The 71,670-nt window shown below is 37.0% G+C and overlaps 4 protein-coding genes and 3 long non-coding RNA genes across 11 annotated transcripts; 1 reads left to right on the forward strand and 6 right to left on the reverse strand.

Moving 5' to 3' along the window:
- Positions 1–2,828: 2,828 nt before the first annotated feature.
- LOC110687898 lies at positions 2,829–3,666 on the reverse strand. The gene is made up of 2 exons (XR_002504480.1): positions 3,336–3,666; positions 2,829–3,220 (listed from the first exon to the last, which is right to left on the reverse strand). It is a non-coding gene; the product is annotated as an uncharacterized LOC110687898 (long non-coding RNA).
- A 3,394-nt stretch (positions 3,667–7,060) lies between these two features.
- Positions 7,061–8,030, reverse strand: LOC110687515. The gene is made up of 2 exons (XM_021864177.1): positions 7,545–8,030; positions 7,061–7,462 (listed from the first exon to the last, which is right to left on the reverse strand). Exons 1-2 carry the CDS (start codon positions 8,028–8,030, stop codon positions 7,061–7,063), a joined length of 888 nt encoding a protein of 295 aa, XP_021719869.1.
- Positions 8,031–10,698: 2,668 nt separating this feature from the next.
- LOC110687906 lies at positions 10,699–11,536 on the reverse strand. The gene is made up of 2 exons (XR_002504481.1): positions 11,206–11,536; positions 10,699–11,090 (listed from the first exon to the last, which is right to left on the reverse strand). It is a non-coding gene; the product is annotated as an uncharacterized LOC110687906 (long non-coding RNA).
- Positions 11,537–14,931: 3,395 nt separating this feature from the next.
- LOC110687532 lies at positions 14,932–15,901 on the reverse strand. The gene is made up of 2 exons (XM_021864193.1): positions 15,416–15,901; positions 14,932–15,333 (listed from the first exon to the last, which is right to left on the reverse strand). The coding sequence occupies exons 1-2, from the start codon at positions 15,899–15,901 to the stop codon at positions 14,932–14,934; spliced, it is 888 nt and encodes a 295-aa protein (XP_021719885.1).
- A 2,664-nt stretch (positions 15,902–18,565) lies between these two features.
- LOC110687913 (DExH-box ATP-dependent RNA helicase DExH9-like) lies at positions 18,566–32,112 on the reverse strand. Of its 2 annotated transcripts, XM_021864567.1 has the most exons (15): positions 31,518–32,112; positions 29,872–30,072; positions 29,566–29,784; positions 28,261–28,599; positions 27,747–27,851; positions 25,923–26,033; positions 25,050–25,300; positions 24,682–24,805; positions 24,304–24,586; positions 23,745–23,899; positions 23,407–23,556; positions 23,103–23,335; positions 22,335–22,599; positions 19,073–19,382; positions 18,566–18,957 (listed from the first exon to the last, which is right to left on the reverse strand). In XM_021864567.1, exons 1-14 carry the CDS (start codon positions 31,764–31,766, stop codon positions 19,104–19,106), a joined length of 2,964 nt encoding a protein of 987 aa, XP_021720259.1. In that variant the 5' UTR covers positions 31,767–32,112; the 3' UTR covers positions 18,566–18,957; positions 19,073–19,103. The 2 variants fall into 2 exon arrangements, with proteins under 2 accessions (XP_021720259.1, XP_021720251.1); XM_021864559.1 differs by having other exon boundaries at positions 18,566–19,382.
- Positions 32,113–34,569: 2,457 nt separating this feature from the next.
- On the reverse strand, positions 34,570–37,048 carry LOC110687542. The gene is made up of 6 exons (XM_021864204.1): positions 36,755–37,048; positions 36,283–36,373; positions 36,032–36,234; positions 35,652–35,808; positions 35,184–35,288; positions 34,570–34,924 (listed from the first exon to the last, which is right to left on the reverse strand). The coding sequence occupies exons 1-6, from the start codon at positions 37,046–37,048 to the stop codon at positions 34,572–34,574; spliced, it is 1,203 nt and encodes a 400-aa protein (XP_021719896.1). The 3' UTR covers positions 34,570–34,571.
- A 5,895-nt stretch (positions 37,049–42,943) lies between these two features.
- LOC110687929 lies at positions 42,944–46,070 on the forward strand. Of its 4 annotated transcripts, none has more exons than XR_002504486.1 (5): positions 42,944–43,544; positions 44,111–44,170; positions 44,313–44,399; positions 44,828–45,432; positions 45,776–46,070. It is a non-coding gene; the product is annotated as an uncharacterized LOC110687929 (long non-coding RNA). The 4 variants fall into 4 exon arrangements; XR_002504484.1 differs by having other exon boundaries at positions 42,954–43,544; positions 44,828–44,966; positions 45,331–46,069; XR_002504485.1 differs by having other exon boundaries at positions 42,960–43,544; positions 44,828–44,966; positions 45,776–46,064.
- The last annotated feature ends 25,600 nt before the right edge of the window (positions 46,071–71,670 follow it).

Below are 71,670 nucleotides of genomic sequence, written 5' to 3' on the forward strand. Positions count from 1 at the left end.
CGACTATTTATATGAATCATCCGGCAGTTTTGTCGGATTTTCCAATTTGCACTTTGCTTTGACTTTTTGTATGAATGTTTTGAATACTTTCCATATGCCGACTGCTTTTAGTATGCCGATTGTTTTTTCCCCTAGGCGGCTGTGCGCCTGGTTTTCAAAGGCTGATGGATTGACTTAGAAAACTTTGATACTTTAAAGAGTATGGTTGATTTCTAAGTCAATCAATCACCATTGTGATTGCCCTAACCAGGCAGACAGACGGCCATTGGACAGACGGTCATACACTCAGCATGATCCGGCTCTCGGCCTCAATATAGTTCGTTAGACGAACCACATTTATCCACTAAGTTTTGTACTTAGTTTATTTTATTGATTGTAATTTGTCCGTTTGTTTGATACCTTTACAGAATCAGGTGCCAAAGGGATGTTTAACCAAAGTAGCAACCGCTTGTTGGGTTACAGGCGGTAGCTTTAACTGTTTTGCTAACCTAAATAGGAATAGTGGTCGAATGTTGTATGTTTATCAAAAAAGGGCAGGCAGTTTTGTTCGTACCGGTTAGGTTCCATTTTAGGTTAGCTAGGTCGAGCGACTATGAGTTAACCCCTGGGATTAATCAATCTTTGTTACCTTAGTTTGAGTAAAATAGAAGAAGTAGTCGGTTGTTAGCCGCATGTTGTTTCCTCACAAGTATTGAGCTTTTAGACTTAGATTTATACTTAATTAGCTGCTAAGTGTGGGAACTTCAGCTTATATCCACAAATTATCTGATTGTGTTGCCCCTGAGCAACAACAGTCGGCATCCAACTTAAATATTATAGACTACCGCATGTTTTTAGAGCAGTCGGTAGTCTTTGTTATCTTTGTCTCATTTGATCAGTTCACAGAGCAATGTGCCACCCAAATGGGAGATGCTCTCTGCGACGAATTCACCCAAATGGATGTCGCCGGACGCCTAATCATGTTAGGGACATGCGTATTGTTTTAAAAATATCTGGCCATAGGCCTTATTTTGATCATCAGGCCATGGGCGTGACTTAGATCATCCGGCCATAGGCCTCATTTGTTCCGAGTGGAACAACACATAGCTGCTAAGTTTGCTAGACTTAGCTTATTTTCTACTCATGTTGGAGTAGTAGGAAAATAATAAGAAAGTCGTCTACTTATTAGGCAGGCGTCCCTCCCTTGGGGGAATGCATACGAATACAAAGTATTGAAACAAATAGCAACGTTTTATTAATGTGCTTTTATTTACAAAAAATTTACAAGTCTCAGATTTATTACTTTTTCAAGTTGTCTACGTTCCAAGTTCTGGCTAGCTGCCTGTCGTCTGGTGTTTCCAGTCGGTAGGTGCCACCTCTTCTTCTTCATAGATTCGGTAGGGGCCTTCCCAATTGGGAGTCAGCTTTCCCTGCTCATTGGCCCTACCAGTTGCTTCCATTTTTTGCAACACAAAGTCCCCTACCTTCAGGGGCCGCTTGTGCACTCTTTTATTGTAGGCTCTCGTCATTCTCAGATGGTAGATCTCATGGCGCAGGGCGGCATTGCCCCTGCTTTCTAGAAGAGTATCCAGTGCTAGTCGCATGGCCTCCCAATTAGCCTCCTCATCATATAACATAACTCGAAGAGTCGGCTCATAGTGCTCAATAGGCAAAACAGCTTCTGCCCCATAAACCATGAGAAATGGAGTTTCGCCAGTCGGCCCCTTTTTTGTCATCATGATGGCCCACAGAACATGCGGTAGCTCGTCACCCCATAGGCCGCCAGCTCTTTCAATTTTATTTTTTATGCCATCAGAGATTAACTTGTTGAAGGCTTGAACCTGGTCGTTTGATTGGGGACGGCCGACTGATGCAAAACAGTGAGAGATCCCTTGGTCTCCCAACCAGTTCTTGAGAGCAGGCGTCTCAAATTGAGGACCATTGTCAAAGACCATAGACATGGGTACCCCATACCGAGTGATGACATTTCTCCAGATGAAGGAGATAACATCTTTTGTTCTAATTCCTTTGACTGCCTCCGCCTCTACCCATTTGGTGAAGTAGTCAACAGCAACCAAAATATACCTCCGTCCGCCTGTAGCAGGCGTATACGGACCCAGAATGTCCATGCCCCATTTGGCGAATGGTACTGGGCTATGGATGGCCGTCAGATAAGTGGTCATACGGTGTATGAGCTTGCCAAACCTTTGGCACTTGTCGCATTTTTTCACCATCTCCATGGAGTCTACTTCCAAGGTAGGCCAGAAGTAACCTTGCCGCCTGGCTCTCTTTGCTAAGGTCCTGCCGCCTTGTGGGAGACGCAGAAGCCCGAGTGCAAGTCTTCTAAGACGCAGAAGTAACACCACATTGATTTTACAATCCTTTAAAACTTTAATTTAAAAACCACCCATAATAGACATAAAATTAATTTTACTACTATCTCTTACTTTGATTCTGGTCAAGTTTCCGAGTGTAAGACCCATATAACGAATATTTTGACCATTTTAAAGTCTTTTCTCCTCAATTTGTTCCTTTAAGACTAATCCCTTGGTTTATATACTTTATTTACTTCCATAAACTAATCCCCATGGTTTATATACTAATTTGAAGATTTTGGATTTTAATGTTTTTGATCTTATACTTAAAAAAAAAATAAAAAATAAAAAAATAAAAAAAAAAGAGGAAATTTCAAATGTTGTTATAAATTAGAATAAAGGGAAAGTGATGAGAACATTTTGAATGAAAGAAATTAAGTGTTAAAAACTTATAGAAATGTAGTTTTCAACAACAATAAAAAAAACCACCACTGGTTTCACATAAGATTGCTGAAACAAAAAGAAAAGCTCAAAAGGATAAATCCTGAGTCTTGATGTTGTTACGATAGTGACTGGAAGATGAGCGTTATGATGCACAACAAAAGGAAGAAAATTTGCAAAAACGGTACAATAACAGATTCCATTCACCTTGAGGATAGAATATACATTATCAAGTTTAGTATTGGTACAAATTAAAAATTAAAAATCTAACAAAATTGATTAACTAGATTCTGGTAGGCTATGGATCATCAAATAAGTTAACAGAAGCACCTCTTAATCGACTCTAGTCTGTAGGTGTTGCATTATAATTATTGCATTACTTGGAGCTGTCGTACATGTTGGAGTAGCTTTTTCCATCTGAAATTCAAGCTCTCGACTTGACTTCTGGGCTGTAGCCAAGGCGTAGTGGCTTCTTTTTCATGCGCCTAATATAAAATGTTGGAAATGTCATGTCAACTGCATTGGGCTCAATCTATGTAGTAATCTTCAAGTTTGTGGACAGATCCATAAATTGAGCATGAATTTTACAAAAAATCTCACCAAGCAAACGAAGACAAATATGGTTCAGAGATTATAAGTATAATGATGCAGCAAAGACAATATCCCTTTTAATCATGGAGACAGCGTCTTCAAACTTAGATTCAAGCTCTATTTCCCCAATAGATTTAGCTGCGAGAATGAGTTGCTGAAGGACTTCTTCCAATCTCCTAATAGCCCTGATCAAACTTCCCTCAAAAACCTGTGTAATTTCCATGATCTCATAGAATTTGGATCCTTTAGCCCAGGCATAGACTGCCTCCATTATATCAGGCCGGAATGAGCTCACAAAATTCTCAACATCAATTTGGACCTATCGTTAAAAAAGAAGAATGATGTCAAATAGCCAAGTACAAAGAGGAATTTTTGGTCAGTACCAAAATAAACAAAGCCATCATATATGTGGATCAGAAAGTTTCTCTTCAAAATTTAAAGCTTCTCTTCAAATTTAAGATGGGAAATTTAATTTCATTTTTCAGTGCATGTTTTATTGCCTAATATGTTTCTTCTTTGTCTTGATTTCCCACAAAATTTCAAGGAAACCCGTATAAAAAATGAAATGGACACAAATAAACATTGAGCTAATTTGGCTGAAATGCAATTCATGATAATCAGTCCACTTATACAACATCATTCAATTGCCCACACAGTCCCACGCTTGACATTGTGTGGTATTACCTGTTTTTCTTAAAGCTATTAACATACACTGTTTGAACACATAAAGGCAAATGGAATGTGAGTTGATGTGATATGGTGAGTGTAGGAAAAAGAGATGAAGAAGATTTAAAAATGTGAGTGGGTGGATCCGTGGATGAGTGTAGGAAAAAGAGATGAAGAAGATTTAAAAATGACATTACTTATTTTTATTCCGATTTTTAGCGGAACCTTACATAGCAGCCGGCTTCTCAATGGTCACCCAGTCTTTGATCTCCATGAGGATGGAGTGACAATCCTTGTTGAACTCATACTTTGAGGTGTATGGTTCAGATTCTTTCTGTTTCTTCTTGGACGGCTGTTTAGAGGTATCAGCCACCTAAACTTCTTTTCTTTTCTTTTCTTCTTTCTTAGCCGGCTGTGATGACCGACTCTCTCTTTTGTTGGACTTCTTTGAGTCCGACTATTTACTGACATGGCAAAGCTCGGTCGCTTGTATATAGGCGTCCGCCTCCATCAGTGCTTCTTGGAGGGCAGCAACCCTCTTTCTGACAAGGTCAAATTTAAAGACCGGCCCGTCCTTCAGACCTTTAAAAAAATCTATATAGGCCACCTCGTCAGACAGTCCTTGAATCTGAATTCTCATCAGATTGAACCGCCTGACGTATGACCGTAGCCTTTCTTTCTCTCCCTGTTGTATAGCTCCCAAGTCAAGACTTGTTTTCTTTGCAGGGATATTCATTGAGAAGTTGGATGCAAACAAGTATGCAAGCGTCTTAAAGTTATTTATGCATCCGGCTGGCAGGTTGTCGAACCATTATTGGGCGACGCCCTTTAATGTGGCCGAGAAGCATCTACACCATGCGTCATCATCCAACCCTTGAAGATACATAAGGTTGGTGTATGCCATAAGGTAATCTTCTGGATTGGTGGTACCGTCATAGGTACCACCTACCAACACATTTTTCACCTTGGCTGGTTGAGCAGCCTCAATTATTTCCTTGGAAAACGCAGAGGGTTGTTCCCCCATTCTTAGCAGTCGGAGCTGCCAGTCTAAGGGTTGGACATTATGTGTCGCCTGCCCCCAAACAGGGTCATATGGCTATTGAGGCGCATACGGGGCCGCATGGAGCATCTGAGGACTAGTGGGCGGACATGCCGCCTGTCTGGTTCTCTCGATTTGATTTTGAATACCTCATTGAGGTATTCTGAAAGTTATCTTGCAAGTTCGACGTCGAAGCCGAGTCTGACAGTTGCATGTTCTTCTTCTGTTGGATTAACATCCGGGCATCAGAATAAGTTTTCTTTGAACCATTCGGCTGTAAATGCCGGATGGCCTTCCTCTTCCCTTGCTCAGGGAACCGGAGTTTAGCCAAATTTAACAAGGTCCTCTGCCCCTCCCTAAGTTTAGGGTAAGGAGTGGCCTTTCGGTCTTTGACCGGCTTATTCCTCCCAGAATTAGAAGGTTTCTTGGCCGACTGTTCCCTGGTGGAAACAGACATTCGTTTATCAATCAGGTCCTTAATCTCCCCTTTGAAACTTATCATGAGAGTCATGAGCTCGTTTTTGGTGATAGGGATGAAACCTTCGGCCACCTAGGGTTGACCAGTCGACTGGCCGACTGGTTCACTAGGGCCCGCCTGTTCGTCATTCCGTTCCCTCCTTTCGATGGGACGAATGCGCTTAGCCCTTAGGGATCCGTCAGGGGCCGTGTGTGTGTCGACCTCATAGTCGTCATCTGTATCCTGGTCTGTATAGACCTGGACGTTGGCCATAGGCCGATTCTCATTAAGAGGCGGTACAGGTTCTTGTGAAGCCATCTTAGAAGTACTCTCCCCACAGAAGGCGCCAAATGTTTTGGGTTTTTTGGATGTCCTGTGGGAGAGTTACAACACCAAGACTGGCCTCTAGACGCCTGTACCTGCAAAACAACGGAGACTCATGTGGGTGGGAGTTCCGCCTCCGACAATCAAGTTAGAACGCGTTCGAATAAAAAAAGTGCGGAATGTAAAGGGGATCAAGCTCCTCTTAGGAGAGAAGTGATCATCCGGCTATCTGAGATAGCCTCGAAATCCGAGCCTTAGCTCTCAAGAAGTGCAATTAAAGCTGGAGTTAATGCTCAGCAATTAATGTACACGTGTGTTTAATAATTTCTGAATGATGTTCCTCAAGGGGACCATCTCCCTTTTATAGGGACTTGAAATGTGTGTCCAGTACTAGGTTTTTAGAAACCTAGGACTGACTGGGCTTGCCTAGGTATTTGGGTCGTGGAAGGCCACTTTCCTAGTTGGCAATCTGTCTGCCACGTGTCGTGGCCTGATTGGTCCACCCTGGACCTCTCACAAGGTGACACGTGGCAGACTCTTGTTGGTCCATGTGGATGACACGTGGCAGAATTTAATTGGTCTCGTGGCGGGAAAAATCCCCTAATCACCTCTCAAGGATATTGGCTCCAATGGTCCACATATATCTGTGTGTACCAATTCTAATGGTGCTTTAGCTCTCCATGATAATCCCTTTTGGAATGGAAGTCTAGCTTGTTTTCCAATTGTGCATATTTCACAAACTTGTTTCAGGTCTTCAATGGTAGGTAATCCATGCACCATATTCTTTGATTGCAAAAGTATTAGGCCATTAAAATGCAAATGTCCAAAACGTTTATGCCATTTCCATGACTCATTCTCCATAACACCGTAGAAACACTTTTGAACCTTGGTGTTAAGTTGCAGTGGAAACATGCGATTCTTCGCCATTTTCAATTGAGCAATAATTCTTCCACTATTATCTTTTAGTTGAAGATTATCACCCTCCATATGAACAATAAATCCTTTTTTCAAAAGTTGTTCAATACTGAGAATGTTACTTTTCATATTAGGTACGTAATAAACATTAGAAATGAATTCTTCATTTCCATTCTTAAGAAAAAATTGTATTTTTCCTTTACCTTCAACTTGTAGTTTGGATGAATCTCCCAAACTTACATTACCTTGAATCTTCTCATCAAGGTCAATAAAAAATTCTTTTCTCCCACACATGTGGTTGCTAGCTCCAGAATCGAAAAACCACATGTCTTGCTAATTACTAGCTTCTTCATGCGCTAGTAACAATGTAGGACTTTCCTCATTGTTTCTTGATGATTCGGCGAAATTTAATCGATTGCCTTGATCCTTTTGTTTGCTCCAACACTCAGATGCATAATGTCCATATTTTTGACAATTATAGCATTGAATGTCATTTAATTTACTGCATTCGTTGAAACTCTTTACTCCTCTGTTTGACCCTCTCCCTTGGCCAAAACTTCTCTCATTACTTTGGTTGCGAGGTTGGTAGTTACCACGACCTCTTCCTCGTCCACGAAATCCACCTCGTTGATTTTCACCTCTTTGTTCATTTAATGACAACTTTGATTCAAGTGCTTGGTTCATCATTCTTCTGAATTCTTTGTTCATGTACTTGAAGGGATCCCATAAGTTCTTCTATTCATAATGAATCGATATCTTTTGATTCTTCTATCGCAGGTAATACATGGTTAAATTTTTTATTGCATGATCGAAGTACTTTCTCAACAATCTTTTTATCTTCAATCTTTTCTTCATTTAATTTTTGTTGGTTAACATTTGTAAGTAGGCAAGAAAAATATTCAGAGATTGACTCATTACTAGTCATTTTGATTTCCTCAAATTCACCTCGTAGTACTTGTAAGCGAATTTTTTGAGCTCTCTCGACTCCTTTAAATATAGTTGCAAGATTATCCCAAGCTTCCTTGCTTGTGGTTGCATTTGAGATTTTCACACATGTTTCGCGGTATAATCCTGCATAGATCAAAAATAATACCCTTTGATCTTTCTTCTGATTTTCTTTCAACTCATCTTTCTTCTCTTTATTTAATGCCGCTTTTGTTTCATCCGATGGATTTTCAAACCCATCATTAACAATTTCCCACAAATCTTGGGAACCAAATAATGCTTTCATTTTGATGCACCAATCTTCATATTGCTCTTTTGACAATTGGGGTAATTGTGGCTGAACAAAGTTTGTAGACATTTTGAGATATTACAAATAACGTGGCTCTGATACCAAATGTAGGAGTTATATCATTTTACAAATTGCTAACTCAAATAATAATAAGGATGATATGGAGGAATAAATGTGGGTTACAACCCGGGATAACAAAATATACTCTTCCTTAATATAATAAAACTTCTCCTTATATTCTTCTCCTTTTTAATTTTCAATCTGTCTCTATTACATTTTATTGAAAATAAAACATTGAATTTGTATCATCTCATTTGCTAATTATGTAGAGGATGAGAATTAACAATCATCATTATCCTCTCATATCTTATTTTAATATAAGCAATACAAAAATAGTTTTTTCTAAAATAAAGTTTGTGGTTTTCAACATAATTCCCAAAACAAATCTCTCTTCCTTTATTGATAATTTTGTTGCTTATTTATAAGCTTTACAAGGAAAAGATAAAATAGATATAATCCTAATCCTATTAGGTTTAGGAAAACCAAGTCTACTCTAACTTGAATTCCAAGTAACCCACATTAAACTAACTACCTAACTAAAATCTGATTTTTAAAATACTAATCAAAATAACACACGACTAATCAAAGAGTCCTGAGGTGCTTAAAACAAGAAAAACCCTTTTAAGTAAATGGTAAAAACTTATAAGCAAAAATCTATCTAAAGAAACATAAAAAACTATCAAGACCGAGTCAAAAAAAGGAAATTTTGGATGCTCCCACATCAATATGAAATTTATAACATATAATTTATGTAAATAAAATTCGTATAAACATGATCAAAACATGATCATAAACAGTAATTGAAATCTGAATTTTAATTAAATTAGAGAATTATGGAAGTAGATTTAAGAATATACTTGTGTAAGGTATATTGAGTATGATTTTAGGAAAAAGAGATAACTAAAATATAGTTTAGAGTTTTTTTTGTAAGGAAAATTATTGTTTAGAGTGATGCATTCATCCATTTAATAAACCACCAAATAAAACGAGTGATTCATTTAAAAAAATAGAGTAATACCAGTAATGATTATACTACTAATTACTAAACCAGACTTGTATACTCACATTCACACTCACAAAGGTTGAACTATAACTCTTTTGGGTGGGTGCCTGGGGTCATAGGTCACCAAAAGTTTCAAAAGCTCAACGGTAAGTAAGCTTGAAAAGTTAGCTTCATTTCATCACTTTCATATTTCAAACAAAAGCCTCTAAATCTTCATTCTCATATCGTTTTTTCAATTAAAATAAAACATAACACACAACAATCAGAACCTTTTAAAAAACAAAATGAAGTTGAAGAAAGCAATGAAGAAGCTCAAATTCTGGTCAAGCAAGAAGACAAAGATTGATACTTATTACGAGTCTTACCACAAACTACCTCCACAATATGACTTCTACCCATACATTTATCATTCTCCTCCTCCTCCTCAATCACCACCGATGCTGCCACCATCTCCAGATGGCTGTGAATGCCATTTCTGCCATCCTGCTGAGCCCTCGGCGCCACCCTTACCTTCATGGCTTGAACCACAGCTACAAGAGAGTTATAATTCTGATGATTATTTCAACTCGATCGACCCATTTTCAAACTCCAGCAAGAACCATGATCATTGTATTCGTATATCCCAAGAGAAAATGGTGATTACTACTGATACTAATACTAGTGGTGGTAACTTACAAGATCGAGATAAGAATGAAATACTCGATTCCGGTAGCTCAGAGTTACAGCCGAGCAGCGAAAACGATGTTGTAGTAGGATTGTTTGGATGTATAGTCGATGTGAGTGCTTTACTCTTTCGCTGCTTCATTCCCTGCTTAAACATCTCTCGACGTCAAAGCGCTGCTCCACTATTGATGGCTTCAGCTGATGTTAAGGAATAGTAGTAATGCATGTTTCATAATTATAAATTTATAATGCATAACCAATTTAAGGGTTTTTTTTTTTTTTTTTTTAAGTTCATATAGAGTATTACAATGTTGTAAAAAAAAAAAATATATATATATATATATATATATATATATATATATATATATATATATATATATATATATATATATATATATATATATATATATATATATACGTATTATAATAAACTCGTATAAATATTTTGGAATCTACGTATCGAAACCAACCTAATAAGATTCTACCTATGCAATATCTTATACTTTAAGACTCTTAAAAACACCACATTGATTTTACAATCCTTTAAAACTTTAATTTAAAAACCACCCATAATAGACATAAAATTAATTTTACTACTATCTCTTACTTTGATTCTGGTCAAGTTTCCGAGTGTAAGACCCATATAACGAATATTTTGACCATTTTAAAGTCTTTTCTCCTCAATTTGTTCCTTTAAGACTAATCCCTTGGTTTATATACTTTATTTACTTCCATAAACTAATCCCCATGGTTTATATACTAATTTGAAGATTTTGGATTTTAATGTTTTTGATCTTATACTTAAAAAAAAAATAAAAAATAAAAAAATAAAAAAAAAAAAGAGGAAATTTCAAATGTTGTTATAAATTAGAATAAAGGGAAAGTGATGAGAACATTTTGAATGAAAGAAATTAAGTGTTAAAAACTTATAGAAATGTAGTTTTCAACAACAATAAAAAAAACCACCACTGGTTTCACATAAGATTGCTGAAACAAAAAGAAAAGCTCAAAAGGATAAATCCTGAGTCTTGATGTTGTTACGATAGTGACTGGAAGATGAGCGTTATGATGCACAACAAAAGGAAGAAAATTTGCAAAAACGGTACAATAACAGATTCCATTCACCTTGAGGATAGAATATACATTATCAAGTTTAGTATTGGTACAAATTAAAAATTAAAAATCTAACAAAATTGATTAACTAGATTCTGGTAGGCTATGGATCATCAAATAAGTTAACAGAAGCACCTCTTAATCGACTCTAGTCTGTAGGTGTTGCATTATAATTATTGCATTACTTGGAGCTGTCGTACATGTTGGAGTAGCTTTTTCCATCTGAAATTCAAGCTCTCGACTTGACTTCTGGGCTGTAGCCAAGGCGTAGTGGCTTCTTTTTCATGCGCCTAATATAAAATGTTGGAAATGTCATGTCAACTGCATTGGGCTCAATCTATGTAGTAATCTTCAAGTTTGTGGACAGATCCATAAATTGAGCATGAATTTTACAAAAAATCTCACCAAGCAAACGAAGACAAATATGGTTCAGAGATTATAAGTATAATGATGCAGCAAAGACAATATCCCTTTTAATCATGGAGACAGCGTCTTCAAACTTAGATTCAAGCTCTATTTCCCCAATAGATTTAGCTGCGAGAATGAGTTGCTGAAGGACTTCTTCCAATCTCCTAATAGCCCTGATCAAACTTCCCTCAAAAACCTGTGTAATTTCCATGATCTCATAGAATTTGGATCCTTTAGCCCAGGCATAGACTGCCTCCATTATATCAGGCCGGAATGAGCTCACAAAATTCTCAACATCAATTTGGACCTATCGTTAAAAAAGAAGAATGATGTCAAATAGCCAAGTACAAAGAGGAATTTTTGGTCAGTACCAAAATAAACAAAGCCATCATATATGTGGATCAGAAAGTTTCTCTTCAAAATTTAAAGCTTCTCTTCAAATTTAAGATGGGAAATTTAATTTCATTTTTCAGTGCATGTTTTATTGCCTAATATGTTTCTTCTTTGTCTTGATTTCCCACAAAATTTCAAGGAAACCCGTATAAAAAATGAAATGGACACAAATAAACATTGAGCTAATTTGGCTGAAATGCAATTCATGATAATCAGTCCACTTATACAACATCATTCAATTGCCCACACAGTCCCACGCTTGACATTGTGTGGTATTACCTGTTTTTCTTAAAGCTATTAACATACACTGTTTGAACACATAAAGGCAAATGGAATGTGAGTTGATGTGATATGGTGAGTGTAGGAAAAAGAGATGAAGAAGATTTAAAAATGTGAGTGGGTGGATCCGTGGATGAGTGTAGGAAAAAGAGATGAAGAAGATTTAAAAATGACATTACTTATTTTTATTCCGATTTTTAGCGGAACCTTACATAGCAGCCGGCTTCTCAATGGTCACCCAGTCTTTGATCTCCATGAGGATGGAGTGACAATCCTTGTTGAACTCATACTTTGAGGTGTATGGTTCAGATTCTTTCTGTTTCTTCTTGGACGGCTGTTTAGAGGTATCAGCCACCTAAACTTCTTTTCTTTTCTTTTCTTCTTTCTTAGCCGGCTGTGATGACCGACTCTCTCTTTTGTTGGACTTCTTTGAGTCCGACTATTTACTGACATGGCAAAGCTCGGTCGCTTGTATATAGGCGTCCGCCTCCATCAGTGCTTCTTGGAGGGCAGCAACCCTCTTTCTGACAAGGTCAAATTTAAAGACCGGCCCGTCCTTCAGACCTTTAAAAAAATCTATATAGGCCACCTCGTCAGACAGTCCTTGAATCTGAATTCTCATCAGATTGAACCGCCTGACGTATGACCGTAGCCTTTCTTTCTCTCCCTGTTGTATAGCTCCCAAGTCAAGACTTGTTTTCTTTGCAGGGATATTCATTGAGAAGTTGGATGCAAACAAGTATGCAAGCGTCTTAAAGTTATTTATGCATCCGGCTGGCAGGTTGTCGAACCATTATTGGGCGACGCCCTTTAATGTGGCCGAGAAGCATCTACACCATGCGTCATCATCCAACCCTTGAAGATACATAAGGTTGGTGTATGCCATAAGGTAATCTTCTGGATTGGTGGTACCGTCATAGGTACCACCTACCAACACATTTTTCACCTTGGCTGGTTGAGCAGCCTCAATTATTTCCTTGGAAAACGCAGAGGGTTGTTCCCCCATTCTTAGCAGTCGGAGCTGCCAGTCTAAGGGTTGGACATTATGTGTCGCCTGCCCCCCAAACAGGGTCATATGGCTATTGAGGCGCATACGGGGCCGCATGGAGCATCTGAGGACTAGTGGGCGGACATGCCGCCTGTCTGGTTCTCTCGATTTGATTTTGAATACCTCATTGAGGTATTCTGAAAGTTATCTTGCAAGTTCGACGTCGAAGCCGAGTCTGACAGTTGCATGTTCTTCTTCTGTTGGATTAACATCCGGGCATCAGAATAAGTTTTCTTTGAACCATTCGGCTGTAAATGCCGGATGGCCTTCCTCTTCCCTTGCTCAGGGAACCGGAGTTTAGCCAAATTTAACAAGGTCCTCTGCCCCTCCCTAAGTTTAGGGTAAGGAGTGGCCTTTCGGTCTTTGACCGGCTTATTCCTCCCAGAATTAGAAGGTTTCTTGGCCGACTGTTCCCTGGTGGAAACAGACATTCGTTTATCAATCAGGTCCTTAATCTCCCCTTTGAAACTTATCATGAGAGTCATGAGCTCGTTTTTGGTGATAGGGATGAAACCTTCGGCCACCTAGGGTTGACCAGTCGACTGGCCGACTGGTTCACTAGGGCCCGCCTGTTCGTCATTCCGTTCCCTCCTTTCGATGGGACGAATGCGCTTAGCCCTTAGGGATCCGTCAGGGGCCGTGTGTGTGTCGACCTCATAGTCGTCATCTGTATCCTGGTCTGTATAGACCTGGACGTTGGCCATAGGCCGATTCTCATTAAGAGGCGGTACAGGTTCTTGTGAAGCCATCTTAGAAGTACTCTCCCCACAGAAGGCGCCAAATGTTTTGGGTTTTTTGGATGTCCTGTGGGAGAGTTACAACACCAAGACTGGCCTCTAGACGCCTGTACCTGCAAAACAACGGAGACTCATGTGGGTGGGAGTTCCGCCTCCGACAATCAAGTTAGAACGCGTTCGAATAAAAAAAGTGCGGAATGTAAAGGGGATCAAGCTCCTCTTAGGAGAGAAGTGATCATCCGGCTATCTGAGATAGCCTCGAAATCCGAGCCTTAGCTCTCAAGAAGTGCAATTAAAGCTGGAGTTAATGCTCAGCAATTAATGTACACGTGTGTTTAATAATTTCTGAATGATGTTCCTCAAGGGGACCATCTCCCTTTTATAGGGACTTGAAATGTGTGTCCAGTACTAGGTTTTTAGAAACCTAGGACTGACTGGGCTTGCCTAGGTATTTGGGTCGTGGAAGGCCACTTTCCTAGTTGGCAATCTGTCTGCCACGTGTCGTGGCCTGATTGGTCCACCCTGGACCTCTCACAAGGTGACACGTGGCAGACTCTTGTTGGTCCATGTGGATGACACGTGGCAGAATTTAATTGGTCTCGTGGCGGGAAAAATCCCCTAATCACCTCTCAAGGATATTGGCTCCAATGGTCCACATATATCTGTGTGTACCAATTCTAATGGTGCTTTAGCTCTCCATGATAATCCCTTTTGGAATGGAAGTCTAGCTTGTTTTCCAATTGTGCATATTTCACAAACTTGTTTCAGGTCTTCAATGGTAGGTAATCCATGCACCATATTCTTTGATTGCAAAAGTATTAGGCCATTAAAATGCAAATGTCCAAAACGTTTATGCCATTTCCATGACTCATTCTCCATAACACCGTAGAAACACTTTTGAACCTTGGTGTTAAGTTGCAGTGGAAACATGCGATTCTTCGCCATTTTCAATTGAGCAATAATTCTTCCACTATTATCTTTTAGTTGAAGATTATCACCCTCCATATGAACAATAAATCCTTTTTTCAAAAGTTGTTCAATACTGAGAATGTTACTTTTCATATTAGGTACGTAATAAACATTAGAAATGAATTCTTCATTTCCATTCTTAAGAAAAAATTGTATTTTTCCTTTACCTTCAACTTGTAGTTTGGATGAATCTCCCAAACTTACATTACCTTGAATCTTCTCATCAAGGTCAATAAAAAATTCTTTTCTCCCACACATGTGGTTGCTAGCTCCAGAATCGAAAAACCACATGTCTTGCTAATTACTAGCTTCTTCATGCGCTAGTAACAATGTAGGACTTTCCTCATTGTTTCTTGATGATTCGGCGAAATTTAATCGATTGCCTTGATCCTTTTGTTTGCTCCAACACTCAGATGCATAATGTCCATATTTTTGACAATTATAGCATTGAATGTCATTTAATTTACTGCATTCGTTGAAACTCTTTACTCCTCTGTTTGACCCTCTCCCTTGGCCAAAACTTCTCTCATTACTTTGGTTGCGAGGTTGGTAGTTACCACGACCTCTTCCTCGTCCACGAAATCCACCTCGTTGATTTTCACCTCTTTGTTCATTTAATGACAACTTTGATTCAAGTGCTTGGTTCATCATTCTTCTGAATTCTTTGTTCATGTACTTGAAGGGATCCCATAAGTTCTTCTATTCATAATGAATCGATATCTTTTGATTCTTCTATCGCAGGTAATACATGGTTAAATTTTTTATTGCATGATCGAAGTACTTTCTCAACAATCTTTTTATCTTCAATCTTTTCTTCATTTAATTTTTGTTGGTTAACATTTGTAAGTAGGCAAGAAAAATATTCAGAGATTGACTCATTACTAGTCATTTTGATTTCCTCAAATTCACCTCGTAGTACTTGTAAGCGAATTTTTTGAGCTCTCTCGACTCCTTTAAATATAGTTGCAAGATTATCCCAAGCTTCCTTGCTTGTGGTTGCATTTGAGATTTTCACACATGTTTCGCGGTATAATCCTGCATAGATCAAAAATAATACCCTTTGATCTTTCTTCTGATTTTCTTTCAACTCATCTTTCTTCTCTTTATTTAATGCCGCTTTTGTTTCATCCGATGGATTTTCAAACCCATCATTAACAATTTCCCACAAATCTTGGGAACCAAATAATGCTTTCATTTTGATGCACCAATCTTCATATTGCTCTTTTGACAATTGGGGTAATTGTGGCTGAACAAAGTTTGTAGACATTTTGAGATATTACAAATAACGTGGCTCTGATACCAAATGTAGGAGTTATATCATTTTACAAATTGCTAACTCAAATAATAATAAGGATGATATGGAGGAATAAATGTGGGTTACAACCCGGGATAACAAAATATACTCTTCCTTAATATAATAAAACTTCTCCTTATATTCTTCTCCTTTTTAATTTTCAATCTGTCTCTATTACATTTTATTGAAAATAAAACATTGAATTTGTATCATCTCATTTGCTAATTATGTAGAGGATGAGAATTAACAATCATCATTATCCTCTCATATCTTATTTTAATATAAGCAATACAAAAATAGTTTTTTCTAAAATAAAGTTTGTGGTTTTCAACATAATTCCCAAAACAAATCTCTCTTCCTTTATTGATAATTTTGTTGCTTATTTATAAGCTTTACAAGGAAAAGATAAAATAGATATAATCCTAATCCTATTAGGTTTAGGAAAACCAAGTCTACTCTAACTTGAATTCCAAGTAACCCACATTAAACTAACTACCTAACTAAAATCTGATTTTTAAAATACTAATCAAAATAACACACGACTAATCAAAGAGTCCTGAGGTGCTTAAAACAAGAAAAACCCTTTTAAGTAAATGGTAAAAACTTATAAGCAAAAATCTATCTAAAGAAACATAAAAAACTATCAAGACCGAGTCAAAAAAAGGAAATTTTGGATGCTCCCACATCAATATGAAATTTATAACATATAATTTATGTAAATAAAATTCGTATAAACATGATCAAAACATGATCATAAACAGTAATTGAAATCTGAATTTTAATTAAATTAGAGAATTATGGAAGTAGATTTAAGAATATACTTGTGTAAGGTATATTGAGTATGATTTTAGGAAAAAGAGATAACTAAAATATAGTTTAGAGTTTTTTTTGTAAGGAAAATTATTGTTTAGAGTGATGCATTCATCCATTTAATAAACCACCAAATAAAACGAGTGATTCATTTAAAAAAATAGAGTAATACCAGTAATGATTATACTACTAATTACTAAACCAGACTTGTATACTCACATTCACACTCACAAAGGTTGAACTATAACTCTTTTGGGTGGGTGCCTGGGGTCATAGGTCACCAAAAGTTTCAAAAGCTCAACGGTAAGTAAGCTTGAAAAGTTAGCTTCATTTCATCACTTTCATATTTCAAACAAAAGCCTCTAAATCTTCATTCTCATATCGTTTTTTCAATTAAAATAAAACATAACACACAACAATCAGAACCTTTTAAAAAACAAAATGAAGTTGAAGAAAGCAATGAAGAAGCTCAAATTCTGGTCAAGCAAGAAGACAAAGATTGATACTTATTACGAGTCTTACCACAAACTACCTCCACAATATGACTTCTACCCATACATTTATCATTCTCCTCCTCCTCCTCAATCACCACCGATGCTGCCACCATCTCCAGATGGCTGTGAATGCCATTTCTGCCATCCTGCTGAGCCCTCGGCGCCACCCTTACCTTCATGGCTTGAACCACAGCTACAAGAGAGTTATAATTCTGATGATTATTTCAACTCGATCGACCCATTTTCAAACTCCAGCAAGAACCATGATCATTGTATTCGTATATCCCAAGAGAAAATGGTGATTACTACTGATACTAATACTAGTGGTGGTAACTTACAAGATCGAGATAAGAATGAAATACTCGATTCCGGTAGCTCAGAGTTACAGCCGAGCAGCGAAAACGATGTTGTAGTAGGATTGTTTGGATGTATAGTCGATGTGAGTGCTTTACTCTTTCGCTGCTTCATTCCCTGCTTAAACATCTCTCGACGTCAAAGCGCTGCTCCACTATTGATGGCTTCAGCTGATGTTAAGGAATAGTAGTAATGCATGTTTCATAATTATAAATTTATAATGCATAACCAATTTAAGGGTTTTTTTTTTTTTTTTTTTAAGTTCATATAGAGTATTACAATGTTGTAAAAAAAAAAAATATATATATATATATATATATATATATATATATATATATATATATATATATATATATATATATATATATATATATATATATATATACGTATTATAATAAACTCGTATAAATATTTTGGAATCTACGTATCGAAACCAACCTAATAAGATTCTACCTATGCAATATCTTATACTTTAAGACTCTTAAAAACACCACATTGATTTTACAATCCTTTAAAACTTTAATTTAAAAACCACCCATAATAGACATAAAATTAATTTTACTACTATCTCTTACTTTGATTCTGGTCAAGTTTCCGAGTGTAAGACCCATATAACGAATATTTTGACCATTTTAAAGTCTTTTCTCCTCAATTTGTTCCTTTAAGACTAATCCCTTGGTTTATATACTTTATTTACTTCCATAAACTAATCCCCATGGTTTATATACTAATTTGAAGATTTTGGATTTTAATGTTTTTGATCTTATACTTAAAAAAAAAATAAAAAATAAAAAAATAAAAAAAAAAAAGAGGAAATTTCAAATGTTGTTATAAATTAGAATAAAGGGAAAGTGATGAGAACATTTTGAATGAAAGAAATTAAGTGTTAAAAACTTATAGAAATGTAGTTTTCAACAACAATAAAAAAAACCACCACTGGTTTCACATAAGATTGCTGAAACAAAAAGAAAAGCTCAAAAGGATAAATCCTGAGTCTTGATGTTGTTACGATAGTGACTGGAAGATGAGCGTTATGATGCACAACAAAAGGAAGAAAATTTGCAAAAACGGTACAATAACAGATTCCATTCACCTTGAGGATAGAATATACATTATCAAGTTTAGTATTGGTACAAATTAAAAATTAAAAATCTAACAAAATTGATTAACTAGATTCTGGTAGGCTATGGATCATCAAATAAGTTAACAGAAGCACCTCTTAATCGACTCTAGTCTGTAGGTGTTGCATTATAATTATTGCATTACTTGGAGCTGTCGTACATGTTGGAGTAGCTTTTTCCATCTGAAATTCAAGCTCTCGACTTGACTTCTGGGCTGTAGCCAAGGCGTAGTGGCTTCTTTTTCATGCGCCTAATATAAAATGTTGGAAATGTCATGTCAACTGCATTGGGCTCAATCTATGTAGTAATCTTCAAGTTTGTGGACAGATCCATAAATTGAGCATGAATTTTACAAAAAATCTCACCAAGCAAACGAAGACAAATATGGTTCAGAGATTATAAGTATAATGATGCAGCAAAGACAATATCCCTTTTAATCATGGAGACAGCGTCTTCAAACTTAGATTCAAGCTCTATTTCCCCAATAGATTTAGCTGCGAGAATGAGTTGCTGAAGGACTTCTTCCAATCTCCTAATAGCCCTGATCAAACTTCCCTCAAAAACCTGTGTAATTTCCATGATCTCATAGAATTTGGATCCTTTAGCCCAGGCATAGACTGCCTCCATTATATCAGGCCGGAATGAGCTCACAAAATTCTCAACATCAATTTGGACCTATCGTTAAAAAAGAAGAATGATGTCAAATAGCCAAGTACAAAGAGGAATTTTTGGTCAGTACCAAAATAAACAAAGCCATCATATATGTGGATCAGAAAGTTTCTCTTCAAAATTTAAAGCTTCTCTTCAAATTTAAGATGGGAAATTTAATTTCATTTTTCAGTGCATGTTTTATTGCCTAATATGTTTCTTCTTTGTCTTGATTTCCCACAAAATTTCAAGGAAACCCGTATAAAAAATGAAATGGACACAAATAAACATTGAGCTAATTTGGCTGAAATGCAATTCATGATAATCAGTCCACTTATACAACATCATTCAATTGCCCACACAGTCCCACGCTTGACATTGTGTGGTATTACCTGTTTTTCTTAAAGCTATTAACATACACTGTTTGAACACATAAAGGCAAATGGAATGTGAGTGATGTGATATGGTGAGTGTAGGAAAAAGAGATGAAGAAGATTTAAAAATGTGAGTGGGTGGATCCGTGGATGAGTGTAGGAAAAAGGGGTTTGAAAAAATGGAAAAAAGGTGAAAGTGTTCACAAATTTCAGAAACGGGATAAAACAGAAAGTGTTAATAGCCTATAGAAACAGAAGTGTTATGAGCACTAAGAATCTTTGCACACAAAGTAGGCACAACCAAAGGTTTGAGAAAAGAAAATCTGACTGCAACATAATCTTTTGAACATCGCAGCTACAAAATTTTAGCCAGGCTACATTTTCATTTTGGCACTTTCAACAATGTCACAAGAATATGAATTTAATAACTAAAAACCTAAAACATTTTTAATGATTACTGTAGCAACTAGGAAGAGCCAGGCAATTTAATTCTACACTGTCCAAGACAGGTGGCCTTAAACACCCAGCAAATGCTCCCAAACATTAAGACAAAACCAACTACAAGCCTTCGCATAACGTATCATGGGCATTGGCAATCCCATTGTCATCAAATAAGGAAACCCATTTGAGGATTAGTTTGAGGTGAGAGGCAGGTAGGTGGATGGAAAACAGGAATGTCCAAATGGAAAACACTTCTCTCTCACTTCCAATTTATCAATTTCTTCTCACTAATCCAGTAATCCTTAAAAGGAAATTTTTTTATTTGACTACCAAAAAATAATTAATTACATTAGTCACTTGAGCAAGTGCTCTAAGGGTTTTGCTCTTCTTATCAGATAAAACAAGCAAATTATCAACCAAATCACTTAATAGCAATTCAGAAAAGCAAGTTCAAAGAAAATCAATTCAAGGAAAAAAAAAATTCAGAATAGTTCAGTAAAAATCAATACTCCAAAATTCCTCACATTATAATAATATTTACTTGATTCACAATTTATTCTGCTTGAACCTATCATCTATTCAACCTTTAAATTTATCAACAAACCTACTATCACATGTTAGGGTTACTAGTTTGTCATCAAATTGGTATTCCTTACACGTGAAAGTAGGTTTCAATTTGTTCGATGCTGAACAAATTAACTAAATGAGTTAAGTTCAAAAATACATCAGATTTGATAATTTGGTAATTAAAATAGGCAAAATTACACTCATTGACACAAACTTTGGGGAGTTTTGCAATTGTTGACAGCAACTTATACCACTTGTTAGACTGACACCAACTTGTTAAAAAAAGAATAATAATAACATTAAATCATTTTAAGCATTTTATAAATGAATTAAGTAGTATGAAATCAGTAATTTATTTTTAATTACTGCTTAATTTATTTATTTTTGTAAATTCCCAAATTAAAACATGAAACGAACCCCAAAACTCTTTCTCTCTCCTCGTTCTTCAATCATCTTCTCTGCCAGTGCCAACTCTTCCTTATCTTCATCATCTTCTCCCACAAATAAGTACTACTTGGAAGTGAAGGAATGATGTGAAACATCTCTATGGATGTCCAAATTGATGTGAATTTTTTAAAATGGTACGACATTGATAATTCGTGATATAGAGGTTTATCAATCGTTTGAAAAAATGAGAACAAAGATCTGAAAATGGAGATACTGATTAAACAAGATTATGGCAGCTTTAATTTCCGTATGAAAGTTATCATTGTAAGATTTTGGAAGAGGAACTAAAACCATTGACACCAAATTAAGCTTCATGAAATTGTCTCCTTTTGCAAAAAATTATCAACCATTGATACCAAATTTTAAGGAAAGATGATTAAGGGGAAAGTAAGTAGAAATGAGTGAAACAGGAAAAAAAAAAAAAAAAAAAAAAAAAAAAAGAGATGAGAAATACTTCAGAAAGGGGAGAGAGAAGAATTGGGTTCTATTTTACTTTTATTAATTTGGTTTTTTTAAAAAAAAAAAATAACTCATGAAAATAAATTACAATTTCATAATTCATTTATGAATGCTTAAGATGATTTATATAAAGAAAACTTCAACTATGTAGCAAGTGGGCCCACTTAATATCATTAATGTTATTTTTGTACCTTTTGGAACAAGTTTGTGTCAATCTAACAAGTGATATAAGTTGATGTCAATTAATGTGAAACCCCCCAAAGTTGGTGTCAATGAATGTAATTTTGCCATTAAAATATTCTAATTTAAACACCACTGATTTTGTAACATGTATAAGTATAATCTATTTTTGGTTAGTACGAAAATATAGATACTTTCAATAACTATCATCAATATTGTTCTTTTCCTTTCATATCCAAACAGAATTTAAGATGTGATTATTTACAGGTTATATATACTTTTATTTCTATATTACCTATAATAATAATAAAGTTCAAAAGAACAAGGGCCAAAGTGGAGAGGAATAGCTTCAACAACCAATGATAATGATAATGCAGCTTGTATTGGTTTTTACCCACGCGTGTGTGTGTGTGTGTAAGAGAGAGAGAGAGAGAGAGAGAGAGAGAGAGAGAGAGAGAGAAGAGGGGGGGGATGCTAAAAGCAAAGAAAACATGATTGTTAAGCTAGCTACCTTGCACTCAAGCTGGACTTTGGCAACCCTCCTAGCTGTATCTTGTAACTGTACAAAGAGCAGCTCAAGTTCTTCTCTAGGTTTTTGAGCATCGTGAAGTTTTTCTTGCCATACAAGACATGATAAAAGGGCCACCATATCTTCTAACTTTATGTCTTTAAAAATGCCACTGAACATAAGCTCTGTTAGTGTCAACTCATCAGCACTACTAATTTCAGAGGCTACCTTCCCCTTCAACTCCACAACATCTTCATTGGTAACATACCTGCAAGAGAGGGGGTGGGGGGAGGAGTAACATCATTAAATGCAACAACCAAATTTGTGGCCTCTAGAGATCAGGTAAGCATATTGAACATGAAGAGCATTTCAGACTAACCTATTCGTAACACAAACAGAACAAAACATTGTCAGATAGTCAGCATCAAATAAGATTATATCATAATTTATTGTAAAGCTAGATACTTATATTTTATAGGTTAAAATTTGAAGCTCCTGTATCATGGCTGGAATGTTTATGTTTAGAGACTAGAAAGACAGCAAATCATCTGAAGACACCATTGATAGGTTATGGTAACCTTAGTGACATGCATGTATTCTAGTAAGAGACAAGGAGGTTGATGTCTAACCGTAGAGAAGAAATTTTCTTTCTTGATGCTAGGGAAAATCAAGTTTGAAGGGCAAATATTATTAACGTATTAAAAACAGCGAGAATATAATTTTTCACAAAAGCACTAATGAGCTAGACCAATAAAGACAAAAAAATGTTACCCAAGCCGCCTCAAAACTCGTTTCCTTGCTTTGAGCTCATCTTTGAATGCTAATGCAGTAGACGTCCTCATTTGTCTTTTAATAGACTTTATCTTGGCAGCAAGTTCTTGCTTCTTATGCAACGTTTTAAGTTTCTCCTTAATCAAAGGAGATTTTGCCACTTCATGCTTGTCAAACAGACTTTCCAATGCTTCAATTCTGCGAACAGCCTTTCTGTATGAGCTGCTTTGAACCTGAAGGATATACATAAATTGAAGTAAGCTGATAGGAAGTAGCAAAAGGGATGAAATCTCAATTAGTCTACCTTCATATCTTCTTCAGGATCTAGCAAAGGAACTCCATCCTTAGAAAACCTGGACAGAACTTCTGATACTTTCTTCAAAGTGTTTTCTCGAGCCTCTAATGGCAAAAGATCCTTGGACATAATCACACGTATGCTACTCACATTGTAAACCTGGTGTAGTCGGTCCATTAGAATTCAAGCTTTAACAGTTGGAGTGCTCCAAAAATTAAACTGGGGGTGCTTGTAACAAGTTAACTATGTCTCAAAACGAGTATAGTAGATTTGCTAAAGTAAAAAGTATTTACAGTCATGAAAGAAAACATATACAGGAAAATCTAATAAACAAAAGGTGATTTTACCTGAGAAAGTGGAACAGACACTACAATAGGCTCTCCTGAATCCTTCAGTGGAACAATTTTAGTAGTTTTCTTTGCTCCATCCTCTCTGCTCACCATGCATTTTGCAAGAACATCTACAGTGTAGCGTGCATCCTCTGGCTTTTTACTGCCTTCATCTGACGAATATTATAAACATAAGCAAACAAGCTACTAATAAAATAGAAACTGGTGACTTACAGACTAGATCATACTTAACGGATACAGAAAAGGATAAAGAGATGATACAAACACAAGAGAAAGCCATCCCAAAAATATCTATTAAATTACTTGAAAACACTTCAAGACACTTTTGTCACCTATAATCCCCCACAAATTTTTAAAACATTAAAAAATTGTTTGCTACTTTCTTTTCTTTTACTTTGCGTGTTTGTTTAAAAAAGTTATTTCATGTAAAGATATTAGCTATAAAAGATATCATCAAGTGTCCCACATTCATAAAAGTATATTAAAAATAAAAACAAAGTACACGTCATTTATGGTATCAAAAATATATTGGAGTGCGCAGATGAGTGTCACCCACCATCAGAAACACTCTTAATCCTTCGAAAATTTATAATGACACCCCAAGTCACATTGTCCTCAATGGAGAAAGATGGAAGATCTTCATCAGTTCTTGTGCATTCAATGCATACAAGTCTTCCAGGCTGCAAGAAAGGTAAGCAATACTTGGGAGAAAAAACAATATCACGCACATCTTTCTTTATAGTTTTGTATTGCTCGAATAAAGAGTAATAATTCTTCAAGCTTTCTTCCTCATCAATAATAATTGAATCCCTCTCCTCTTTAAGCTGTTTAGCTTGCCTCTGAAGAGAAATGAAGTCAAAAACTAGAAAGCAGCATGCATACTGAAAAAAAAAGTTCCTCAGACTAAAAAAAATTCCAGGATGTCAATACTAACCTCCAAATCAGGAATGGCACGATCAGCTTGAAACTGATAGAATGAGTCACGGAGCAAATTTTCAGGGTTACCATCTTCACACCGCAATTGATTCAAAAGCATGTTGTAGCTCAGATGAAAGGCACTTCATACAAAGAAATTGGTGTCAGACAATATTTGCAGGACAAACATTTCATGAATAATTATCCGGCATATACAGACCTTGGCAATCCAAATGAATTATGATTTTTGTGATACTATTGGTACTTTGATAGATAAATAAAAAGACACACTATGTCAGCTCAAAATGCAGTGAGGTCGGTAGATTATTCTCTCCACATAACAATAACTCAAAGTACCACCACCACAAAAGCAATATAGATGGATACCTGTTCAAACTATCAGCATTCCCTTTAAGCATCATCTTGGCAGTTGAAGGTTCAAGCTTCTCATCCACCATTAGAATACATATTCCACGCTCATCAATACCTCGCCGACCAGCACGACCGCTCATTTGTATATACTCTCCACTAGAAATCCATCGAAACTTATCTCCATCGAACTTACGGACATTTGTAAACACAACGGTCTTTGCAGGCATGTTCAAACCAATGCTAAAGGTCTCTGTTGCAAACAAGCACTGAAGAAAATTCATTCAATTTGGCATTCTCGCATAATAATCATTCTTCAAGACTCATTAACATTAAATAAAAAGTAGCATGTACAAATGGTGTACTCAAAGTTGATCAAACATGTAAAGAAATTCTATATTCCCTCTGTATTTAATTAATTGCTCCACTTTTCTGGACACGGAGTTTTAAGAGGAATAGTAGAAAAACATTAATTTATGATTGAAGTGAGGTTTGAAGAATAAAAAAATCTGAAAAAGCAAAAGTAGGTAACAGGGTATAAGTGGGGAGGAGAGAGAATATGAAAAATATTAAAATATGATGTGAAGGGACCACTAGTGGGGAGGAAAATGGTAAAATATTGTTAAAAGTTTCCAAAACAAAGGAAACGAAGCAATTATTTGAATACGGCCGCAAACAGAAAGTGGAGCAACTAATTAAATCGGAGGGAGTACATACTAATATCCAATTTGAGTTCAAAAATCTTAACACTCGTAGAGTTCTCTTAAAAACCCTTATAGGATCTTTTAGACAATATTTACACAAGTAATCACCAAGTTCAACATAACAACAATAGCCCATTAGACTCTACATGATCACAATTCATAAATTGCATGATGTGTGCCATTTTACCTTGATAAGCCCTTCTTGAAATAGAATTTCAATTACTTCCTTCAGAATTGGAAGCAAGCCAGAATGGTGAACTCCTATCCCACGTTTTAAGAGAGGTAACAGATTTGTAACCTACACAACATCAAGAACACAAGAGTTACACAACAGTTTAAAGCACGAGTATTACAAATTAAAAATAATGACAAAACATAGCAGTGGTGTGGGGAAGAAGTGTATTTGGGAAAGTTAGCCACTTGTATAGTATTTCCACCCCTTTTTTTTATCGCAACGTTGGGGATATCGCGCTTGCCAATGCAATTTACAACTTAAATATCATAAGTTGTATTGTAATAAAAATTATAAAAAGTTTATATTATGAAAATGTATTTCGAGACGAATCTAACAAGATCCTACATGACTATTTTTTCCACCATATAAATCACAAAAGACGATCAAAGGAGTGTGTGCGATAGTGTAAAACTCCAAATGTTGCGATTAAAAGTACTGAGGAAGTATATGATATCCCTCATCATACAAAATAGACCTCGCACACTGCATTCGAGAAAGAAAAATGCTATTGCATGTATTAAAGACTTAGTTTACATAAAGTATCCTCCTCACATAGACATGTTAAACACATTTATTGGTTCAGGTTTGGGCTGGTCAATCTAAATTTATGGGCTATATGTTCATTTCTATACCATGGTTTAGTTGGATTCAGAAGTTTATCAATAAGATTCTGTCGGTATTTCTTGACCAAGTCAAATCAAGTTCTAGGGCTAGGTTCAAATTTTACAATATTTTCCAAAAAATAAAAAGGGGAGGGGGGGATTGAACTGATTCAGAAGCTTTATATTCAGGTTTTGATTCCAATCTAAGATTAGCAAGTTGAAGTTTTTCCAATTCACTTCATGCATCAAAGTTGCCAGATTGAAGCCTCAAATGTATCCTCTAAAGCTGGATGTCTACCTCTTGTTCTTGTTGAACACTTGAAGATTGTCCCAAATAATTTTGATAAAAAATGCTCAACCACAAGGCTTAGCAACCAATGTAACCAAATATTAGCAAGACTAGAGGGGCAAACTAAGGCACAATTCTTCTTAATTTAAAACTAATAAAGTAATGAGCAACAGTAACACTAGCTTTAGTAAAGCAGAAAACAGCAATCGAATATTAAAGACATAAAAGAAAGCTTCAAAATCTTGCCTAATGCACACCTTTGCTTAAGCAAATTGAGGTACCCAAGGGATGATCACCCAATGAGCAGGAAAGATTTTAAACCTATGTTCAAGATCATTTAATGAACATCTTTCCTTAGTCTAACGATTACCATCTAACAGTTTTGAACACAATTTATACAGATTTTCCCTCTTCTAACTCCCACTGAAGAAGTATAATACATTCAAGTAAATGCAAAAAACACATTCACAATTGCAGAATAACTCATTTTAAATCAGTTAGATGTGCACATGGTGATAATAGATGTCTGAAGCTTAGGCATAGGGTGAAAGGCGGATGGACAAGACTAGACCTCATAAAGCATACATCTATTATCGAAATTTTTTTTATCCTTGCATTAATTCAGAGGAGAAAGTAGTTTCTTCATATTTAGGAATCACAATGCCATGTTTTCATATTATTAATTTAAGAAGAAAAAAAAATCGTTACGAGATTAGAGCCCAAACAATATAAGAGATAAGTCACGCTCTTGCAAAAAAGAGCAACTCAAAACACAAATAGATACTTAGTTTTTTGTTCATTTTTCTCTCAAAGACGAGTACTCTTTAAAGACTCAGAAGTACTATATAAAGAATTGAAATAATTAAACAGCAGATATGCAGTAACCTGAGGGAGCTTCTTGTCATCATCAGACAGCATGTCCATCGCACTCCAGAAAATAGGTTCTATGTTCGCCTTTTCATCGTCCCCATTCAAATCCATCTTTGCCATCTAAAAGACAACAAAAGAGCAAAGACTGAAGAACACAAATAGATAAGTAAAGTGAAAACAGAACAGTGATGTTATTCTTGCATGACAGAAATAGAAGAGTATCTCTAGCATTAAAATAGTAAAAGCAACAATTAGCACAAAATCAATAACCAGTTAAAAACTATAGCATAAACACATGTTTGAAATTTCAATAAATCCAAAGCCGCCAATAATGTTTCTAGGTAGCAAACAGAGACATAAAAAGAGGTCATAAGTTTTGACAAAAGTGACCCAACATGCCCAAGCTAAACGTAGCAAGTTAACATAACATCAAAATATATAAAAGGTAGTATTTTAAATTAGAATCTACAAGCAGTCAAGTTCAATCTCAATATACTGAAGAGGGTGATAACTAGTACGGCTTCCTTACCTGCATGGCGAGAAATTCACACTCTCTTTTGCTGAAGCTAAACAATATAACAGGATCATACTGACGCTGTATAAGCATTTTCACCAGCTTGAAGATATCACTTTCTTCTCCCAACTTACCAACAACCACACCTTTTTGCCACTTCCCATTCTCTCTCTTCTTTTCACCCTCAGCAGCAGGGGCAAGAGCATTCAAGGCTTTCTGGAAACTATCTTCACGAAATTTGGCCTTCTCATCCACCACCAAGTACAGGCCTTTTCCACCTGAAGGAAATATATAATGTTGAAGCGGTGTTGGCCGATAATCTGTATATACAATATGACATGGTTGCTGGTGAACCTGCATCAGCAATACTACATTCAGCCATCGTGAAGTAATTGTGGAAGTTCAACATCACAAGGATTTTTTAGTGAACTATACTATGTAGCATAATCACATTTAGCTATAGCTCAGATATTCAATCACATAGTAGACTTTCATTACTCTACAAAAAAGTGGCTCTAAGAAGTCCAGACCAAGACATTATTGAGTATGTAGATGAATGTATAAGACGAAGATAAAAACATAAATCCTTTTAGATTTGTGAAAAGAATTTTTCAACTTCGATTCAAATTGGAGAGAGTATCCAGAGTGATAGAAGTTTAACAAATGCAGTAAATATTCAAAGCTCTTGATGTTTCGTTTAAATAATAGGATTTTTTTTTACTTTTACCGCCTTACAAAACCCGGTTTTGGATTTAATTACCTTGAATAATTTTATTTTTACATTTTAGCACCTTTAAAAAAAAATTATTTTATTTTCCCACCATTTAACAGATTCCATTCTTGAATCCATTGGTGGCAAATCAAAATACATTTTTTTAAGGTGGTAAGTCACGAATTTGATATTAAAATTGAACTATATAAATATTGTTTTGTATTAAACGACCTCCGTCATCCATGAATCCATTAACTGGTGGCAAAACCATAGTAAAAAAATACTTTAAGCTGGTAAAATACACAAATTAATATATAACAGCATATATCAATTTAGTCTCCATGAAATATCACTAATGACCCAATATCCTATCTGACCCAAAAAAAAAATTGTGCAATAGGAAGCTAGTAACTAGGGTTTAATGTTAGTATCCGTAGCAAGAGAGAAACTGATCATATATATAAGCCTAAATCCTTGTGCAATATGATATAAAACATACCAAAATTGAGGAATAATACCATACCACATTCACATAGGACACTAAGACTTAACACAAAAATAATCGAGGATCACATAGAAATCCATCAAAATACAGGCAGATATTTCACCTTAGCAACCCAATCTGCAAACTCCTTAGCGTTAGGTACAGTTGCTGATAGGAAGACAAACCGAGAGTTCTTTGGAGCCATCACTATGCTCTCTTCCCATACCACACCTCGTTCCTTATCACGCATATAGTGAACCTCATCAAATATTGCCCATGCAACCTCTCTTGCAATTTCAGATCCTCTATACTGCATACTTCGCCAGATTTCTGTTGTCATCACCTGCACATTGACGTAATTTAGAAACCTAAAATAAAATATTATAGACAACAAGCATACAACTGCCACACGTAGCCAACAACAACTTACCAAGCAAGAAGCATTAGGATCAATGGTGACATCTCCTGTCATTAAACCAACATCTGAAAATTCTTCTTTGAATTCTCGATATTTCTGGTTGCTAAGAGCCTTGATAGGGGAAGTATATATGACTCTTTGCTTGTTCCGCAACGACATAGCAATTGCATATGAAGCCACCACTGTTTTTCCAGCTGAGGTATGAGCTGACACCTAATATCAAGAATAAGTTAATACGCTGCAACTCAAATTTTAACAGAAAACAATCATTACAGAAATAAGGGGAACCTCCACGGCTCCACCTAAAGTAGCAAGTATAATACCAACAAGCAGTCATAATACCAGTGGAAGATTAAAATTTCAACGGAAATTCACCCGGAAAAAAAATGTCCACCTATTCTGAGATGCAATTAAGCATTTATCAAATTTTTAAAGCAGCACACCCTCTGTCTCAGATCAAATATTTTGTCCTCCTTTCCATTTTAATTGAACAAATTTGTCTCTTTTTTTTTTTTTATCAATGCTTATAATACACTGTTCTACTAAAATTATTCTTATTAGTTTGTTCCACTGTTTTAAGTGTGTTTAAAATCAGCTAACATTAATATATAGAAATGAAAGGAGAGATAAAGGACCTCCAATTCGAATAAGTGACGAAGAAAGATAAAAACAACTATTACAAAGGGATTATCATGGGATGATCTTACAAAGGGGGCATTTTTGTTCACAAAATGGTATGAGTTAGGAATCAAGTATGAAATAAAGATGGTAGGGAGTTGTAACTTGATAATTAATACTATGCATTTGGTTATGAATGAGCATTCCTCTTTCATTTGATACCTAAAGTTATGGTATAGCTCCCCTCGAAAGTGTCTAAACCCCATGCCTAGTGGGTTTGAGGTATGGATTTGAAAATTGGAATTTCCTTAAACAAACACTAGGTATGGGTTTCACCTATTCTAAACCCATACCCCGTACCAAAATTATTTGAACCAAGCACCCCCTAAGTGTACTGGATTAGATTAAAAAGTTACATAACATATTCCTCATCAGCCTAAAGATCATCAACAGCCTTCCTATTTGTCGAAAATTTCAAACCTTGTGAACATTAATTCTGAAAGGATAAGAATGCAATTGTGTAGTATCAATACTTGTTTCTTTCTACATAAGAAGTTAAGATAATTTTTTGCAATGTGGTAAGCTATGCATTGCCTCTACACCCACCCTCTGACAAATTGATGTTTTACTAAACATCCTTAAACTTTTTGATCCCCATCCGCCCTTTTATACATCTGACCTTGCTTATTGCTTTGATAAATTGAATTATATAACTCCAAAAGGGTATGTATATGATCTATGGATGACATTAACACCCCTTTGTAGATATTTTACTCCTTAATCTATATACTATGTATATAGGAATTTCAATTTATACAACAATAATAAACTACATATATGCTCCAAATATCTAAACCTTAACAAAGTACTATGTCACAATCAACAGGAGAGTGTAAGTTTGAAAACTCACTCTAATGAAGCACTTGATAGTATACTATCAAATTATCACTATAACATAGTCATAAAAATCAAACGAACATTTTACAAATAACCCAGAAAAATTCAGCAAAATCCCAGAAAAATTCAGCAAAAACCCTTACCACAACAGACTCGCAATTTTCAAGGCACTTGATAGCTTCAGACTGAAAAGGGTCAAGGGAGAAGGGGAATTCCTTAGCAGGGGTAGAGGTTGAAGAGTTGGTAGAAGGAGGGACATAGCCTTGAGGGTATGAAACGTCATGGAAGCAAGCAATAGTGTTGTTATCTTCTCTCATCATTTTAAGAGGTGGTGGTTTAGACCCCATTGTTGGGTTTTCTCCATCTATTGATTTCCTCTTAGCAGAGCCCATTGAGTTTGTTATGGCGGCACACAGAAGAGAGGGTGGAGAATGGAGGCGCCGAGTTATGGGTGCTGCGGCTGTTTCAGGTTGGACCCAATTTGTTTGTCAATCAAAGGGTATTTGGGAATTGGGATGACACATATCTCTTCGTTAAAATATTTCCGCCATATTCTTTTTTTTTTTTTTTCGCAGCAATTTTTGTGTGCGGCTAGCCACACCGTCAGATGACACATCAAATAACCCTTGATCGATGAGTAACCTTTAACCGAGTAACCCTTAATCGACCAAGTAATCTATGACCGACTTAGTAATCCCTAACTGATTAAGTAACCCCTAACCGAGTGAGTAACCCCTATAGCTCTAACAAAGTAACTCCCACAATGGTTGGTCACACGATGGCCAGCCACATATAAAATTTTGTGTTTTTTTCGTCTTTGATGAATTGCAAAAAGATTTATTTATCGAGTAAGCATAGTCCACCACCTGGTATAGGGTTCCCTTGCCCAATACCTCAATAAAATAATATTTTTTGCAAATTAAAAAAAGGCAAATGTTTATAGAAAAGGTAAAAGGGATAAGGGTAGGGTAAAAAAAAATAGAACCAGGTGGTAAGTTTATTTCCCCTTTCCCGCAAAAAAATCTCCTGGCGCCGGAGTGTAAAAGGGGAGAGAGAAATTACGAGGAAACCTGATGCGGTGAACAATCTTGTTAAAACTCCGGCAAAAACTTCCCGAAGCGGCGGTTGAATTCGAAATCAAGTATAGTGAAGTGGGAATTTTGTTTGGCTAGAAGATTTTAGATAAATTAGGGTTTGTAAAATAATTAAGTCATTGTTTGTTGTTTGGTAGGAAGTATTGTCAATGGAGGTTGGTAAAGGTTCTACGAAAAATTGGGAAGAACGCGAGTTGCAGCATGAAGTTGAAATTGCGAGTCGGGTTTGAAAGAATTGAAGTTGAGGTATGTTGTTTATTTATGAGTAATTGATGGAGATGTTCCTGTATGAATTGAATTGGAAAGATTTATTTAGTGGATTTTAGCTTTTGATGGTAGTATTATTGTATTTTAGCATTAGTATATAATTAATTTTGGTAGTACTATATTTGATTGATTCATGCTATATTAATGAGTTTGGGTAATGGTTTGATGATTGTGAGTTTACTCTTCCTCTTAATTGATGTAAAAAAGACTTTTTAGGTTTTATTGTCTTAATTCTTGACATCTACATTTGTCAAGCCATTCTTGACATATACATCAACTGCAAGATTTAAATCTGGATTTTGTTATACTAGTCAATTTTCAATTTTTTATTCTACATAATTATATTTTTATTTATATTGTTTTATGTGGTGGTGTGTAGAAATTCCAATGTCTATCAAATGAAATGAGAATGAAGCAAGGGGTATAATATAGTGTAGAGTGTGGATGCTCAGTGTCTTATTTTCCTGGACAGTAGCAAAGTGCGCAATTCTTACTATTTGTAGCTAAAAAAAAGGCATTTGGGTATAGTTGTTTAAGTTGAGGATTGAAATTTGTATGATTAGTTTTAATTGGTAGGAAAATTGCAGAAAACCTAACAAGTTGTTAATTATCTTGCCATTAGAATGTTGCACTATGTTAGGTAGTACTTGGATACAAGGATTTAATTTTAACTAGTATTTTTAATCGCTCTATCAATCCGAGTTATGGAGGTTCTTAATTTGTTTGATGTAGTGGGGAATCACTAGGAATAGTGAAAATACGAAGTTATCTTGGCCTACTGAGATAATCTATGAGCCTCATAATGCTATTAAGGTAAGAGAGAATGTTAATGTTACGATTCAAATGAAGTTTCATGAGGCAAAAGGATGCAGCGTAGTATTAATTGAAGCATGATCATGTTTTTTTTTTTTTATAATGCGTAGTTGCCTTTTGTTTCATGTTTTTGCATAATTTTTTTTAATATAAAATGGTTTCCTTGATATATAATAAGTGCTAAATTTCTCCTAGACACAAATGTTGATGCAAATTTTTTACCAATATTATCTTTAATTACCCATAAGTATAAATTAGAATAATTGAAAATCAATAATCACAAACATTAGTCAAAGTAGGTCAAATGAATAACACAAGCGGGATATTATTACGTAGTATATTAAGTTAATTTCCACCAAATATAAGAAACTTTGAGGAAAATCGTTCATACAAATGTGTTCCACATTATAAGTGGTTTCCCATTGAGCAACGCAATGAGCAACTACAATACCCCCCACCACTACTAAAATCCGGATAAATAACAACAGTTATTCTACGACAGCTAGCAAAACTGTCGTAATTTTTTTATTCTACGACGGTTTTTTAGTTGTCAATATTACAATGGTTTTTTAAACCGTCGTTGAGTTACGACAATTTTTAGCCAGTAAAACTGTCACAATAGACATTAAAAATAATTATAAAAAATTAAATATTTACGACAGCTATAAATGTCGTAAAATTACGACGGTTTTTAAAACTATCGCAATTTGCAACAGTTTTTGGCTGTCGTTGAGTATTTTTTTTTATAAATGAATGGCATTTAATACTCAAATCAACAAGCCCACACCAAACCCTAAATCAATATTCCGCCGTTTCTCCTCCTTTTCTGTTTCTCTCTAGGGCCGTTTCAGAAATTTCGGTGGCCCGGGGCGAAGACATAAATTGGGGCCCTAATTCACATATAATATTTTGAAATAAAATAAAAATTGGGTAGGCAAAAAAATACATATTTTATTACGCATAATAATCTTTAAAAACATCAAATTTCATATACATACAACATTGAAATCAAAGCCTAAGCGTTCATATGAAAATATTTCTACGAGCCTTTCTAGATGCAAAGTCACTAATAATAGTTTCTACATTAATATGTTCTAAAATATTTTTCTCAATACATAAAGTAGCTAGACCATTCAACCTTTCTTGTGACATTAAAGATCTCAAGTAGGTCTTTAGTAATTTTAACTTTGAAAAACTTCTTTCAGCAAACGCAACTGTCACCGGCATAGTTAATAGGATTCGATAGGCAATAGAAACATTTGGATAACAATTTGCAACTTTGACAAATTCAAGGATTTCAAATGCTGACATCAAATCATTTGGCAAAGTCATTTGTAACACTTTCAATTCAGAAAAAAGATCATCTGCATCAACATCCGAAAAATTATTATGAGTAAAGGTAGTCATAAAGCTTGTGCAAGATTTTCTTAAATCGTCATTATCCAATGATTTCAACCTTTTTGCATCGAATAAAAAAACCAAAAATGTTATCAAATACCTCCAACTGCTCAAATCTATCTTTCAAAGAAGCTATTTCAATATCAATATCCACCAAACAATAATTGACTCTAAAAGATTCCTCGGGTGATTGTATTTCCTCATCATTATCGTCATTCTCATTCTTAGTATTTAAACTAGATTCAAACCCTTCAATTCTATATTTCTCAAAATATGTGATCATACCTTGCACTTCATTCATGACAACTCCAATACTCATGCATTTAGATTGAAACTTTTTACTCACAATGTTAATAGCAAATAAAATGCCATACCAAATTACCATGCCAAGTAAAAATCCAAAACTTGCAAGAGAATTAGCCAAACTTTCGGCTTCACTTTTTGTTTTAGCAATATTAGCATCATCACCACTAGAATTATACAATTCCAACAAAGCTAATCTAATTTGAGGAGATTGAAACCTTATAGCTTTAACACTCTTAATTCGACTCTCCCATCTAGTATTGCACAAAGATTTAACAATTAAACTCGGGACATTGTTAACTAAAATCTTCCACCTATTAGTGGAATGTGCAAATAATGTGTATATACGTTGTACAATTCCTAAAAAAGAAATAGCTTTAACACAAGAATGTGCCATATCAGAAAGAGTGAGATTAAGACTATGACAAACACATGGCATATATAAAGCCCTTGGATTAATTTCAAGCAATCTCTTTTGAACCCCTTGGTGTTTCCCTTTCATATTAGAGTCATTGTCATAACCTTGCCCCCTTACATCATCAATATCCAAATCAAGGGACTTACATAAATCTAACAATACATTAAAAAGTCCCAAACCAGAAGTATCATCTACTTTTAAGAATTCTAAAAAAAACTCTTCTATCTTGATTTTATCACTTGATACATTCACACATCTTACTATCAAAGTCGTTTGTTCTTGATGGCTTACATAAGGGGTACAATCAAGGATTACAGAAAAATATTTCTGACTCTTTTATTATTTTTATCATTGAAGTCCGAACACCATGAGATAAAAGATAAATAAGCTCATTTTGAATTTGAGGACCAAGGTAATGTTTGTGAATTTCTTGGCTTTGAATATGTCTAACATGATCTTGCATTACCAAATCAAATTCAGCTATCATTTCAATTAAGCCCAAAAAATTACCATTACTATCATCATAAAGTTTTCCGCTAGATCCACGAAAAGCTAAATTATTTTTAGCTAGACATTTCACAACAGAAACAATTCGAATTAAGACTTGCCTCGAACGCTCTTTTTCCTTTGAAATTGACTTTTGCAAGTCTTTATCAATGCCTTTATTCAATTCTAGTCTCACTCTTGTTTCATACCAAGTGTCACTCTTGTTTCATACCAAGTGTTCATATTAGTCATATGCTCAACACTATTCTCATGTAATTTGTGTTTCTCACCAAGATGTTTCCAATCATTCACACCATCACTTGCTAAAAAAGTTTTGTTATATTGAGATGTGAACAATTTACAATAAAAACAATATACTTTATCAGCTAATTTTGAGTAAACCAACCATTTTCTATCAAAAAGTCTCACCATTACTCAACTTCTTAGTATAATAGGCATATGAAAAATGCCTTAATTTGTTATCAATTGGAAACACAAGGTTCAAATCTCTAATAGGTCCTTTTTATATCAAAATATCCCTTCCTTTAATGTCAAGATTACCCCAACTTTTAAGATCATAAATATCTAAAGGAGGGACTACTTGATCAATGCCAACATCATTAACATCGGATGTATTTGGTACATTAGTTGGTTCATTCATATTAGTCGCATCCTCATTAGGCTCATTTGCCTCATTATCACGATTTTCATTATTTATATTCTCATTAAATTGTTCATGATTTTCATTTTCACCCAATTCATTAGAAGACTCTTCTACTTGTACTACTTTAGTAAAAAAATTGTCAATGACACCCTTTTGAGATTCTATTAACTCTTCTGCCCGTTTTCTTTTTTTTCTCTTATCATTACCAGATAAATATTTTCTAGGTAACATTCTATCAAACAAAGCCAATCATAAATTAATAAGTATAGAAAAGAACAAAAACACCTGATTATTGAAGCAATTGAACAAAAGACTTAGTACGCTCAATTTACACTCCAAACAAATGTCATCTCAAGTAATCAAATCTGAAAAATAGAAAACAATTGAAACAAAAAAATTTAGCTCTCGTCGATGGTCGAAGGACTGAAACAATTAATATATATGACACTATCCTATAAACAAACTCATATACTAAAAACGAAAATGTCCTCGAAGAATATTACGACTCGTATCCACAATCAAGGCCATTCAAGTACTCATCACCTCAAAAACAACATCCTCATCATTTAACACTCTAGATTAAAAAAAAAATTAATTATGAATTTATGATTATTTAGGAATGAAAAAGTACAAAATTAAAAAGTTAAATAAGAAATAAAGAATTAACCTTAGCAATCTAGCATTTTGATGAAATGATGATCCCGTAGGCCGTAGCTTTCGTCGACGGTCGAAGGAGTCCAAGCAAATCAAGCAATCAGGGTCGTAGCAAACTAGCAAATCAAGCAAATAAGCAATTACTCCCACTAGAACAATCAGAGTTAATCAAAATTTTATCAAACGAACAACCGAAATTTTATCAAACAAACCAATTCAACCGAAATTTTATCAATAAGAACAACCGAAATTTTATCAAACGAACCAATTCAACTTCCAACCAATCAATGAATTAGATAATTTTTTCCCCCAATTTAATAATTGAAAGAAATTGTAAAGATTATGAAAACTTAATAGAAAGAAAAGATTTTGATAAATAAAGTAGTATATACAAAGAGGATTATATATAATTAGATAAATTCCCGTTGATAATTAAAGGATAAAATTACCGTTTATCATAATCACGAAGGAGAAGGAATTAATCTGACCGAAAATTGAATTGAGATACATTTTGAAGAACAAAATCACCGACAAAAGGGGATGGAATTGAATTAATGACATTTTTATTTTTGGGTTAATCAAAATTCACTTAGGAAAGTGAATATTTTGGGAGAAATATAAGGGAGGAAGGAGGATGAACCATGAACAGCGAAATTGGCTTTTGGAATTCTTCTGAAAGTCTGAAACTCACGCTTCTTATTTTTTTTCTTTTATTTTTTGTTTTTTTTAAAAAAATAATTTTGGGGCCTTTATTAAATCTGAAGATGGGCTTTTGGTTTGGGGGCCCAGGGCGGTCGCCCCACCTACCCTGGCCTTGCTACGACCCTATTTCTCTCTCCTCTCCTCCTCTCTCTTTCTCTCTCCTCTCCTTCTCTATATGTTTCTCTCTCCTTTTCTCCACCTTCTCCCAGGTTCTTTCTCCTCTTCTCTCTATGTTACTCTCTCTTCTTTCTTTCTCATGTAAAAAGAAACAAAATTTAATGGTCGAATTTCTTTGGGTTCATTTTTTTACATGGTGGCGGTGGCGGAGCATGAACATGTTATGAGGTTCAATTTCATTATGTTGGAGTTCATTTGGTCAAATTCGATCATAAAAATTCCAGATTTGGTATTTGACCATGAAAACCCAAAGAAGAGGAAATTTTCGAAGGTATGTTAAATTTCTTTTGTATTTTTCATTTTTATTATTGTGGTTTTTGTTTATTTTCTGAATTTTTTTTTGGTCTAAATTCATTATTTTTCGTTTATTTTCGTTTGAGGTGTTTGATATTTTAATTTTTCGTTTGGTTTTTTTTTAATTTCGCTTGTATTTCCGTTTTATATTTTATTTTTCGTTTGATTTTCGGTTTTTTCATTCGAGTTTTTTAATTTCCGTTTATTTTCGTTTGAGGTTTTTGTCTTTCGTGAATTTTCTTTTGATTTTTTTGTTTTTCATTTATTTTCATTTCATTTTTTGCGGCTTTTTTATTCGAATTTTGAACTCTTTTTGATAAATTTTGTTTTTTCGTTCATTTTTTTTATTTTTTTTGTGGGTTTTTAATTATTTGATGTACATTTGTATTTCTTGGTTGATTTTGTTATTTTTATGCATTTTGTTCTATATTTTCATTTATCTTTGTTTATTATGTTCGGTTTTTGGTTTGATTTTTAATTTGTTTCTTAGGGTTTAATTATTAGATCTTAATGATTTTTGTTAGGTGAGGGGGTTGTCGGTGGTGGTGGTGGTGCGAAAGGTTGCAGTAGGGGTAAGGGGGCAAGGAGGCCTGGGTAAGGGGGGCAGGGGGAAGGGTTTTTGGTTTTTGGTTTTTTTTTTTTTTTTTTTTTTTTTTTTTTTTTTTTGCGACAGCCATTTGCGATGCCCAGCCGTTGGTAAAATCATTTTTAATGACAGTTTTTGTTTTTGTCGTAACTTACGACGGCTTTACACTATTGTAGACAAATTTCAGCGACTAAATATAAAATTGTCGTTGAAATTAGTAAAATTGTCGTAATAATTCTTTTAAAATTTTACGACAAAGCTGATAGCGACAAATTGTTTACGACAGTTAACTGTCATAACTATTATTTGCGACAAATTTTGGTTGTCGCAAAATAGCTTCTTTCTTGTAGTGCACTTAACGTGCATATATGACAGGCTAAAGTCGTATCACCTAATCAAAAGAAATTAATAAGTCCTCTAACTAAAGCAGATAGGGAAGCAAGGTCGAATCCACAGGAAAACAACGTTCTTATATTCCTAATAAATTAATATAATCTAAATTATCAAGTAATCAATTGTGATTTTATATGAACTATACTAAAAGAAATAATTAAACTAAAGCAATCACTAGAGAAAAAATGTTATTGGTAATGCCTTATTTGTAACCAACAATTTTTTATTAGTTACAAGTACTATATTTGTAACCAACATTAGCTAACGTTGGTTACAAATACATCCTATTTGTAACGGACAACCTAATGTTGGTTACAAATACATCCTATTTGTAACGGACAACATAATGTTAGTTACAAATACATCCTATTTGACAACATATAGTTGGTTACAAATAGGAAGGATATTTTTCTATAATCGTCCAAAGCCCATTATTATTTTCCCTAACCCTAAATACAACTACAACCCCCCCCCCCCCTCTTTCTTTCTCATCTCTATTCTCTCTCCTTCTCCCTTCTCATCTTTCTCTCTCCTCTCAATCTATCCTTCTCCCCTATTTCACTCTTCCTTCATTCCTTCTTTTCTCTCAAATTTCTCTATCCTCCTTCTTTCTCTGTCATCTTTCCCTCAATCTCTTAGCAATTCATTCCTCCACGAGCATCCACGAGAATCCTCAAGTCCACACTGCGCGCCACCCATGTACTTTTATCGTCAACAACCGAGCTTCACCATCAACCCACGAACATATATCCACCGTCAACAACCGTGCACACACCGCTTAACAACTGAGCATCCACTGTCAACCCAAGCCTCCGTTGTCAACCCAAGGTTTTTGATTTTTAGATCTTATTTTCATTTAGATTAGACATTAGATCTAGTTTTGTTTATTTTAAATTTCTAATTGTAATTATTATTATTATTTTTTTATATAATTGCAATTTTAATTTATAATTTTTAGATAATTGTATAATTATTTATTCCTTTCAAATTTTTGGAATTTTTTGTATATAATTTCTGTTAATTTTTGAATTATTTTGTTATTAACACAAATTTGTTGTCTATTAATTTTGTAATATTTGTGTATAATTTTAAGGTTTTGTTATTTTTATGATGGTTTGTTGTTTATGTGAGTTTTGTGGTGGCATTTGGTGTGTATTGGTGGTTTTTGTGGCGGTCGTGGGTGGAGGAGAAGGTGTACGAGTTAGGGTGGTGGGATTCTTATTGTGGCCATCAGTAAAAACATGACTTTCTTGTAGTGGGTGGTGGTGTGGGTCATGGGGTTGGGGCCTGGTGGGTTGTGGTGGTAGTGAGGATGATTTTCGATGTGGGATAGTGTCGTGGTTGGGGTAGTGGGGGTGGCCTGGGTTTGGTTCATATTGTCGGGTTCGGGTTCAGGTTCAACGGGACATCTCAGCTTAGCATTATTTGCTAGGTATTTTTTTTAATATTGAAAATAAGCATTTGTAACTAACAATTGATATGTCCGTTACAAATAGGTTGTCCGTTACAAATAGACACCTATTTGTAATGGACAATTGAAATATCTGTTACAAATAGGTACCTATTTGTAACCAACAATGTCCGTTACAAATGACTGGACTATTTGTAACCCCAGCAGTTGTAACCCCCAATGTTAGTTACAAATAACCCGTTTTTGTTAGTTACAAATAGCATTTTTACTAGTGAATCAAAATTATAAGAATATCAATAAATTAAAGCCTAGGGCATAAGTTCACTAGTAAATAATATATATTTCGGGATGAAGAACAACAATCAATTATCAATGCATGAATTAATCATATTATAAAGGGATTTTTGTTGAAGCTTAAGAGTTTTGATGATGATGAATAAAAGCAAACTTCAACTGATGTGATTTCTCTAAGTGTTTGATTAGAACAGGTGAAGTTGACTTTGGAAGTGGAAGAGTAACCTATCTAAAAAAGAGTCAAGGAGATCTAAAGAAAGTAGAAGAAGAGTTCCTCACTGGAACTAGCTGTGATCCCTAACGGGAACACGAAGAGAAGTTCCCTAACAGGAGCTTGACAGCAAGCTAAGAAGATTAGCTTGGATTGCGTTGAAGACGACAAGTTCCATAAGAACTTGGCTTTCAAGTTCCAGCAAGGAGTTGGAGAATGGAAGACAGCATAAACTTAGTCCTAGTCTGCGTGAAGCCCAAGTATTCTTACGTTACAGCGATTGATGTAATCCAGCTTTAAAATAAAAGTCTTTTGTTAAGTTTATTCTTCTAAGGATTGTTGTAAAAATGTTAAGGTTAGTTTATGCATGAAATTTATTAGAGGCGTAGCAAAGCTTGACAAGCTTTTAAATATGAAAAGTTTATTAAAGATAAGTTTTAATTTTATGAAAAGATTTTTAAGAGATTTTATCTTATAAAATCCGGGTTTTACAAAATATTATTCTTTTCTAAAATTATATCTTTGTTAAGTTTTCCAAAAGATTTTCTTCTAAAAGATTTACTTAAGTGTTGTGATTATGAAAACAGTAGTTTATTAATTTCTATCTTTTGAAAACCCTCTTTACATATGAGTACAACTTGTATATATAGTAAAATTCATAATTTGCACAACTGGTGAGTTTATGCGTGAAAAATCTGAAGAGTGCGAAAAGTGTGAGTTTGCCAAGTCTAAACTTTGTCATATTAGTCTTGGATTTCATGTGTAGCTTTCCTATCACATATTAGAGTCAAAGGTTTGTATTGTTTTGGTACTGTAGACACCTAAAAATGTCTCCCCAAAACCAAACCCGATGATGAACAACCTTTCACCGCCATTATTGGTCAAGTCGAGTAATTAATCTCAAGAGTGCTTAAAACCTATATTCGGTAAGAAATATTCCCACTTCCTATGAGTGCCAAGCATATTCACAACATGCTTACATAGGCGCGCTTCGAATGACGCCTACAATTTGGCGACTCCACTGGGGAGGATTCTTGGTTATTTATCGATTTGAGTGATCGGTATTTAATGAGATGAGTGGATGAGACTTGAAAGATTCTTGAATCGTATTCTTGTGATTAATTTGGCATTTTTGCATATGCATCGACATTTTAACATCGTATTTAGGTTAACCTTGTAGGAAAAATTGAATAACTTGATCGCGATCGAAAAAATAAAAGCACTGCTAAATTTTTATTTCTCACTAGTGGAAAAAAGCTCATTTGTAACGCCTTATTTGTACGGGCACATATATGCCTGTTACAAAAAACTTATTCGTAACGGGCAAAATAATAGTCCGTTATAATAAAGTAGCGTAATGGGTAGGACATATAGTATTTGTAATGGGCAAAATTATACCCGTTACAAAAACTAAGTTGGCAAAGTTTGCCCGTTACAAATACTTTAGTTTTTGTAACAGGCACCTTTTGCCCGATACAAATAACTTTGTCAATGAAATAAAAAACCCTAGTACTCCCTATCTAACTTCACTTCTCATTTTAGCCGCCTACCTCTCCTTCAAACACACTTTCTCTCATCCCTCATCTCCCTCTTCCCTCATCTCCCAACTTCCGTCTCCACCATCGAACGACGTTCCACCACTCTCTCGTAGTCTCGTCTCTTCCATCATCTCTTGTTCATCTTCAAGATCCAATCCCCAAACCCAAAACCCATCTACAATGAATCAAAATCTAATAAAAATGGCTCGATCTCTTTCTCAAACCCTAACTCGACTGCCCAATTCTCTCTCCTCCGCAACATCCACCGATTTTATCAATTTCCAACACCAGTCTAACTCGGTAAAGGTGTTTTCCGGTTAAAAACCTGGCGGCACAAGAGGTGGTGAAGGTCGGGATGAATTAGAGCGTCGTTATCAGCTTCTGTGCTCGGTTTCAGATTTCCGTCGTTTGTTTCACCTTATTCGTCAAATTATCAGCTATTTTTCTAGCTTATTGACTGGTTTTAGGTACGCAATTTATGGTTATGTATGGTACGTTTTGTTAAACATGATATTTTCAGTGTTTTTGCTTGTGTAATTTACCTATTTTCGAGTTTTGCCTTTTTATTTATTATTTATAATTTGCTTAATTTCATATTGCTGTAGGATCTATAATTGATTTTGCATAATTGCAATAATTTTGTTAGAATTTTAAATGAGCATATACTATATGAATCTCGTCATAGGAATAATGCTATTTCTAATAGAGTTGGATTCAATGAACCTTTTTTTTTTTTTTTCCCTTGTGATTGGAGGTAGTTAAATGGATTGGGCCAGGATTTTGATGCTAGATTTTGGTTGAAATTTCCGGTGCTGCGCTATGCCTGTTTCCGATTTTATTTAGTTGTTTTTGAAGTAGGAAAGATTTCAAGGAATTATCTATTTGCATTGTACAATTATTAGTTGTGATTAAGTTACATGATAAGTTTTATGGTAATTACTTTGACAGTGAAGGTAGCTTTTACATGTCACTATGTTTGCTTTTATTACATTCACAAGGACACCATATCTTATCTTTGTCTTCACATTTACAGGTTTTGGTAATTGATTTCCAGCTAAGGATGGTAATGAGATGTAAGTTTCCTATTATTCTGGTGAGTAATCTGATTAAATCCCGTATATATTGAGTTTATGAATTATAACAATACGAGCTTATGAATTATAACAATGCTAAGTATTTCGCTTCATTTATGCTATGGATGAACAATAATTTTCAATGTTGTATTGTTTTTGTAGTGGGCAGCTCTAGCTCTGTTACTCATATTCATATCTGCATTGGGACTTCCTGTTTCAACAGGAGCATACATCTATACATTGATCTTTGTAAGTGATCTTTGTAACTTGCATTTTCCTTGTTAGGTTTGTATAATAAAATATTATTGATGCTTATCTTTGGCCTTTGTATTTAATGAGTATGGTTTAAAAATCCAATATGAAACGAGTATATACCTTCAAGTAACTCTATTTCTTTTTCCCTTTGTGGATTTTCCTATTACTTGCTCTCAATGTATATCTGAGACATTTAGAATTGAAGCAGCCAAGGCTTAAAGCTCACAAGCTGCTTAGATCAGAGTCCCTCCATTTTATTAGTTTTTCAGGGCATTGGATGCTCTAACACTTTGCACATCTTCAAATTTATTTCTATCTATAGAAGCTTATGCTTGTCTCATATTTGTGTTTTTGTGGCTGATTTAGGGTTTGGGTTAGGGTTCTTAATATGCTAATATATGATTTTTGTTTTGATGTTTTAGGAGACAGGAAAGATTGGAATTTTTGTATGTTTCTGGATTAGCTGTTAGGAAACCCACTTCTGATGGATTTCAGGGACTTGGATCTTTGCTTGGTGTTGATAATTTGGCTTCAGCAGCATCACCGACATCGGCATCAGCGGTCATTTCTTAACTTCTTACAATCTGATTGTGGTTTGATTGATTTTATATGTCATGAGATTTGTTTTTTTTTTTGTTTTTTGTTTTTTGTTTTTTTTTTTCTTTTTTTGTTTGTGTCATTGTCTTGGTATACTATTAACAATTGAATTAGTTCAAATGTATGTTAAGGATTTTTGTTGATTGAATAATACATAAGCTACCTAATAGTAGTAACATGCCTCCTATTCACTACATGGGCAACCTACAACCTAGCTAAATATAATATTTAGTGTGACTCGAATTCTGATTTGAGAAGAATTATGGGGTGTAGAGAAAGCCGTTGGCTGCAATTAAGCTGATTCTTGTGATAATCTGGTCTGACTCAGGCATTAAGGTGGAGTAGAGAAAGTTTGGAGACTCATTGTGGGGAAAGGGACGTATAACAGCTCGTATAGGTGTTACTGCCTTACAAACATTCAAATTATTGTGTAAGTAATGCAAATTATTTGCCTAATAAGTTGGATTGTTCAAATCACTATAATTAACATCAATCATAGAAGGTATTGTAACCTCATCCGTGAACCAGAAATTTACTTAATCAAACCACTATACGGGCTGCTATACGTTGCACCCTGAACATATTTTAGTACCTTATATTCTCATGCAATCGTTGTGCGCTAGTTGTGTAAGATGAAGTTGATAAATATATGCCTTTTATAGTGATGTTGCTACTACGACATATGTGTGGTTATTTTTACCTGCCCTGCTTTATTTATACTGCATAATGCATGCTAGTTGATTAGTTGTTAATGCATGGTGATTTTGTTGCAGGTTTCTAAGGCAGCCTCGGAATTGAAATCAAAGTTGCAGCTACTCGGAAAAATGGTGGAAGATGTAAATTATTCAACACTAATTTAGAGTAAAATAATTTAAATCTTATGGTAGTCTTAAGTAAACTTGTTTTATTATTATTATTATTACAATTGAGATTTGCTTTTGCTTTTTCTTTTGCTTTGGTTTATGTTTTAGTTATTAGGTAATAATGAAAGCAGGCTTTTGCTGATTGTATATTAGGTGTATACTATACTTATATAAAATATATATCTCTAATTAATTGATAAAATAATTGTGAAAGCTAGCTGTCCAACATGTGGACTTTTTTTTAAATTGGATCTCACAGTATTTGTAACGGGCAGAATGTGCCTGTTACATATAATCCCGTTATTTGTAACGGGCAAAACAAGTGCTCGTTACGAATAACTACTTATTTGTAACGGGCACTTGTTACTTATTTGTAACGGGCCGTTACAAATAACTACTTATTGTATCGGGCAAGCGCCCGTTACAAATAACATTTGTTATTTGTAACGGCCGCATATGTAACGCCCCTCGCCCGTTATGAATAGGCTGTTTTTGCCCATTATGGATAGCATTTTTTCCACTAGTGTCTGTCGCGCAATGACAAAATTGCCATGACACGGCAGAGAGTACCGCGACGCAACACTCCGTACCGTGGCATGGCAATTCCTGCCATGACACGACAATCTTAAAAATTCAACAGTGCTTCTGTTTTTTCTTGTTAACTTGACGCAGCACTCTGTACCGTGGCATGGCAATTCCTGCCATGGCACGACAATCTTAAAAATTCAACAGTGCTTCTGTTTTTTCTTGTGGTTAACTTGACCATAGGTTGCGAACTTCATTGCATCACTATGACTATGTGCCTTATGTGTGTATATTTGATCGTTTTGATCCTAACCTTAATGACAATTCTTTGTCTATGGTGTTGGTTTATTTCATGACTAACGAATGCCAACGGACCGTACTTAGTAATTAGCACAAACTCTAAAATTGACAATAACCTGAAAAAACGCACAAAGCAAAACCTGGAGTTGATTACCGTGCCATAGCAGTACTACCGCGCCATGAAAATCAGCGCCGTCTTTTTGCCGTGTTAGGCAGTAGTGCCGTTCCACGGTGCCCAAGTTTAAGTTCAGTCAGTCCATATTTAGTCTTCTGTGCTATTTTTGGTCTTCGCGTCAGTCATTTTGATACTGTTTACATGTCTAGCCATGCGATCATACCACGAGTCTTATCACATTACTTTATCACTCACGAGTCAAGTATAGTCCACACATTTTTTTGATTCGAGTCGTGCACCATGTCGTTTATGATCGTACACTAGATTCATGCATGTGTCTCCTTTTTTTCGTCACAATAAAGAATGAGTGGAGTTTTCTTATCTATTTTTTTTTTCTTTTAAAAATAAAATCTCCTCCCTCTTTTTCTTTCCTATTTGGAATGTCGAGTCAAACCATTAAATGAATTTGTTTTATTTCACAGTACTTGGTCAAGAAGCAGGGGTAGATTGGTACGATTCGAGTCACTGCCACAACAACCTCTTATACATAAGAGGCGTACAAGGAAACCGCCACAATCGTCTCCACGAAGTTTATCTCCATCACCATCTCTTGTTTACTTTCAACTCATTCCAATGGCCACTAAGGGAGATGTTGGGTTTCGTAGTGACCCTCACTACGCGGAAAGAAACCCGCCAAGACCCGCCCCCATAATAAATGCAATTAACAAGCAAAACATAATTAAATACAAGAAAGGATAAAAGATTATACCTTTGATGCGTGCTTCGCTCAATAATGAGCTCTTACTTGAACCCCGAAAATACGAGGTCTCCAACGGGATCGTACCCTCGAACCCGACCCGAGCGTCCTAAGTCTCGAAGGTTAGTCGAGACCCAGACAAATAAAACTATGAGTTTTACGAATCAAGGTTTACTTAAATCAAGAGTTGCCTTTTTAATTCCACTCAAGGTTGTGTATTCCCAATACCCATGCCTTTGGTATTTATAGGGAACTGCACCCTTGATTTCCAATCTCCCACCAATGTGGGAGAGTTGGTAAATTCAACAATTTATTTAAATCCAAATTAAATAAATAATTAAATCAATCACAACGCGACAAGTGGCACAATTACATGCAAATGAGTGATGCCCAAGGTTAGGTGGGGGGGGACCATAGCCTTGCTTCCCAAGGCTTTGCTTGGTCCCCACAACCACACACAAACCGGCTTCAAGGTGGGCTATGCTGGCTGCCAGCTAGCGTGCTAGCTAGCGCTGCCAGCTAGCACTAGCCAGAAGCCTTGCATCCCCAGCCAGGCAGTGCGTGTTGGTGCTGGGCGATGCTTGGCGCTTGTGCGTGCTGGTGCTAGGCGCTGGTGCGTGCTAGTGCTAGGCGCTGGCCCTAGCACTCCCACGCATTTCTTCGCACACACTCGCATGCTATGCACATCCATGCCAGCCAGCCCCTAACGCACGCAAGGCCTAGCATGTGTGCTGCTAGCGAGCCATGCATGCTGGGCTTGGTGCTGGGCGATGGTGCACACGCACACGCACACACGCATGTGCCTAGAACTGCGATGGTGCTGTGCGTGGTGTTAGGGCTGCGATGGCGCCTAGGCATGATGCTAGGGCTGCGATGGCGCCTAGGCACTCATGCCTCGCCTAGCACACCATGGTGCGCCTAGCACACACATGGTGCGCCTGGGCTTGCGATGAGCTAGCCTAGCCTAGCTACGGCTATGCTCGTACTTGTCGCTTGTGATTTTGCGACGCTCGGTCTCGACGCCCTAGGCTCGATATTCGACGTCTGTATTCGTAAAACTCCGTTGATTCATTAAATCCTTCGAATTAATTCGTTGTCTCGGATCGGTTGTTCGATTGGGTTCGACCCGAAGGGTTCAGTTAAGATTAAGCTGTAATATTAATTACACCTTAATATTACTGATCGGAAGCGGCCTCCACCTAGGCATTCCGATCACTTGATCTTACTGAAGAATTAGCTCTGTAATAATTCTGAACCCTCTATCAGAATAATACACTTGTTGGAAGGACACCATTCCTTTAGGAGATATTGAGGGCATTCACAAGTCCATCGAGACACTTTCCGCCATGACGCAAATACTCACTACCCAAGTTAATACCATGGAACAAACCAAGGTCACTGTTGCTGCAGTTGACAGGATCAAAGAGCAAGTGAGCAAGATTTCTGAGGACTTCTCCCTATGTGGAATAGCTTGCCACTTCTTTGGCCGTGAAGGACAAACTCCCGGAAAAGTTCTCCACTGCTTATATACCAAAGTTCAAGCCTACTGAAAACCCAATGTTCTATTTGATGGATTTCTCTGCAACTATGGCTCTTAAAGGACTAGATGTAACACTCTTCGGTGTTCCCTCTCTCCTTAGAGCATGCTTGCCAACAATGGTTTTATTCTCTAGATACCAAGCACATTACAACTTGGCAAGATTTCATTGTAAGTTTTATGAATCGTTACAAGTGTAACATTCAAGCTAGAACTTCTAAACGTGATCTCTCTATTCTCAAACAGAAAGAGAATGAAGGCTTCATCGCTAATCTAAACAGGTGGAGGGAAATAGCTGCACTCTTGGTGGATCCTCTTAAAGAAAAGGAGATAGTTCGTCTCTTTATCCAAAATTTGACTCACAAGTACAGGCAACATCTCAAATTCTTTCCATTGAACACTTTTGAAGATGTATACGATATTGGCATCAATATTGAGGACGAGCTAATAAAGAATGCTGGTAGTAATAACAACAATAATACTTGGAAAAACAAGAAGAACGACCTTCCTTCTTCTTCGTCTTCTAAGCCCGAAAATACTACCAACAATGTAAGCCAGGTTGATCTCAATGAATTCTTAGCTCTTGATGTTCCATTGCCCAAGAAAAGGAGAACTTACACTCCTTTGGGAATAACTTATGATGTTGCTTTTGATCGCCTTTACAGTCAAGGTTTGATCACACCTATTGGGCCATTTCTAGAGTTGAAACCTGAAGAATGGAGTGCCAAATTGAACCCTAATGCTCACTGCAAGTTCCACCAAGGAAGAGGTCACTCTACAGAACAGTGTTGGAATCTGAAAGATGCCATTCAAGATTTGGTTGATGCTAACAAACTTCATGTCCCTCCAGGCGGCAAGAAGTAGTGAAGACAAGGCGCACGACGAGTCCTTCTGCAAGATCTCATGATTACTTTCTTTATTCATTTCCTTTTTCCCCATTTTTGTCCAGCATCATTCTGAATTTCTATATGTTGCTATATGTTTGTTCACCTTTTCCATAAATTAAATGAGCATATTTCCTATACATCTCGATCATGTCATTTTTGCATTAGTAAAAAAAAAAAAAAAAAAAAAAAAATCAATTGCCGAACCAAACACAAGGTACACCAATGACTTAAGGCACCTTTGCAACCCATTCGTTCCCCTTAAACCATTCAAACATATATCCCATTTCTTCACTAACCACTTTTAGCTTCGTCTAACGATTGACTTTTATTTCTTCAACCCATATTAACCTAACTTTGGGATGGGAAGATGTGTGATTTGTGTAACACTCAAAAGCAAGTTAAAAAAAAAGAAGAATGATAAAAAAATAAAACAATGGCTAAGGGCAAGTGTTTCAATGTCTTTGATATGAACATGTCTCGAATTCGTCTCTTATTGAGTACTTGGCACCGTAACTGAGAAACATGAATGCTAAGTGAGTGATGCACCGCATGATCTGAGATTGCTCACATTAATTAAAAAGAAAAAGTTCAAAGCCAAAAAAATAAAATAAAAAAAGCGAAAACATATAAAGCTTGCAAAAACTTCAATACAAAAAAGCGAAAACATATAAAACTTGCAAAAACTTCAAGTCCCTAATCGTGTCCCTAATTGTATGTCAATTCCCACTTTCTATGAGTGCGGTACAACTTGCTCCCAATAATACGGGGAGTGTAACATTCAATCTAAAACTTCTGAACGTGAACTCTCCATTCTCAAATAGAAAGAGAATGAAGGCTTCACCGCTTATCTGAACAGGTGGAGGGAAACAGCTGCACTCTTGGTGGATCCTCCCAAATAAAAGGAGATGGTTCGTCTCTTTATCCACAATTTGACTCACAAGTACAGGCAACATCTCAAATTTTTGCCACTGAACACTTTTGAAGTTGTATACGATATTGGCATCAATATTGAGGATGAGCTAATAAAGACTGCTGGTAGTAATAACAATAATAACACTTGGAAAAACAAGAAGAACGACCTTCTTTCTTCTTCATCTTTTAAGCCTAAAAATACTACCAACAACATAAGTAAGGTTGATCTCAATGAAGTTTTGGCTCTTGATGCTCCATTGCCCAAGAAAAGGAGAACTTACACTCCTTTGGGAATGACATATGACGTTGCCTTTGATCGCCTCTACGGTCAAGGCTTGGTCACACCTATTGGACCATTCCCAGAGCCAAAACCTGAAGGAAGGAGCGCCAAGTGGAATCCCAATGCACATTGCAAGTTCCATCAAGGAAGGGGCCACACTACTAAGCAATGGTTGAATTTAAAGGATGCTATTCAAGATTTAGTGGATGCAAACAAACTTCATGTCCCTCCAGGCGGCAAGAAGTAATAAAAAGCAATGAAGACAAGGCGTACGACGAATCCTTCGTGCAAGATCTCATGATTTCTTTTTCTTATTATTCATTTCCATTCCCCTCTTTATGTCTAGCATAGGTTTTTTCCTCTTAATTCCCAGACTATATTGTGTTTATGTCTTCTCTTTATTCACCTTTTGATAAGGGAAGAAACACGTCGTTAATTTGTCTATCCCTAAATCAAATACAATTTATAACACTCAACTAACCTAATACAAGTATATGGCAAGAAGAGGGGTCGAACCACAGGGAGAAGCTAAGCACTACGATCACAACCAACAATTAAGCTATCTCGAAAAGGGGGAACGGAGTTGTTTAAGATATTAAAACTAATAGTGAAATGAATTAGAAACAATGCAATGAAAACACTAAGGGAAATGGGTAACTATAGGCTTCACTTGAACACACATAGGCATGGAAACAAATTAATCATGAACTAAACATGCTTGAATATCGATATAAGGTCCAATCTAGCCACCTATCGGGGTCAATTTGCTTCTCCTAACATAGCCTCTATGTTATCACATTAGAACCATATATTGGGAGGTGCAATCGAGTAACAATTGATATAAATGAATCTAGCTAGCTCAACTATCGCATCGCCTAGCATAAATTCACCCTCAATCAACTAGCAACAAGAAGATCGAGGAACATCAAGCAAATAAAGGCTTTAATCACAATCAACTTGAATTCCAAACCAAAGCATGAATAAATTCTAACTACATCATCCCCACACCCTTAGCTAAAGAACTACTCACTATCCATGGCAATTAACAAGTTAATCATGAAATCAACAAGCAAAGGCATGATTAATGAGTAATCAACAAAATAAATGCAAACTAAAGCAAAATCAAATAGCAAGATAAAGAGAAAAGATTAAGTAAATGCTCATTGATTGAAGTTGATTAAACTTCTTCTTCAAAATCCAAGTTCAACAATGGAGAAATCCACACTTTCTCTCTTTAAAAAGCTAAACTAAGGGTGTTTCTCCCTCTAAATTAGGGCTAATAAAATAAAAAAATTAAGCTAATCTAATCTACATAAAAACTTTCTAAAAAGGGACTTAAATAGTCCGTACAAAGTCGGCTGAGATCGGGAAAAGGTCCGACCGAACTCTGGGTAGATTCGGCCGAACCTCCCTGCTCCTTGTTTGGTCGAACTTTTGAGGTTCGACCCCTCCTGCAAAATCGCTGAAAACTAGTTTGAAACTGCCTTATTTGCACCTTGGAAGTTCGATCAAACTTTTGAAAAGTTTGACTACACCTTGGTTCGACCGAACCTTTCAGAGGTTCGACCACACCTCCTCTTGCACTTCCTCTTCTTGCTTCCTCTCCTTCCCTTTGCCCCTCTTTCCTTTATCCATGCTTCCAAGCTTGGCCAAGGGGCCTCTCACCGTTCTTAGGACTGCCATGGAACCTACAAAAGATAGCAAAAATCACGAGAGCAAGGGGATGATAAAATAATTCATAAAGATTATCAAAACAAGCGCAAATAAGTATACTTTTCATCAACACATAAAGAAGCCATAAGAGGATAAATGAGGTAGAAAGACCTAAGAAAAATAGGAGGAAAGATACCTAAACACTACTCCTAAGAGTGACATAAATTTCACTCATCGAACTCCCCCACGCTAAGGCTTTACTCACCCTCGAGCAAAGCAAAAGAAGATGAACAAGGGAGAAAGATTAAGATTTTAAATAAGCAAAGAACAAAAGAAAAGCCGAAATTGCTATTAGCAAAAGCAACAAGCCATTTAAACCCCAAGGTCGCTGATGAGGACGAGTTGTGATCTCGTGAGGGTTTCCAAAGAGCATACCCCACAACTCTTACAAAATTGTGTTCAAGACAAACCAAAAACAAGGGAAAGAAAAGAAACAAATCCAACACAAATCATAGTCAAGTCAAGCTTTTAGAGATAACAAACATGAATGAATGCCAAACTTTCTAAGTAGTAGAAGTGAGCATGCAAGGGGATGCCGAAGGTTGATTGAAGGAAAAGTCATGCTAAGCATAGAGAACTCTAACATGAACCACTTTCCCCGCATTCCTTACAATCTTACCGCGTTCCCTGATCTAGATTCAAATCCACCCTTGGAGGTAGCATCTCGTGACTCCTCGAAGGAGCCGGAACAAAGATAAAACAATACACAATAGGGGAATCCGACATCTTACCAAGTCATGCCCTCTCCATATGCTTGAAATCTAGCTCCCTCCACCGACTAGTGACTCAACCAACCTAGGTCAAAAGAGCATCGAAAGGGTTGTAACGTTGGCTAGGGGGTAAGGGTGTGGAAAAATTTGGAAATTGGTGCTTAGCCTAATCGTGAAGTAAAGGGTGATCTAGCCTCTTTTTCAAAATCAAACATCTACCAATTTTCAAACTACGTTGCCAAAAACTTGAACTACATTGCCAAATACTTTTGAGCTTTCATTTTCCTCTTACATCTTCATTTATCAATTCTTTTTTTCTTTTCTTCCTTTTTCTTTTTTTTTCTTCTGCTTTTGCCATTTTGTAAATTCTCATTTTTTTTCAACTTTATTCCATTGTCCTTGCCTTTTGTAACTATGGACGACTTTTTCTAGGATTTGCATTCGCTTTTATTGAACACATATTCACAAAATCACTACTTCACTTTCCATTTAGAACCATTACCTTCCAATTTTCAAATCAAAACTACAATAAGCTTTCATGGCTCGAGCTTCATGATTCTAAGGGTGAAAGTAAAACAAAATGGCCATGGGCTTGTAATGTGCTATAATCAAGGAGGGGAAGGCTCAACATGATAAGAGAAAAAGGGCAAATGCAACAAAAAATACAAAAGATAATAAAAATAAAAGCTAATCCTAGAAAACAAAATAGTCACCGAATGAAGAATGCCTTTGTCATTCCTAGGTTAGTTCGGTCTTGATCTCGGGAGCCAGACGCCAAGTTCTAGATCTAAGCATGCCTTGGTGAGGATCTTACGCCACTCATACAAGTAATGTTGGAGGCTTGAACGATAAAGCTCACATCAGGTTACAAAAACTATCTCTAGGGCTTCAAATCTCCTAATGAGAACAACACCTTCTTACCACAAACAAGTGAATTTGGGTTCGATGGGCCTTACGAGTTCTAGAACAACTACCTTAGCATGAACATATCCTAGAGTCAACCAATGGCAATCCCGAAGCATGCAAACTTATAACACTCAAGAAGCAAAGCATTCAAACACACAAGTTAACTTTATTATGCTCGAAATGAAAATGAAACAACTAATCTTTTCGTGGTTTGCCTTGAACAAAAAGGAAAATCTTTCTAATTTTTCACATTTTTCGATTTTTTTTTTCAAAAGTAAGGAGTACAAGAGAGATAAGAGGCAAGTAAACATATAATTCCCAATCGACAAACAAAGATCGTTCGGCATCAACACGAACGATCACCAGATTCCGTGGAATCAAATGCAAACAACCTCGAACAATCAACTCCATCCTAGTCTAAACTAAATATGCACACAAAGGAAAATAAAAGAAAGTAGGGAAAGGTCTCACCAAATGCCGCTTGAATTAGAACACAAGACAAATATTGCGATCTCACCAAGGTTCTGGAGCTTGAGTTGCTCCTTAGTCCATCCTTTTGTGTTTCCGTTTTCAAGCTATCAGGAAAGTGAGCCAAAAGAAAAGACACTACAACTATACAAAGAAAAGTCAGTGAACAAAAGAAAAAGACTAGAATTATAAACAAAAGAAAATGACTAACAAAAAGCTATCTGCAAAATTTGGATTAAGGGATTTGGATTATGGGATTTGGATTGAAAATTTGTTCATTAGATCAAGAGAGAAGAGGGAACAACAACTTATTCAAAATTATTCACACAATAACATCATCATTATACGAATCATCATCATCATCATAAAAAAAACAACCGAAAATCATCACTAACTACAACAAAATCATTATCCTCGATGGTTCTCCATATGCACAAGCTACCACCCTACCACACTACCCTCCTATGTACACTTCAACCAAAAGGAACATCCTTCCCCACGCTAGTCTTTTGCACGTCTCGAGCAAAAGTGAAAGACATGGAAATCCGAGGGGTGGGGGGAGGGGTGGGGGCGGGGAGGGAGGGGGAGAACGCTCATTGCGGGTTTTTATCCTCCCGTTCCTTAGGAGGGTTGTTGAAATCAAACCAGGGCGATCTATGAATAGATGGAAGGGTCGGTTAAAGTGCTTATAGGGACACCCTTGGGTACCTTAACCACAATCAAAAGCATTTGGGGTTGATGGACATGCCGGATCATAGGCGTAGTCACACCCACCCGGCCGATATGGGTTAAATGGTGGGGTACCAACACGTTGGGATGGGTCGATAGGACCTTCTCAATAAGCATAGGTGTTGTTGGGTGGGGGTGTTAGGGTCATAGGGGCCCCAATGTGGAACCGGACCAAGATTATCATAGTTCATCCTTCCGTAGTACCCCCATTGTTCAATGGAAGTTTGATTATCATGACGAATACCATCGAGGGTACTACGGAGGACACTCATATCAAAAGGAGAAAAGGAAGAAGAAGAAGATGCCTCACCTCCCCCACTAGAAAGGGGGGGGGGACGGGTTGCCCCATTTGGTAGACCGGTTGAGGGTGTGGAATTGCGCCGCAGACTTGATTCTTCCTTAATTCATCAGGTATGAATTTCCGCGCAATCTTCCATTTTAGCGGGTTAGAAGGATCTACCAAAGTGTGAGGGGGATCCAGGAGGACACACCATTCTTCTCCATTATCGACCAATAGGATAAATTTGCGTTTTTGGGTGGTGTAGTTGATCAAGCGTTGGTTGCGGAGTGCAACAATAGAAAGAGCATATGGAGGATAGCCGACGACCTCTTCTTCTTTGTTTTGGAGCCCATGGGGGAGCAAATAAATTTGGTTCTTGTAAGCTCCACCTTTCAAAGAAAGGGCAATGACAGTGATCATGCCCCACATATGTATCTCATCACCAAGCCGCCCATCACGAGTGTCCAACAATATCGAGATAAAGGTGGTGGATCATTGGAACTTCGAGCGCTAATGATTGTCGGCCAAGTAGAGGCAAGCTACCTCATCTTTCACCATAGAGCCGAGGTTTTCCTTGAAGAAAACGACATATTGAAGAAGCCGGTCAAAGTATCTCAAAGCAATATGAATGATGTCGTTGACCTTTGCGGTGTTAGTGCGAAAAACGGGCTTGGTGGAGATGCTCCGCCACCATTCTTGTTCATTATAGGGATGCGACACATTGAGGTCATATTAGAAGGTCGATATAACCCGGTTTCTTGCCAACGGAAGATGTCATTGAGCTCACTCTCGGTTAGGGAATGGTCTTCGTTGAACATGCGAAAGTGAAGAACAATTTGAGATTCATTCCCTTCATCATCTTCTTCAATGACTTCCTTGCGGAGGGAAGCAAGGAAATCTAATGTGACACGATCATAGGTATGAGCGTGGACGTTGATGAACTCGCCCCAACCAAAGTTTTGTGTGAGCCGGACTACTGAAAGGAATGGTGTCCTTCCAACAGGTGTATTATTTCGATAGAGGGTTCAGAATTATTAGAAAGCTAATTCTCCAGTAAGGTCAAGTGATCGGAATGCCTAGGTGGAGGCCACTTCCGATCAGTAATATTAGTGTACAATTAATATTACAGATTAATCTTGACTGAACCCTTTGAGTCGAACCCAATTGAACAACCGATCCGAAACGACAAATCAATCCGAAGGATGTGATGAGTCGTCAGAGTATTACGAACAAAGACGTCGGATATCGAGCTTAGAGCGTCGAGACCGAGCGTCGCAAGTTGAGTCGAATTTAGAATTCGACGAGACGTGAAATCAAACAAGCAACAAGTTCGAGCCTAGCCGTAGCCTCGCATTAGCCTAGCCATGTGAGTGCTAGGCTAGGCAAGGTCCCAAGCAATGCGTGCCTAGCATCCCCTAGCAAACGCACATCGCATGGCACAAGCATCGCAAGATGCGTGCATGCGTGTGGTGTGGCTGTGCATGCGTGGCTAGGCGTGCTAGCATAGCACCGCTAGTCATTGCATCGTGCTAGGCATAGGCTAGCACAACCCGCAAGCATCGCAAGAATGGTGCGTGCTTGCTAGAATGCTAGGCGAAGCACCCAGCCATCGCTAGCCTCAAGCATCGCACATGCTAGCAGCGTGCTAGGCTGTGCGTGCTTGCTAGCCAAGCTGGGCCAGGTGTCGTTGCATGCTGTGCTTGCGTGCCTGCGTAGGTGCACCAAGCAGCAGCACGCTATGCGTGCTAGGCCTCGCATAGCAGCAGCCCAACACCTCGCCTAGCAGCGCATAGGAGCAGCCCAGCATGCGTGGCTTGCTAGCAGCACTCATGCATGGGCGTGCTGGTTGGACAACCCAGCCTTGGCAGCCAAGGCAAGCTGCCAGCCTGCCAAGTGGCGTTGACAGCCGATCAAGGTGGGGACCAATGGTTGGTGTTTTCCTTGAGGAGCAAGGTGGGTTGGTCCCCTTTCTTGGTGGTCCTCACCTTCTCCCTCTCCTCCCATTACCACTTGTAACTTGTTAATTGAATTGCAATTTTATTTTGTTTTGATTAAAATAAAATAGGGAAATTGCAAATCTCCCACATTGATTGAGAATGGGAAATCAAGGTTCATTTCCCTATAAATACCCAAGTTTTGGGATTTGGGAAGAACACTTGAGTGGAACTAAAAAGGCATCTCCTTAGAAAAGTGAGAAAACCTTAAGTTCGTAAAACTCTAGTTTTTATTGGTCAAGTCCCGACTAACCTTCGGGACTAGGACCGTTCGGGTTGGGTTCGTGGGTACGAGCCGTTGGAGACCTTCGCATTTGCGGGGTTCAGGTTTTTGAAGTAAGAGCTCGGGATCGAGCGAAGCACGCGCCAAGGGTATGAATGTCTTTTCCTTCTCTCTCTTAATAGTTGTTTGATATGTGATTGCATGCTTAGTTGCCTTAATTAGTGGGCGGGTCTTGGGCAGGTTTCTCTTCCGCATAGAGTCGGACTCTACGAAACCCAACAACTACTTCATCCATGATGCCAAGTTTTTTAAGGTGTTGTCGCAGAAGAACCTTGTCGATCATATAGGACGATCTATGTGGGTCTTAGACATCCCAAAAGCGCTCGTTTGGAGTGATGATGCCATGATCATTGATGCCGGGTGGAGGTGGAAAGTGGGTGTTGAAGATTCACCCGTCCTCTTTCTCTTGGACTTGCCTTTTCCAAAAAGATGCTTTGTGAATTTACAAAATCACCAAGAACTAACATTAGGAAGATTCAAGCCAAGAGGAGACACAAGAAGCTTGCCAAGATAAAAAGTGTATGCAATGAGAGTAAAAGCCATGAGTTGTGAAATAGATGTAGAAGATAACATCAATACAATTCAAGGCATTAACGGACACTTATAAACCAAGACATGAGCTAAATTTCATATGACAATCAAATGCAAATCCTAAGAAAGCCTAGGTGAATTTGGGCATGTGTCCCCTAAAATTCATGAAAATCACTCAAAACTCATCAAAATCAAACCAATAACAATGAGTAATAATCACAAAATTACATCTAACTCAAGAATTTCTCAATCAAAATGTAGCATGAACAACCTAGTGAAAAATCAACATATTCAAGCAAATAATTTGAAATCATGAAAAATCAAGGCATACATGCATATTCATCATGAAACAAGTACTACTATCAACAACCAACCAATTACAACAAGGAAATCCCAAGAACCACATAAATCAAACAAGCTATGACTAACAATTTTAATAGTACCACAATTCATACTTGAACATGTAAACCATTGTAAAACTAAGAGAAATTGAAGAAATGAACTTGCAAAAGCTAGAATAACCATACCACAATTGATTGGAAGCAAGTAGATATCCAAAAATTTCAAGTCACTCAAACCCTAGAAATTGGGGAAAAATTGAAGAGATTGTAGGAATTGAGTAGTGGATGAAAAATAAGTGAGAAAGAGAAGAGATTGGAGTGAATTTTATGGAGAATTGAGGTTAGAGGAGGGGTGACAATGGAGTTTTAGAGTGAGAAGGAGAAGAGAAGAGAGAGAAAGGGCCGAAAAGAATGAAGGAGAAATGTGAAGGCTGCGACTTTATTTATTTATTTATTTTTAAATTGGGAGCTGCTCAAAAAAGGTTCGGCCGAACCATGAAGAAGTTCGGTCGGACCTGCAGAGGTTCGACCAAACTTTTGAAAGGTTCGGTAGAACTTCCAAATTTCCCAAAATCTAGAAGATAGCAACCCATTTTAATTTTCAGAACAGGAGCGGTCGAACTCCAGATGGTTTGGTTAAACTTTTTCAAAAGTTCGATCGAACCTATAAGGAGTTCGGTCGAACCACCCAATTTTTACAAAAATAATCAGATTGCAACCCAATTTCAATTCTAGAGCAGGAGCGGCCGAACTCTTGGGGGGTTCGGTCAAACTTTTGAAAAGTTCGGCCGAACCTATATGAAGTTTGGTCGAATTACCCCAAAATCCTTAATTCTTCAAAATTTGCACAAAACTTCTCTTCAAGACACACTAAAATACCACATAATCATGCCAAATGAATATGGAAAATGCATTCCCTTTGAAGGCAAGACAAACAAGAATACCAATACAAACCAAATACACACAAAACCATCAATCCAAAGTTTTAGAAAGAAGAATTAAAACATCAATAAAATAGAGTAGAAGAGGGTTAGAAACTCGAGTTGCCTCCCGGAAGCGCTTTTGGTTTACGTCGTTAGCTCGACGCTCCTTTAGTCAAATAAGGAGGATCAAATGCGTGATGCACATCAATGAGGATAATTGAAACCGGCTTGTCAATGGGGTAATCTCCATAATAAGGCTTGAGGTGGTGCCCATTCACTTTGAATGGAGGGTACGCTTCATTAGAAATCTCGAAAGCACCATAGGGAAACACTTTTGTGATGACGAATGGTCCACACCATCTTGATCTTAGCTTGCCTGAAAAAGCTTCAAGCGAGAGTTGTAGAGGAGAACCTTTTGGCCTTTGACGAATTCCTTCTTGACAATTTGAGCATCGTGCCAAGCCTTGGTCCTTGCTTTGTATATGCTTGCACTATCATAGGCATTCATTCTCAAGTCTTCCAACTCATGAAGCTCTAGAAGCCTTTGCTCACCTGTACTATGGAGATTAAAGTTGATTTTCTTGATTGCCCAATGCGTTCGGTGCTCCATCTCTACGGGTAAATGACAATTCGTCCCATAAACAAGCTTATAAGGAGTAGTCCCTATAGGAGTCTCGAAGGCGGTCCTATAAGCCCACAAAGAGATAATGAGCTTGGAGGACCAATCCTTTCTTGTTCTTGCCACCGTCTTTTCCAAAATGACCTTAAGCTCCCTATTGGTTATCTCCGCTTGACCACTTGTTTGATGGTGGTAAGAAAGCCCTCGCTTGTGAGATACACCATACTTATTGAGAAGTATAGTGAAAGTGTGATGCTTGAAATGTGACCCCCCATCACTAATGATAGCCCTAGGGACACCAAACCTCAGAAAGATCACCTTTTTGAATAAGTTCAAAACCACCTTGGAATCATTTGTCGGAGAAGCCACGATATCCGCCCATTTGGAAACATAATCTACGGCTACCAAGATGTATTTGTTCCCATGAGAAGAAATGAAGGGCCCCATGAAGTTCATTGCCTAAACATCGAAAATTTCAAGCTCAAGGATGGGGTTTTGAGGCATTTTATCCCTCCTAGAGATGTTCCCCGCCCTTTGACACCTATCACATGTTTTAAAAAATTACCAAGCGTCTTTGAATAGAGAGGGCCAAAAGAGCATGAATTGCAAAACCTTGGAAGCGGTCTTTTGAGCACTCATATGACCACCACAAGGAGAGGAATGACACATATGAAGAACACTTCGAAACTCATCATTGGGGTCGCATCTTCTCAATAGACTATCAACCCCTCTCTTCAACAAAATGGGGTCATCCCATATATACTTCTTTGCTTCATTCTTGAGCCTTAGACGTTGTTGTGGAGTGAAATCCAGAGGTATGGCACTACAAGCCAAGTAGTTCACAATATCCGCATACCAAGGCTCCGATTTCGCCTCAAGGCATACAAGACATCATCCATTAGGGCATCTTCAATTGGCAAACCGTCTTCATGTATTCTTGCACCTCCCAAACTAGAAAGGTGGTCCGCCAGCACGTTCTTGGCTCCCTTCTTATCTCTCATTTCGTAATCAAAGTCTTGAAGGACCAAAACCCATCTCAACAACCTTGGTTTGGCCTCCTTCTTGCTTATCAAATATTTGAGAGCCGAGTGATCGGTATACAATGTTGTCCTAGAACCATTGAGGTAGGTTCTAAATTTTTCAAATGAGTGAATAATTTCCAAGAACTCCTTCTCGGTAGTTGTATAATTCCATTGAGCATTGTTGAGAGTCTTGTAAAAGTAGTGTATAACGTGAAGTTTCCCATCCTTTCTTTGTCCTAGGATCGATCCAATGGCCTCGTCGCTTGCATCACACATTAGCTCAAATGGTAGAGACCGATTCGGTGACTATAGGGCTGTGCAAAGAACCTTTTTCAACCTACAAAATGACTCATGACAAGATTTATGAATGATAAATTCTTTATCCTGTTGCAAGAGAGATGTGAGTGGCTTAGAAATCAAAGAAAAATCTTTTATAAAACGACAATAGAACCCGGCGTGGCCAAGAAAGGACCTCACTTCCCTTACATTGGTAGGGGGAGGGAGTTTCTCAATGACCTCCACCTTGGCTCTATCCACCTCGATGCCGGCATGGGAGATTTTGTGCCCAAGAACAATCCCACTCTCTACCATAAAATGGCACTTTTCCCAATTCTACACGAGGTTAGCCCTCTCACATCTTTCCAGGCAACGAGATAAATTGGATAGACAATCTTCATAGGTGGTTCCCCTAACGGAGAAATCCTCCATGAAGACCTCTATCTCATCCTCAATAATATCACTAAGATTGACATCATACATCTTTGAAATGTGGCGAGGGCGTTACAAAGCCCAAAAGGCATCCTACGGTACGCAAAGGTATCATAGGGACAAGTAAATGTCGTCTTCTCTTGATCCTTGAGGTCAATCAGGATTTGGAAAAATCCCGAGTAACCGTCAAAGAAAAAATAGGATTGCTTTGTAAGCCTTTCCAACATTTGGTCAATGAACTGAAATGGAAAATGATCTTTGCATGTAATCGTATTGAGTTGGCGATAGTCAATGCACATATGCCAACCGGTAACAAGCCTTGTAGGAACTAGTTGATCATGATCATTTTTCACCACCGTCATGCCACCCTTCTTTGGCACAACTTGTAAGGGAGATACCCAATCACTATGAGCGATTGGGTTGATAATTCCCGCATCAAGAAGCTTAGAAACTTCCTTCTGTACAACCTCTTGCATGGAAGGATTGAGCTTCCTTTGCCTTTGCCTAATGGGTTTAGCATCTCCCTCTAGATCAATTTTATACATGCATAAGGATGGACTTATACCCTTGATGTCATCAATGGTATAACCCAAAGCCTTCTTGTGTTTTCTCAAAACATTGATCAAGAGGGAGGTTTGCTCCTCCGTTAGATTAGAATTGATGATTATGGGAAAAGACTCATTGGGTGTCAAGATATGCATATATACCTCAAGCCCAAAGGTAGAGGTATCAAGTCTACCTTTGGTGCTCCCTTACCATTGAAGCCCTCTTCTCTTTCTTCAACTTGGAAGAGGTCATGAATGAAAGGAGTCCCTTCCTCCATGCTTGCATCTTTGCACTCCCCTTTACTTTCCTCGAGCAAATCCTCATAGAATTGCATGTCTTCCTTATAAGTACCTATCTTAGAACCATTCAAAAAAACACTTTCAAGAGGATCATTAGTAGCATGCAAATAGGAGCAAGAGAATTCATTAAGCACAGTATCGAGAATATCAACTCTAAAGCATTCACCACTTGAGGAAGGTTATTGCATGACACTATTCAAATCAAATTCAATGGAGTCATTGTCAATTTTTAGGGTCATCTTACCGTCCTTCACATAAATGATAGCTCTAGAAGTAGCTAGGAACGGTCTACCCAAAATTATAGGAATCCTCTCATCCTCATCCATCTCTAGCACATAAAAGTCCACGAAAAATGTGAAACCTTAAGGGGAATATCCTCAACCTTACCCATGGGAAACTTAGTAAAACGGTCCGCTAGTTGGAGAGTAACATTTGTAGGGGAGAGGGTTCCTACACTAAGCTTTTGGTAAACGGAATAGGGCATGAGACTTCCACTTGCTCCTAAATCACACAATGCCTTTTTAAACTCAACACCATTGCTGGAACAAGGAATGGAGAAACTACCCGGATCTTTCAACTTGGTAGGAAGTTTGCTGGAAAGGATGGCACTACAATTGGCGGTTAGGTTCACGGTTTCAAACTCCCTTCTCCCACTCAAAAGGTCTTTCTAAAATTTGGAATAGTGGGGCATTTGTTTCATAGCATCGACAAAAGGAAGGGGAATATGCAAATTTTTAATGACATCCAAAAACTTTCCAAATTGAGCATCAAGCTTAGATCTCACAAATCCTTGTGGAAAGGGTAGCTTTTCCTCTCTAGATAGGAGATTTAGGGGCAAGGGGGTAGCTTCTTTATCCTTTGATTCCGTAATAATTTCATTTTCTTTCTCACCTCCCAAAGACTCATTGGCTTTCTCACTCTCATCCTCAAGCTCCACTTCTTCATAAGGCTTCTTCTCAATCAAAGGGTCACTCCCCACTACCTTTCCATTCCTAGTTGTCACAACATACATAGGTATAGGGTTGACTCCTTGACTCGGAAGGGTAGAAGAAGAGGAAGGGGATGAATTAGAAGAACTAGATGCAAGTTGAGCAATTTGAGTTTCAAAGCATTTTCATGTGAGCATTGGTTCGTTTTTGATCCTCTTCATGCAATTTCAATAAAGCATCTAGTTTAGCCATGACAAAATCATTTGGTGGAGCCTCAAGTTGAAGAGGTTGTTGAGGTGGGGGGAGTTGGGGTTGATGGAAACCCGGAGGCCTATTAGTTTGGGCATAATGAGAAACATGTTGACCCCTATTGCCTCTGGTGCCTTGGTTAGGAGCATTCCGTTGTTGATTGTTTCCCATGTTACTTTGATCACCAAAACTTTGATTTTGATGGTCAAAGTATCGGGAGTTGGGTTGTTGGTATTGATTACCATACCCTCTTTGGTTAGGGTAGCCTCTTCCATTGAAATTGGAAGGGCCTCCCCCACCATGGTAATGGTTATCATAACCACCACCACTTTGGTTCCAACCATGGTATCCACTTTGATTCCAATTCCCCATTTGATTGGGGTTTGGCCTCATATTCCCCACATTCCCAATCCGAGGAGCAAAGATCATAGCATTAACATCTTCCACATTATCATCATGTTATTGGGGGAGGGAGTTGAATTTCACAAGAATACACACATTGAGATGTATCATGATCATAGGTACCATAATTAACACAAAACAAACATCCTTGAGGCATTGTATTGTAAGAAGAAGTGGAGGAAGTGTTCATACCATTCCCGCTCTTGGTTGAAGGGGAGGTATTACCTCGAGTATTGGATTTTTCTTTCATTAAGTAATTCATCTTCTTGGTCATTTTGGAGATTTGGGTGGAGAGGTTGTTGATTGCGTTGGCTTGCTCTCATACATAGACCGTGCCTTTGCTAGATGTAGCATCCCTATCACCTTCATACCAATCTTCATAATGCTTTGCGACCTCCTCTATGATATATTCCACTTCGTCCTCTCCTTTGTTCATGATTGGACCGCCGGTTCCGGCGTCTAAGCTTGTACTTCCTTGAGGTGTCAGACCGCCATAGAAGGTGTGAAGGAGTTGATACTTGGGTATTTCATGGTGTGGAAATTGGCGTTGGAGTTCTTTGTATCTTTCCTAAGCCGCACTTAGGGACTCACCACCCTTTTGACGAAAGTTTTGAATCAAAGATCGAGCTTCAGCGGTTTTTCTATGATTGGAGAATCTCCTCAAGAATGCCGAAGTAACTTAGTCCCAAGTTGTGAGAGATTTAGGGGGCACCTCCTTATCTAGCCACTCTAAACCTTTCCCAATTAAAGAGAATGGAAACATCTTGAGTCAAATGTATTCTTGAGTCACCCCATTGACCTTTATCGTATCACAATATTTCTCAAACTCTTTTAGATGTTCATGAGGACTCTCAAACTTTCCACCCGAGAATTGTTTCCGCCTTATCAAGGTAATCAAATTGGCTTGATTTCAAGTTTGTTGGCTTGAGTAGTAGGAGTTAGGATCCCACTTTGCGCTCGAAAGGCTTCGGGAGCCCCAAGACGACTCAAAGGTGTATTTTCTCCCATGTTGTGGGGTTGCGCACTCTCGAACTCAAAGGTTGAGAAAGGATTGATTTTCGAACTTGATGAAGTGTTAGGAATACCTTCTTCTTCACTTGAAGGTGAGGAAGGTGGAGTGTCTTCTTCTTCTCTCACTCCCTCTTTTGTAGGAGTATGGGAGTTTCTACTCCTTGCTCTTGCTTCTCTTCTTAGCAAAGACAAAGATCTCTTAAACTCGGGATCAATAGGGACCAAAGACCTTGAGCGGGTTCGTCCCCTGTTCATACAACAAAGATAAGAAGAAGGTAAGCACTGAAAAGTAACAAGAGTAACACAAACAAGCGAATAAAAGATAAGATAGTCTCAATAAGGTAATGAAATAGTAAGGGAAGCCGTTTCCCCAGCAACGGTGCCAATTTGATAAGGGAAGAAACACGCTGTCAATTTGTCTATCCCTAAATCAAATACAATTTATAGCACTCAACTAACCTAATACAAGTATATGGCAAGAAGAGGGGTCGAACCACAGGGAGAAGCTAAGCACTACGATCACAACCAACAATTAAGCTATCTCGAAAAGGGGGAACGAAGTTGTTTAAGATATTAAAACTAATAGTGAAATGAATTAGAAACAATGCAATGAAAACACTAAGGGAAATGGGTAACTATAGGCTTCACTTGAACACACATAGGCATGGAAACAAATTAATCATGAACTAAACATGCTTGAATATCGATATAAGGTCTAATCTAGCTACCTATCAAGGTCAATTAGCTTCTCCTAACATAGCCTCTATGTTATCACATTAGAACCATATATTGGGAGGTGCAATTGAGTAAAAATCGATATAAATGAATCTAGCTAGCTCAACGATCGCAGCGCCTAGCATAAATTCACCCTCAATCAACTAGCAACGTGCACTTTGCAAGAAGATCGAGGAACATTAAGCAAATAACGGCTTTAATCATAATCAACTTGAATTCCAAACCAAAGCATGAATAAATTCCAAATACATCATCCCCACACCCTTAGCTAAAGAACTACTTACTATCCATGGCAATTAACAAGTTAATCATGAAATCAACAAGCAAAGGCATGATTAATGAGTAATCAACAAAACAAATGCAAACTAAAGCAAAATCAAATAGTAAGATAAAGAGAAAAGAGTAAGGAATTGCTCATTGATTGAAGTTGAAAGTATACAAAGAGGTTGATTAAGCTCCTTCTTCAAAATCCAAGCTCAACAATGGAGAAATCCACACTTTCTCTCTCTAATGAGCTAAACTAAGGGTGTTTCTCTCTCTAAATTAGGGCTAATAAAACCAGAAAATTAAGCTAATCTAATTTACCTAAAAACGTTCTAAAGAGGGACTTAAATAGTCCATACAAAGTTGGCTGAGATCGAGAAAAGGTCCGACCGAACTCTGGGTAGGTTCGGCCGGACATCTGGGTAGGTTCGGTCGAACTCTAGGTAGGTTCGGCCGAACCTCCCTGCTCCTTGTTTGGTCGAACTTTTGAGGTTCGACCCCTCCTGTAAAATCGCTGAAACTAGTTTGAAACTACCTCATTTTCACCTTGGAAGTTCGGTCAAACTTTTGAAAAGTTTGACCACACCTTGGTTCGACCGACCTTTCAGAGGTTCGGCCACACCTCCTCTTGTACTTTCTCTTCTTGATTCCTCTCCTTCCCTTTGCTCCTCTTGCCTTTATCCATGCTTCCAAGCTTGGCCAAGGGGCCTCCCATCGTGCTTAGGACCGCCATGGAACCTACAAAAGATAGCAAAAATCACGAGAGCAAGGGGATGATAATATAATGCATAAAGATTATCAAAACAAGCGCAAATAAGCATACTTTTCATCAACACATAAAGAAGACATAAGAGGAGAAATGATGTAGAAAGACCTAAGAAAGAGGAGGAAAGAGACCTAAACACTACTCCTAAGAGTGACATAAATGTCTTTCATCACTTTTCATCAATAAAATGTGCATTTTTCCTTTACATCTCAATCATGTCATTTTAATATATATATATATATATATATATATATATATATATATATATATATATATATATATATATATATATATATATATATATATATTGCCGAACCAAACACAAGGTACACCAATGACTTGAGGCACCTTTGCAACCCATTCGTTCCCCTTAAACCATTCAAACATATATCCCATTTCTTCACTAACCACTTTTAGCTTCGTCTGACGATTGTCTTTCATTTCCTTAACCCATATTCACCTAACCAAGGGATGGGAAGATGTGTGATTTGTGTAACAATCAAAAGCAAGTTAAATACGAATGATAAAAATATAACAATGGCTAAGGGCAAGTGTTCCAATGTCTTTGATACGAACATGTCTCGAGTTGCGTTTCTCATCAAGTACTAGTCACCGTGCCTAAGAAACATGAATTCTAAGTGAGTGATGGACCGCATGATCCGAGATTGCTCACATTAATAAAAAAAATTAAAAAAAACATTCAAAGCAAAAAAAATAATAAATGCAAAAACATATAAAGCTTGCAAAAATTTCAAGTTACAAAACATGATTACACATCTTGGGGGGCTTCTCTCGGGTCTTGAGCCTTTCACCCTTTCTTGTTCAAACCACTAGCTTAACCATGTTACAACCCTCGAAAGACCTCTCTGAGGTATACATACACTTGTGCAAAGTTGGGCTAGAGCTACGTTCGGTCTGATTCCTAACAGATACGTAGACAACCTCACATCGAGGTGCGGCCACATTCATATTCATATCCATGTATCATACTATCATCAAATTAAAGAATATCCAGTGCTCATCCTTATCCATCTAGAGCTAGACTTGGGGGCTTGAACCCACATCACTTAGCCTACCCAGCCTAAAGAGTCACCATCTCGGCTCTTTTCACATCTCTTTCCATCACCATAACCTTTGCAGCCTCACCTTAGTATCACTTTCACACACTTCATTCACATATTCATGGCCATATCCTCCTTCCCTTAGGAACCCCTTATCATGAAATGTTGTTCCCACACCACGCATGCTTCATGACAGCATCCAGCAAAGTCATCATCATTCGATAGCATTATCACAAATGTACTTAGCTTCCTAACCTAGGTACATTTATCAAGATTCATGCAAGATGTGCTTAGCTCCCTAACCCAAGCAACATTCACTATTGAATACATACATATCGTGCTTAGCTTTCTGACCTAAGCAACTTTCATTATTTCATGCATTACTCAACAATTACCATTGTATACGTGCTTAGCTTCCAGACCTAAGCGACGTTCAAGATTGTTTTTTCAAACACTATATATGATGCTTAGCTCCCTGACCTAAGTAACATTCACTGATAGTAAACTGCGATTATACTGTGCTTAGCTTCATGACCTAAGTTCATTAATTGATCGTGTCACATGATGTAATTGTCCTTAGCCTCCTGACCTACGAACATTCACTATTTCATACATTATATATTGTGCTTAGCTCCCTAACCTAAGAATCATTCACCAACATTCACCATTGTATACAAGCTTAGCTTCTAGACTTAAGCAACTTTCAAGATTGTTTTTTTTTTCACACACTATATATGATGCTTAGCTTCCTGACCTTAGAAACATACATTGACAACAAACTACTGTGCTTAGTTTAAAGACCTAAGTGCATTCATTGATCGTGTCACATGATGTAATTGTCCTTAGCCTCCTAGCCTATGAAAATTTGTCATGCATACATTATTATCAAGACAAGAAATTCAAGTTGATAAGAAGAAAATCCATGCGATTTATCTCGCTTTGCTCAATGAGAAAGTTCAAAACTTATTCTTCTTTTTCATGTATTTTCTTTTGGGGAAGTTCAAAAACTTTTTCAAATATTTTCTCGGCGTGGAAGTTAAAAACTTCTTCCATTTTTTCCATCTTTTTTCTTTTGGGGAAGTTCAAAAACTTTTTCAAATTTTTTATCGAGGAAAGTTCGAAAACTTTTACTTTATTTTTCACGTCTTTGTTTTTCGGGAGAAAGTCAGTACCCTCCACTCATGACAAAAAATGACGGAATTTTTTTTTGCTTTTGCATTTTAAGTTGCTTGTGTCTGTGCACACACTCAAACTATACTTATACACACATAATTACAAGTCATACACATGTCATGTCATGTCAAGTTAAGCTTGGTCAAGTCAATCACAATCTATACAAGTCCTTTGGAAAACCCCAATTTGCAGGTCTCAGCTACAACCCACGTTCGGGGACAATCGAACCATCTACAACCCATGTTCGAGGACAATCGAAGATCAACAACCCACGTTTGGGGAGAATCGAACCATTTACAACCCACGTTTGGGGATAATCGAACCATCAACATCTATAGTCCACGTTTGGGGACAACCAAACCATCAACATCTACAACCCACGTTCGGGGACAATCGAACCATCAACATCTACATACCACGTTCGGGGACAAACGAACCATCATCATTCATCAAACACTCAGTGATCATCCCGAGGTGCGGAAGATCATCATTCAGTAGGCTGCTCGAGGCGCAGGATTCTACGACATGTTTCCCGAGGCGCGGAAGCTTGTCACCTTTTATTAGTGGATCACTCGAGGCGCAGTGGTTCACGATAGAATTCCCGAGGCGTGGAAAAATATCATCTAACAGAATTCGCGAGGCGTGGAAAAATATCATCTAACAGAATTCCTGAGACGTGGAAAATTATCATTTGGTGGATTTCTTGAGGCGTAGAATATTATTAAACGTATTTTCTACCGATACACTGGTGTTAGATATCCATTCTATCTCTTCATTCTTTTATCTGTGGAACTAACGATTTTTTGCATTATCGGCGTATATTGAGTGATTTAGGATCGCTGAACGTCTTAAATTAATCTCCGTCCTAATTGACTAATTTGACTATTGTTTTCGAAACTTACATTTCTACAAACTCAGTCAAAGTGAGAGCTTCTATAGACACCTAAAAATGTCTCCCCAAAGCCAAGCCCGATGATGAACACCTTTCACCGCAATTATTGGTCGGGTCGAGTATTTAATCTCGGGAGTGCTTAAAATCCATATTCAGTCAAACATATTCTATCTACAAATCAGTCCAAGCATTTATTCAAACTCAGTTCAACTAACATTTTAGCCCAAACCATTTTTTTAATGCATTTCGTTTTATTTATTAATTACGCCCGATTAGTAAATAATAAAACCCTAAACCTTAAATAAGTCCGGAATAGCTGAAACGACGCCTATTATCAAGTACTTAATGCTTTAGAAAAATATAAAATGAATGTAGACCGAATTCAGGAAAACTGATTTGCAGCGCCACGGCAAAAATGCCGCGTCATGGCAAGTTTTGCCGCGTCACGGTAAATTGTACAGTGTAATGGCAATTTCGCCGTGACACGACAATTTTTAGTTTTAATTTCCTCTCGACGCTCAATTCTAGGATTCCGTGCTTCACCCCTCATATTTTCTCTATAAATACGAGGCTCATTTCTCAGTTTTGGAGGACCAAACAATTCTATCTTTCTCTCTTATACCAAATCATTCTCTCCCTCTCTCTTATGCTCTGGTCTAAACACTCCGCGGAGTCCATACAGCACCCGAAGTTCCATACTTAAACCAAGGCGTGAAAGGTAGAACCGATTGAGGGTTTGGACCAAATCAACTCTATTTTCCTTTAATCTTATTTTAGTTTTATTTATTATTCTTTAAAGTTACTAAAAATTTATTCATGATGTATCAATTTAAAGAAGCGCGGAACGTGAGTAATTAATTCACTTAATTACTCTTAATTTTATTCTTATTGCTAGTATCATGATTAGGGTTATTATTATGATTTGATTTGACTAACGT

This window comes from Chenopodium quinoa, unplaced genomic scaffold, assembly GCF_001683475.1.
Source record: "Chenopodium quinoa cultivar QQ74 unplaced genomic scaffold, ASM168347v1, whole genome shotgun sequence".
Lineage (NCBI taxonomy): Eukaryota > Viridiplantae > Streptophyta > Magnoliopsida > Caryophyllales > Amaranthaceae > Chenopodium > Chenopodium quinoa.

Bases quoted from the DNA above. Each gene is read 5' to 3' on its own strand.
- LOC110687515 (XM_021864177.1), bottom strand. From the start codon at position 8,030: ATGTCTACAAACTTTGTTCAGCCACAATTACCCCAATTGTCAAAAGAG. The intron at 7,463-7,544 runs GTACTTCGATCA...CATTATGAATAG, and splicing joins ATAAAAAGATTGTTGAGAAA to AAGAACTTATGGGATCCCTT.
- LOC110687532 (XM_021864193.1), bottom strand. From the start codon at position 15,901: ATGTCTACAAACTTTGTTCAGCCACAATTACCCCAATTGTCAAAAGAG. The intron at 15,334-15,415 runs GTACTTCGATCA...CATTATGAATAG, and splicing joins ATAAAAAGATTGTTGAGAAA to AAGAACTTATGGGATCCCTT.
- LOC110687913 (XM_021864567.1), bottom strand. From the start codon at position 31,766: ATGGGCTCTGCTAAGAGGAAATCAATAGATGGAGAAAACCCAACAATG. The intron at 28,600-29,565 runs GTGAAATATCTG...TTGCTGATGCAG, and splicing joins TTGCAGATTGGGTTGCTAAG to GTTCACCAGCAACCATGTCA. The intron at 25,301-25,922 runs GTAAAATGGCAC...AATTTTCTTCAG, and splicing joins TTCAAGAAGGGCTTATCAAG to TGCTTGTTTGCAACAGAGAC.
- LOC110687542 (XM_021864204.1), bottom strand. From the start codon at position 37,048: ATGTTACCTAGAAAATATTTATCTGGTAATGATAAGAGAAAAAAAAGA. The intron at 35,289-35,651 runs CTGATATGGCAC...TTAACATTGTGA, and splicing joins TAGTCTTAATCTCACTCTTT to GTAAAAAGTTTCAATCTAAA. The intron at 34,925-35,183 runs GTTTAAATACTA...ATAATTTTTCGG, and splicing joins AATTGAAGGGTTTGAATCTA to ATGTTGATGCAGATGATCTT.